The sequence below is a fragment of the Hordeum vulgare genome, chromosome 4H (genome assembly GCF_904849725.1).
Source record: "Hordeum vulgare subsp. vulgare chromosome 4H, MorexV3_pseudomolecules_assembly, whole genome shotgun sequence".
Classification (NCBI taxonomy): domain Eukaryota; kingdom Viridiplantae; phylum Streptophyta; class Magnoliopsida; order Poales; family Poaceae; genus Hordeum; species Hordeum vulgare.
The window spans coordinates 532,685,978-532,758,066 of record NC_058521.1 but is presented as its reverse complement, the minus strand read 5'-3'; positions in this window follow the sequence as shown (position 1 = coordinate 532,758,066).

Sequence of the window (72,089 nt, the reverse complement as noted above, 5' to 3'; positions counted from 1 at the left end):
TCAATTTTTTGTGTGCCTATCCTATTTTTATACTTTCGGAAGAGTTTTGAGACACTCGCCATTATAGTGATTTTCCGAAAAAAGCACAAAAAAGCGCCAAAAAAATAAAAAGTGTCCTCTGCCTTTGATTACGTGTAGCGTCGTGATTTTGTTGGTGTTCTAGGCTCGCGTCTCTAGTACGGTCAATCTTAGGACCAGCGCGGTACCGTCTTTGAGCGTATTTTCAACTTTGCATCTGTGAACTGATTATTGCTGACCTTTTTTGCTGCCATATAATAAGCCTTCCCAACTCCACATATATCTACTTAGTGTGTTTGACACCACCTGGCAATCGCACTATCCAAGCTTTGAGAGTTTTGACTACACTTGTTGCGGATCACCACCTGCCGATGGATAAGAACTGGTAAGAATTTGAGATTTGCTTGACGGATTTGTGACACACCATCACCACCACAACTTTCTACTAGTTTGTAGGTTCATATTCTTCTGTGTTCCTATTGCTGCTAACCATGACAGGATCACAAGTCGACGAGATCAACTGGGAGAGCTTGACCAACCAGGAGGTCCATGATAAATTTCAGCAAATGATGGCTCACCAGGTACAAGACTTCGTGACCAGCCTTGAAGAGGCCATGGAGAAGCTAGACGGTTTGGAAAAGACATTCGACAGAAGATGGACACCAAGTTCAATGAGGTGCTTGCCCGTCTACCACCACCAGCTGCAGCTTCCGTCCCTCTTAAACAACAACGACGACGAGATCAACAAGGCCCAAAATTTGTGGGACGAGCGCGACGTGTGCCTACCGGCCAAGGCCAGAATTCTGGTGTTCTTGCTCCTGCTACTACTACTGTGGTTTCTGTGGCTGAGCAAAATGAGGATTATGATGGTGATTACGATGATGAGTGAGAGGTTTCTCCAAATCAAGACGAGGGACAACAACCGCCACCACAAGCACCGGATAATGCACATGGATACAATCTCAATGGTGGTGCTGCACCACCCCCTCAGCTAGACATAAATGGTAGGGTTGCACCATCTCCCTAAACTTAAATGGAATATTCCTACATTTGATGTTAGATATGTTCCTGATATATATCTTACTTGGGAGTTAGAAACAGAGCAATGTTTTACATGCTTATAATTTTCTAAGGATAGACTGTTGCTGTTGTTGTTTGTTTATTCACTTGTTTTACTTGTGTTTGGTGTTCTGAACATTGTCGAATACATCATGCTAATATTCCAACTACTTGGGCTGCTTTGAAAACTGCTATGCGTACTCGTTGGGTTCCACCGTAATATCAACGTGAATTACTTTAAAATTGCAGCGTTTAATACAAGGAAAAAATTCCGTAGAAGAATATTATTAGAAATTACAAACTGGCATGATTAGATGTGGTATTGTTGAGGACGATGAAGGTATGCTTGCACGTTTTATGGGTGGACTAAATAGAGATATTCAGACTATTTTAGAGTATAAGGAGTATAACACTATCACTCGTTTATTCCATCTTGCTTGCAGAGCTGAACGTGAAGTGCAGGATCAACAAACATTGGCCAAAACTAATTTTTGTACAGGTTCCACTTCATTGTGGAGGACACCTACCTCATCTGCTTCCACACGTCTTGTTGCGGCACCACCTATTTCAGCCACTAACTCCAACCGAGATAGCAGGAAGCAGGAACCTGCCCCACCATCCGCCAAGAGCAGACCTTCCGGTCCTGCATAGAGCGCTACTTCATCCGTTGTGTCCACTAGGAGAATACATGAGGTTATATGTCATTGCTGCCAGGGTGGAGGTCACTATGCGAGAGACTGCCCATCCAAGCGTGTGATGATTGTTCTTGAGGATGGTGGATATGACTCCTCTAATGATTATGTTGAGGAGACATTCGCTCTTCTTGCGAGTGACGAATAGGGTTTCGACGATACTGAATAGGAGACACAATACACGGGCGCTGACTACGGTGACATGTATGAAAGTTTAGTTGTTCAATGTGTTTTGAGTATGCAGGTAACAGAGGTTGATCAAAATCAGAGGCACAATTTGTTCCATAAAAAGGGAGTTGTGAAGGAACATTCTATTTGTGTCGTCATCGACGGAGGGAATTGCGACAACTTGGCTCGCATGGAGATGGTGGAGAAGTTGTCTCTCACCACTAGACCACATCCTCATCCTTATTACATCCAATGGTTCAACAATAGTGGCAAGGTTAAGGCAACACGTACTATTTGTTTGCATTTTAGTATTTCTACATATTCTGATTATGTTGAATATGATGTGGTACCCATGCAAGCATGATCTGTTTTACTTGGTAGGCCATGGCAATTTGATAAAAAATTATGTACACCATTGTAGGACAAATCAATATACTCTTGTTCATAAGGATCACAATATAACTTTGCTTCCTATGTCTCCTGAACATATTATGGAAGATGACATTGCACGAGCTAGTAAAGCAAAACATGAGCTAAATAAGAGTGAAAATCAGATTGTGAAAAAGGAATTTGAGAAACACAGTAAGCCTAATAAAGCATGATCTAGCATTGCATCTGAAATAAAATTAGAGTGGATGTTTACTTGCTACTAAATCTGATATTACTAATCTGGATTTTACAACATCTGTTTGCTATGCATTTGTGAGCAAAGAGGTATTATTTTCATTTGAGGATGTTCCTCCCTCTTTAGCTCCTATTGTCACTAAAATTTTGAGGAGTTCGGTGACATCTTTCCACGAGACGTGCCACCGGGATTACCACCTATTAGAGGGATTGAACATCAGATTGACTTAATTCCCGATGGATCGCTACCCAACCGTGCTCCATACCGTACCAATCGAGAGGAGACGAAGGAGATAATGCGTCAAGTACAGAAGCTACTCGACTGTGACGCCCTCGGTTTAATCGTATGCTAATCATACATGCAAATGCATACGATCAAACCGAAGGACTCACGGGAAGATATCACAACACAACTCTAGACACAAATAAAACAACATCAGCTTCATATAAAAGCCAGGGGCCTCGAGGGCTAGAATACGGAAGCTCGATAAACACACGAGTCAGCGGAAGCAACACTATCTGAGTACAGACATAAAACATGGGGTGCCTTAGAGAAGGCTAGAACAAAAGATACAACGATCGAACGAGGCGAGGCCTCCTGCCTGGGAACCTCCTAACTACTCCTGATCATCAGCGGCCTCCATGTAGTAGTAGGCACCGTCGGGGTAGCAGTCGTCGTCGGCGGGGACCTCCATCTCCTGGGCTCCATCATCTGGTCGCAGCATGGATCAAGGGGACAAAGGGGGAGCAAAGCAGTGGTGAGTACTCATCCAAAGTACTCGCAAGTCTTACATCAGAACTATTCTAAGTATGCCTCAGTATCAAAGAAGGGGGGTTGTATGTGGACTCACTGCAGCAATGCGATAATAGAGATAGAAGGCCTAGTCCTATCGAAGACTAGCATCTTCATGGTCTTGAAGAAATAGACGAGAGTAGAACAGGTGTAACACAAAATAATAGTCATATTGTTGCAGCATTCTTAAAGTGAGGTCACGCCTAGAGATCCTCCCTCGACTCCCAGCGAGGAAGAAAACCCGAGGAAACTAATTCCAGTTAACTAACAATTGTAGTTGTATAAGATCAGGGCACAACTCCAAGTCGTCATGTAACCGTGGACACGACTATTCGAATAGTTAATTTTCATCCCTGCAGGGGTGCACCACATGTCCCGTCACGCTCGATAACACTCTGGCCGGACACACTTTTCTGGGTCCTGCCTGGCCTCGGAATATCGACACGTCGCAGCCCCACCTAAGACTAATCAGAGAGGCCAGCCTGCCGGTCTAAATCCTAAGCGCAAAGGGTTCATGGGCCTAGTTCCCCTCTGCGTTCCTGCATGATGCGAGGGCGGACGACGTTAGTCCTAGCATCCCTTAATCACAAGCGCGATGCATCTCGGGACCACTCGGGCGCGCGCCACTACGTTGCTGACATCTGAAAAGCTTCGGCTGATACCGCGACGCCGAGTACCCATAATTCTTCCCGCGTAGCCGGTTAGTGCGAAAAGGTCTCCGACCAACCCAGATCAAATACCCAAATCCATTAACATTTGAATTAGGCCATCGATACAATCTCGCGGGTATCCACCCGTCTTAACAACTAATCACCCATGATCCCAGCAACATGATCGAGTAACTGTGTGGTTGTAACATCGGGGGGAATCCGAGGTATCACCCTCGTTGGATTCCGAACGATGTATCCGTCAAGGTGGGTTTAGAGGAATCACCCTCGGTGGTCCCACACTTGAGGGGTTGCACGACAGAGGCATCGTCGGGAATGGTGAAAGAGGAATCACCCTCGATAACCACGACCGACTAGATATACTATAGAGATATCATCAAGAGTACTTAGCGAGGTGTCACCCTCGGTACCCGATAGTATCTCTCTAGCGTCGTACAACTAAGGGGGGTGTATGTGTTGTGTCGGGTCTGTCTCGTCGATCAGGGATCGAGATTTGAAAACAAGCGGGGCAACTGGACTACGGGGTCAGCGGGGATGACTGCTCCACCTATACCAAGCATATTTAAAGTACATGACTGAAAGTAGCAGTTCAACAAAAATAGGCTATGCATCAGATATAGGATCTAACTACAACCGTAGCAAAATACTAATGCAAGCAGTAGGAAGAAAGACATAGGCGATATAGGAATGATCAAGGGGGGTTTGCTTGCCTTGCTGCTCTGCGGCAAAGGACTGATCGGCAGGGTCGTAGATGTACCCGGCAGCAGCGTCAATCTCGGGGTCTACCGGTAAGAAGAGGGGAAAGAAACAATAAATAATAGCAATGGTGCAACACAAAGCATGACATGGCAAGATGCAGGCTAGACATGAGCTAATGCAGCAACATCCGTCATAGACGGGTCGGAAGAATATTTGAAAATATTTTCCGGGTCTCGGGCTACTACCGGACAGACAGAAAACGATGGAAATGTTCCACATTTGCTATGCTAGGGACCCGTGACAGACGAATGGACCGTGTATCCGGGTTCGTCTCGTTCTGCTGATCAACTTTCATGTTGAAAATATTTTGATCTGACTTACGGTTATTTTATATTAATTTTTAAAGTTTTATTCAATAATTAGGAATTAAAAACAGATTTAATTAAATTGATAAAAAATCATGACATCAGCATGATGTCATGCTGACATCAACAGTTGACTGGTCAACTGACCAATGGGTCCCGAGCGTCATAGACACAAGTTTTTAATTAAGATTAAATAGTAATTAATCAGATTAATTTAGTGGGGGACCCACTTGTCATACTCTAATTATTCTAATTACCCAATTAATTAATTAAATAATAGATCTATTTATTTATTTAATAAAAACATTACTTTTATTTTTATATTTTCATTTTCACTTTTTCTCAAGAGAGGGTGTGGGGCCTCCCTGTCATAGACAACGGGGTGAGTTGGCCCCACCGGTAAGTGGATTAGGCCACATACTCATATTTACGCAAATAAAACATCACGTATTTCTCCACATACCCACATACATAAATACATACATATGTGCATCTCATACATACAAAATACGTACGACATCTAATACATACATACACAATACATCATTTATTTTTATTTCTTTATTTTCATCTCACAACTCCAACCCCTTTGTTAAAAGAGGCTCAACATCACAGAGAGAGAGATACATCTCCAACATCGCCTACGCGAACCTAACGGCGTCGGATCGGAGCGCCGTTTGCCGGAACGGAACCGGGACGACACGAGGAAGGAGATGGTGGGAGGAGCCCGAGGAGGGGCTAACTGATGTTGACGAGAGGGCCTGGTGAATACGGAGTTCTCGGGAGGCGGAGGAGACGGCGAGGAGGAGGACGAGGCGTGCTGGTGGTGACGGTGGTGCCGGTGAGGACGGTCGCTGGAGAGGCCTCCCTAAGGGGGCCGACCGACGTGACGAGGAGGAGGGCCTCCCTGCCCGATCCCTCCTGGACCGAGTGGGAGGAAGGGGCCGACACGACGGGGAGGGGCTCGGTCGACGGGGTGACCAGGGGGGCTCGGCCGACGAGGGAACCGGGAGGGCTCGGTCGTCGGAGGGAGGAAGTGGGGCCGACGGGGGACGGGCTCGGTCCCGGTGGGCGAGAGACCGAGAGAAGAGGAGGGATCGATGGGGGAATGGGTGCGGGAGAGAGAGGAGCCGAGAGAGAGGGGAGGTAGGAGGCCGGTGGGTGCAGGGGCTGTGGGGGTTGGGGCCGATGGGAGTGCAGGGGCCCGCGGGAGTGAGGGGGAAGGCTGATGGGGGTGGGGGTGAGCTCGGGGTGAACTAGGGGCCGACGGGGGGGGGGGGGGGGGGATCTGGGAGGCGAGGTGGGAGGCTCCTCTCGGCACGAGGTGGATCTGGGGCGGACGGGGGGTCTGGGAGGGAGAGGAGCCGAGGGGAGGAGGGATCTCGCGGGGAGGGGGGGGGGGTAGGTGGGAGCGGCTGGGTGTCAGTGGAGGAAGTCTCACGGGGTGGGTGGGTGGGGGGGGGGGTAGGTGGACTACCGAGAGAAAGGGGAGGAGCGGTTGGTGGGTGAGGAGATCGAGCGCTGGGTTGGTGCGGTACCTCTCTCGGTACCGAGAGGAGAGGGAGGGTGGTCTTGCGGGTGGAGCTGGCGGTGGCGGGCAGGGTTAACGGGGAGAGGGGGCGAGCTAGGGTCGGCCCTCCCTTGGGGGCTTTATACCCTAGGGATGGTGGGCCAAAATAGGGGTGGCCTGGTAGGCCCAATTCGTCTAGGGGGAGGGGTTCTTTTCCTTTTTATTATTATTTATAATCCTTATTATTATTATTTTTACTATTAAATCTTATTTACTTTATTTTACAATTTATTATATATACTTTTAATACTTTCTTTTTTATTTATTTCTTTTCATTTACTATATTTCTTTTATTTATTTTATTCAAAGCTCCACTTTTAAATATATAGGGGTTACCAATAATTCCTAAAGTGCCCGATTTGATATTATAATCCGCTAGGGAATTTTTATAACTCCCCTACGTTTTTATTTCAACAACATAAAAATCTTTTCTCGTCCGACTTTAATTCTAAGTTTCAAACTTTGATTCGGTTTCAACCAACACGAGATCATTGATATAATTAACGATGATGTGGCATCATTAGCGCGGGATCACTATCGCTTAATTACAATCATCACTGTAGCAAAAGTCGAGGATGTCACAATTCTCCCCTACTAACAAGAATTCTCGTCCCGAGAATTAAGAGGTAGAAGGGAAAAGCTCGGGGTATTCATCACGAAGATGATCCTCGCGTTCCCAAGTGGCTTCATCTTCAGAATGATTTGACCACTGCAATTTAAGGAACTTGGTGACTTTGCGACGGGTCTTATGTTCAGCTTGGTCAAGAATGCAGACTGGATGCTCTTTATAAGAGAGGTCTTGTTGCAGCTCAAGCATACCATGATCCACTGCTCGAATAGGATCCTTGAAGCAGCGGCGGAGCTGAGAAACATGGAAGACACCGTGAACCTGAGAAAGGTTCGCCGGCAGTTCCAATTGATAAGCCACTCTTCCACGCCTTTTGAGAACAGTGAAAGGACCAATATAACGAGGAGCTGACTTGCCCTTGATCCCAAAACGATGTGCACCTCTCATTGGTGTGACACGAAGATAAGCCTTTTCGCCAGGTTGATAGACCATATCTTGATGATGACGGTCATACTGACTTTTCTGACGAGACTGAGCAGCCTTCAGATTCTCATGAATAATGCGGACTTGATCGTCGGCATGTTGAATAATATCCAGACCAAAGAGTGATCGTTCCCCAGTTTCTGACCAATTCAGAGGAGTTCGACACCTTCATCCATACAATACTTCGAAAGGGGCCATCTTCAGACTAGCTTGATAGCTATTGTTGTAAGAGAACTCGGCATACGGGAGAGATTCCTCCCATTTCTTACCGAAAGAAATGACACAAGCTCGAAGCATGTCCTCGAGAATTTGGTTGACTCTTTCAACTTGTCCTTGGGATTGAGGATGAAATGCAGTGCTGAAGGACAGATGAGTCCCCATAGCCTTCTGAAAACTTTCCCAGAATTTTGAAGTGAACAAGCTGCCACGGTCCGAACTGATTACCAACGGAATACCGTGAAGTGAAACAACTCTTGACATATAAAGATCTTCCAGCTGATTAGCATTAATTGTTTCTTTGACGGCCAGGAAATGTGTAACTTTGGACAGTCGATCAATGACGACAAGAATAGCATCATTACCTTTCTGAGATCTGGGAAAACCAGTGACAAAGTCCATTTCAACATGGTCCCATTTCCACTCCGGAATAGAGATAGGTTGCAGAGTTCCAGCAGACTTTTGATGTTCTGCTTTGATACGCCGGCATATATCACATTCTGCCACATAGCATGCAATGTCTTGTTTCATATTGGGCCACCAGAATCTTTGCCGGATGTCTTGGTACATCTTGGTACTACCCGGGTGAATAGACAATGGTGTGTTGTGAGCTTCTTTCATCACCTTCCCGGTCATCTTGAGATTTTCCTTCTTATTTGGGACGAATAGGCGACCCTTGAAGTACAAGGCGCCATCTTCAACAATAGTGAAAAAGGAGGGTTTATCCTTTGCAATATAGCTCTTAATCCTGTCGACATCATCGTCAAAGCCTTGCAGATTCTTTATGGAGCTCACAAGATCTAGTTCAACCACTAGGTTACCGAGGGAACCCTGATTAACAACATAAAGGTTCATCTTTTAACACTCTTCAGGAGCGGGAGCAAGGTAACCCTGAGGAACAATATGGAGGTTCAGCTTGCAGAATTCCTCTTGCAGACGATCGTGAACCTTATGAACCTGGAGGTGGTTGCAATATGACTTGTGACTCAAGGCATCAGCCATTACGTTAGCCTTGCCAGGGGTATATGATATACTACAGTCAAAATCTGCTATACGCTCCATCCATCTTTGTTGACGTAGATTCAGCTCCGGTTGAGTGAACAAGTACTTCAGAATTTGATGGTCAGTGTAGATTTCACAGCGATTACCGACAAGATATTGTCGCCATTCTTTTAGTGCATGAATAACTGCGGCAAGCTCGAGAACATGAACTGGGTAGTTCTCTTCATGAGAACGCAGTTGACGTGAAGCATAAGCAATCACCTTGCGATCCTGCATCAGGACACAACCTATTCCTTGATGAGAAGCGTCACAGTATATGACGAAATCCCTTTTCGTATCCGGAGGAGCAAGTACTGGAGCGGACGTCAGTTTGTCCTTGAGCGCCTGGAAACTTTCCTGACATTTATCAGTCCAGTCATACTTAACACTTTTGTGAAGCAGGTTGGTTAAGGGCTTCACAATCTTGGAGAAGTTCTCGACGAATCGACGACAATAGCTGGCGAGTTCGAGAAAACTTCTGACTTGGTTGACGTTCTTCGGGGGAGTCCAGTCAAGAATAGCTTGAATTCGTTCGGGGTTGACTGCAATACCATCCTTGGAAATCACATGACCAAGGTAAGTCACTTCGTCTAGCCAGAATTCACATTTGGAATACTTCGCATAGAGTTTATGCTCCCGAAGCTTATCTAGTACAAGACGAAGATGTTCGGCATGTTCCTCTTTATTCTTCGAAAATACCAGAATATCATCCAAATATACCACGACGAATTTGTCGAGGTAGTCCATGAATATATAGTTCATCAATCGAGAGAAGGTTGCGGGTGCATTGGTTAAGCCGAAGGACATGACGGTGTACTCGTATGATCCATAACTAGTAACAAAGGCGGTCTTTGGAATATCCTCCTTGCGAATACGGATCTGGTGGTATCCCAATCTCAAGTCGAGCTTAGAGAAGACGGTGGAACCAGCAAGTTGATCATACAAATCATTTATCCGAGGAAGAGGATATTTGTTTTGAATAGTGGTCTGGTTGATAGGACGATAGTCTTGAACCAATCGATTTGTCCTATCCTTCTTCTTAACAAAGAGAGAAGGTGCTCCCCAAGCAGAGGAACTCGGACGAATGAAACCCAAACGAAGTTGTCAATTTCTTGCTTAAGTTCAAGGAGTTCATGTGGTGGAATTTTATAAGGACGCTTAGCAATAGGAGTGGTACCGAGTACCAAGTTAATGACAAACTGGATAGCTCGAGCAGGGGGAGTCCCCAGAAGTTCTTCTGGAAAGACATCTTGGAATTCTCGGACCACTGGAATGTTTTCAATCCCTTCAAGAGGCGACACATTTAATGCATTCAAGGCATATACCCGTGCCTCAACATTTCGGACGAGATGAGCATGGTAGCTTATTAATTCATCTGAAGGGTGTAGGAGGTGGACGGTCTTGGTGGCACAAACAACCGATCCCGTATGAGCTTTCAACAGTCCATCCCCAGTATGAGATCAATGTTGGAAGAACTCAATAACATGGGAGAGGCAAAGAATTCCAATCCTTCAATTTCAATGGGGACATTGGAGCACACCATGGAGGGTCGGCATTGGCCCGAGGGGGTGCTTACCACTATTGGGACGTTCATCTCTTCGTACTTAATGCCATGCATGAATGCAAAATTTTCCGACATAAAGGAATGCGATGCTCCTGTATCAAACAATACAGAAGCAGTTACTGAATTAACGAGAAGTGTACCCATCACGGTAGCAGGCTGGTCTTGAGCTTGACCCATATCAATGTTGTTGGCCCGACCACGAACATAAGCAGGCTTAGCATTGAAGTTGCGGTTCTGGTTGTTGCCATTGCCAGTTGAGGGAAGTGTCACCTGATTCTTATTCTACCTGTAGTCTTTGGCACGGTGACCTGGACGACCACACTTGAAGCACAGCCCGTCCTCAGGACGGGAAGGAGGAACTCGAGGCGGTGGAGCTGGAAGCCTTGGCTCCCTAGTTGGTGGAGGAGTCACGCGAGGTGCAGCATAGGACGGCCTCGGAGCAGGAGCAGGTGCTTGGTACATGTTGTTGGGAATCCAGATCTTCTGCTTCTGTGTAGATGAGCCCGAAGATGAGCCCATGTCACGGTTGCGCTTGCTGCTATCCTTGTATTCCCATAGACTAGTCTCAACCTCAATAGCCTTGTTCACCAGGGTGGCGAAATCAGCATAGTCCTGAACTTCTCCTGTCTGTGTGCATCAGTTGCAATGTATTCTTCAGCATAGCGAGAAAAGTCCAGAAATTCCCGCTGATAAGTATCCACAGTCTTGTTGGTCTGGACCAGGTTGCGGAACTCACGCTTCCTTCGGTCCATGATTCCCTGAGGAATGTAGCGAGCACGGAAAGCAGCCTTGAACTCTGTCCAAGTGATGACAGTTCCATCGGGCTGAGAGCGCCTGTGGCTGTCCCACCATTGAGCACCGGGACCCTTCAGGAAGTAGGCGGCAAAGTTGACATAGCTCGCCAGGGGCACATTGGCAGACTCCGGCTCATAAGAAATGTCACGGAGCCAGTCATCAGCATCAAGAGGCTGAGTTGAGCTGCGGTAGATCGCAGGGTTGAGGCGGCAGAAGTCTTGCAGTGTCACGCCTTGCGGTTGGTTCATGTTCGGCCTTTGGAACTGATCCATGAGCCCTTGCATAAAATGGCGGTTCAGCTCAAACTGTTGGATCATCCCCGCCATATACTCAGGAGGGCGGGTGGTGCATTGTTGGCAGGGGCACGCGGGCGGCCAGCTGGTCTAACCATCCTGTTAAATATTTAACAGGGGTAGTTTAGCTTAAAGTAATTGCAAAGGCATCGCACGCACTCATGAAGTAATCAAGCATGAAGAAAGGGAAATGCAATAGATACTTTATAGTAGTTGAGTTCGACATATAGACACATACATAAGTTCGATTACAGACTAACGATTACAAATTCGAAATTTGGCGATAGCCTGGATGATACGTCTCCAACGTATCTATAATTTTTGATGGTTCCATGCTATTATATTGTCAACTTTGGATGTTTTATATGCATGAATATGCTATTTTATATCTTTTTTGGGACTAACCTATTAACTCAGTGCCAAGTGCCAGTTTCTGTTTCTTCCATGTTTTTGGCCCATTTTCAGACGGAGTCCCAATGGAATGAAACTTTACGATGATTTTTTTTGGACCAAAAGAGACCCCTGAAGCTTTGGAAGAAGGCCAGAAGAGCCACGAGGGAGTCACAAGCCCTGACGCCGCCACCACCCCGAAGGTGGTGCACGGCAGGCTTGTGACCTCCTCGTGGGCCCAACCGACGTAATTCCACCGCCATAAATTCCTATAAATTCACAAACCTCCAAAAAGAAACCTAGATCAGGAGTTCCGCCGCCGCAAGCCTCTGTAGCCACCAAAAACCAATCTGGAGCCTGTTCCGACACCCTGCCGGAGGGGGAATCCATCTCCGGTTGCCATCTTCATCATCCCGGCGATCTCCATGATGAGGAGGGAGTAGTTCTCCCTCGGGGCTGAGGGTATGTACCAGTAGCTATGTGTTTGATCTCTCTCTCATGTTCTTGAGATGTCTTGATCTCGATGTGCCGTGGGCTTTTCTACTATAGTTGGATCTTATGATGTTCTTCCCCCTCTCCTACTTGTAATGAATTGAGTTTCCCCTTTGGAGTTATCTTATCGGATTGAGTCTTTGAGAACACTTGATGTATGTCTTGCACGTGTCTATTTGCTGTGATCAACTTGCGGGTTTGTGACAATTGGGAACCTATGCATATGGGTTGGCACACATGGATTCATGTGAGTACTTGATGTATGTTTTGGTGATCAACTTGCGGGTTCGTGACATTGGGAACCTATGCACAGGGGTTGGCACACGTTTTGACTCTCTGGTAGAAACTTTGGGGCACTCTTTGAAGTTCTATGTGTTGGTTGAATAGATGATTCTGAGATTGTGTGATGCATATCGTATAATCATACCCACGGATACTTGAGGTGACAATGGAGTATCTAGGTGACATTAGGGTCTTGGTTGATAAGTATCTTAAGGTGTTATTCTAGTACGAACTCTATGAAAGATTGAACGGAAAGAATAGCTTCATGCTATTTTACTACGGACTCTTGAATAGATCGATCAGAAAGAATAACTTTGTGGTGGTTTCGTACCCGACAATAATCTTTTTGTTTGTTCTCCGCTATTAGTGACTTTGGAGTGACTCTTTGTTGCATGTTGAGGGCTAGTTATATGATCCAATTATGTTATCATTGTTGAGAGAACTTCACTAGTGAAAGTATGAACCCTAGGCCTCGTTTCCACGCATTGCAATACCATTCGTGCTCACTTTTGTTACTTGTTACCTTGCTGTTTTTGCAATTTTAGATTACAAAAACCTATATCTACCATCCATTTTGCACTTGTTTCACCATCTCTTCGCCGAACTAGTGCACCTATACAACTTATATTGTATTGGGTGTGTTGGGGACACAAGAGACTCTTTGTTATTTGGTTGCAGGGTTGCTTGAGAGAGACCATCGTCATCCTACGCCTCCCGCGGATTGATAAACCTTAGGTCAGGCACTTGAGGAAAAATTGCTACTGTCCTACAAACCTCTGCGCTTGGAGGCCCAACAACGTCTACAAGGAGAAGGTTGCGTAGTAGACATTAAGCTCTTTTCTGGCGCCGTGGCCGGGGAGGTTAGTGCTTGAAGGTATATCTTTAGATCTTGCAATCGAATCTTTTTATTTCTTGTTCTTTCTCGAGAAAACTACAAAAAAATGGAATTGAGGATGCCTCATATGCTCCATCTTTTCAATGTCTTTCGTGAGCATGATGGCAAGGAAAATTGTGCTCAAGTGCTGAAAGAAGAATTACATAGAATGCTTGGCATAGAATATGTGAATGATGAGCATGATTGCAATGTTGTTAGCATGACTTCTATGAATACCCATGATGCTAACGATATGCAAAGCAACAAGCTTGGGGATGCTATATTTGATGAAGATGATCTTTTTAGTTCTTCCACTTTGAATGATCAAAATAATTTTGATGAAAGCATGCCCCCTATCTATGATGATTATTGTGAGGATGCTTATGCTTTGAAGAAGAGGGATGATAAAACTTGTCATACTCTCGAGAACCCCTTTGCTAAACCTTGCTTTTTCATTGTGGACACAATTTGTAGTGCTCAAGTCTTTTACGATACTCCAACTACTATTCTTGAGAATAGATTTCCTTATGTGGAGAGTAGTAAAATTTATATGCTTGTAGATCATGAAAAGAATGCTTTAGGTGCTGGTTATATTGTTGAATTCATTCATGATGCTACTGAAAATTACTATGAGAGAGGATCATATGCTTCTACTTATTGCAATAGTATCAAGCTTCCTCTCCATATGTTGAAATTTTTGAAGCTAGGCTTGTTTTGCCTTCCTATGCTAGTTGATTCTTGCTCCAATAAATTGTTTGATCACAAAATCCCTATGCATAGGAAGTGGGTTAGACTTAAATGTGCTAGCCATTTGCTCCATGATGCTCTCGTTGTGTTTCAATCCTTACCTTTTATGTGAGCATCATTGAAATCAATGCCTAGCTAAGGGCGTTAAACGATAGCGCTTTTTGGGAGGCAACCCAATGAATAAATTTTTCTTTGCTTTTTTTCTTCCTGTTCTGTTTTCTCCACACCATCATAATTCTGTTATGATTGTGTCTTTTGTTTTTCTTTTTGTGTTTGTGCCCAGCAAAACCGTTATGATTAGTCTTGGTGATGATTGTTTGATCATGCTGGAAAAAGATAGAAACTTTCTGCTCATGAAAAGAATTTTCATTTTTACTCTGTAAGATCTTTTGAGTTGATTCTTTTTGCTGCTGATTTCTATGCAATTTCTTCAGACGGTCGTAATTGTTCAGATTTTTTGAAGTACCATAGGTATATGAAATATACAGATTGCTACAGACTGGTCTGCTGTTAACAGATTCTGTTTTTGTTGTGTTGGTTGCCTATTTTAATGAAACTATGGATAGTATCGGGGGGGTATTAGCCATGTAATATTGAAAATACAGTAACCCAACATCAGCATAAGTAGAATTTATGTTTTCTACAGTACCTAAGGAAGTGTTGGTTTGCTTTATCATACTAATGTTATCACGAGTTTCTGTTTAAGTTTCGTGTTGTGAAGTTTTCACGTTTTGGGTGAAGTTCTTATGGACAAAGAGATAAAGAGTGGCAAGAGCTCAAGATTGGGGATTCCCAAGACACCCCAAGAGATTCAAGTATACCGTAAAAGCCTAATCTTGGGGATGCCCCGGGAAGGCATCCCCTCTCTCGTCTTCAATCCATCGGTAACGTTACTTGGGGCTATATTTTTATTCACCACATGTTATGTGTTTTTGCTTGGAGCGTCTTGTATCGTAGGAGTCTTTTATTTTTGTTGTTGTTTCACAATCATCCTTGCTGCACACCTAGAGAGAGAGACATGCACTCACCGTGATTTTGTCGAGCTTCACTTATATCCTTTGGTAGACAATTCAGCTCACATGTGCTTCACTTATATCTTTTGAGCTGGATACTTTTGCTCTTTGTGCTTCACTTATATCTTTTAGAGCGCAGCGGTGCGTGTCTTAGTAGTTGATCTATTCTTTGATACTAGTCTCAAAAGGGTTAGTTATCCAAAGGGATACGAAAACTTCCACCTTCATGTACATTGAATAGTTAGAGAAGTTTGATTCATCTCAATTAGTTTTCAGTTGTGGTTTTGGTAATATTGAAGTCATGCTAGTAAGGTGTTGTGGATCTAGAAATACTTGTGTTAAAAGAGTAATTCCCTTAGCATGCACGTATGGTGAACCGCTATGTGATGAAGTCTGAGCATGATTAGTCTATTGATTGTCATCCTTTGTGTGGCGGTCGGGATCGCGCGATGGATTATACCTACCAACCCTTCCCCTAGGAGTATGCGTTGAATGGTTTGTTTCGATTACTAATAAAATTTTTGCAACAAGTATATGAGTTCTTCATGACTAATGTTGAGTCCATGGTTTAGATGCACTTTCACCTTCCACCATCACTATCTTCTTAGTGCCGTGCAACTTCCGTTGGTGCACAAAACCCACCATTAGCCTTCCTCAAAACAACCACCATACCTACCTACTATGGATTTTCAAAGTCATTCTGAGATATATTGCCATGCAACTACCACCATGACATGTGCGACCACGTCTACATTGCCATTATATGATCGTAAGATAGCTAGCATGATGTTTCCATTAATGTCTATGCCATGCTAGATCATTGTCACGGTACACTACCGAAGGCATTCCATACAGAGTCATCGTTGCTCTAAGTTTTGAGTTGAAAGTGTGATGATCATCATTGATGGAGCATTGTCCCATGTGAGGAAATAAAAGAGTCCAAAGATGCCCACCAAAATAAAAAAAATAAAAAAAATAGGCCAAAGAGCCCACCAAAAAAAATATGAGAGAAAAAGAGAGAAGGGACAATGCTAATGCTACCACCTTTCCACACTTGTGCATATTAAGCACCATGATCTTCATGATTGAGAGTCTCTCGTTTTGTCACCACCATATAGCTAGTGGGAATTTTTCATTATATAACTTGGCTTGTATATTCCTATGATGGGCTTCCTCAAAATTGCCTCAGGTCTTCGTGAGCAAGCAAGTTGGATGCACACCCACTAGTTTGCTTTAGGAGCTTTCACATACTCCTAGCTCTAGTGCATCATTTGTATGGCAATCCCTACTCATTCACGTTGATATCTATTGATGAGCATCTCCATAGCTCATTGATATGCCTAGTCAATGTGACCATCTTCTCCTTGTTTGCCTTGAAACCTCCACCACACTCCACACCACTTATAGTGCTAAAACCATGGCTCACGCTCATGTATGGCGTGCGAGTTGAAAAAGTTTGAGAAAGTAAAGGTGTGAAAACAATTACTTGACCAATACCGGGGTTGTGCATGATTTAAATTTGTTGTGCAAGGATGACAGAGCATAGCCAGACTATTTGATTTTGTAGGGATAACTTTCTTTTAGCCTTGTTATTTTGAAAGTTCATGATTACCTTGCTAGTTTGCTTGAAGTATTATTGTCTCCACATCAATAGCCAACTATTGTTTTGAATCTAACGGATCTGAACATTCATGTCACATAAGAGGAGTTACAAAGGACATCTATGCTAGGTAGCATGAAAGCATCAATAATTCATTCTTTATCACTTCCCTACTCGAGGACGAGCAGGAGTTAAGCTTGGGGATGCTTGATACGTCTCCAATGTATCTATAATTTTTGATGGTTCCATGCAATTATCTTGTCAACTTTGGATGTTTTATATGCATGAATATGCTATTTTATATCTTTTTTGGGACTAACCTATTAACTCAGTGCCAAGTGCCAGTTTCTGTTTTATCCGTGTTTTTGGCCCATTTTCACACGGAGTCCAAATGGAATGAAACTTTATGATGATTTTTTTGGACCAAAAGAGACCCCCGAAGATTTGGAAGAAGGCCAGAAGAGCCACGGGGAGTCACAAGCCCTGACGCCGCCACCACCCCCCTAGGTGGTGGAGGGCAGGCTTGTGACCTCCTCGTGGGCCCAACTGACGTAATTCCACCGCCATAAACTCCTATAAATTCAGAAACCTCCAAAAAGAAACCTAGATCGGGAGTTCTGCCGCCGCAAGCCTCTGTAGCCACCAAAAACCAATCTGGAGCCCGTTCCGACACCTTGCAGGAGGGGGAATCCATCTCCGGTGGCCATCTTCATCATCCCGGCGATCTCCATGACGAGGAGGGAGTAGTTCTCCCTTGGGGCTGAGGGTATGTACAAGTAGCTATGTGTTTGATCTCTCTCTCTCTCGTGTTCTTGAGATGTCTTGATCTCGATGTGCCGTGGGCTTTGCTACTATAGTTGGATCTTATGATGTTCTTCCCCTCTCCTTCTTGTAATGAATTGAGTTTCCCCTTTGGAGTTATCTTATCGGATTGAGTCTTTGAGAACACTTGATGTATGTATTGCACGTGTCTATTTGCTGTGATCAACTTGCGGGTTTGTGATAATTGGGAACCTATGCATATGGGTTGGCACAACGGATTCATGTGAGTACTTGATGTATGTTTTGGTGATCAACTTGCGGGTTCGTGACATTGGGAACCTATGCAGAGGGGTTGGCACACGTTTTGACTCTCTAGTAGAAACTTCGTGGCACTCTTTGAAGTTCTATGTGTTGGTTGAATAGATGATTCTGAGATTGTGTGATGCATATCGTATAATCATACCCACGGATACTTGAGGTGACAATGGAGTATCTAGGTGACATTAGGGTCTTGGTTGATAAGTATCTTAAGGTGTTATTCTAGGACGAACTCTATGAAAGATTGAACGGAAAGAATAGCTTCATGCTATTTTACTACGGACTCTAGAATAGATCGATCAGAAAGACTAACTTTGTGGTGGTTTCGTACCCGACAATAATCTCTTCGTTTGTTCTCCGCTATTAGTGGCTTTGGAGTGACTCTTTGTTGCGTGTTGAGGGCTAGTTATATGATCCAATTATGTTATCATTATTGAGAGAACTTCACTAGTGAAAGTATGAACCCTAGGCCTTGTTTCCACGCATTGCAATACCGTTCGTGCTCACTTTTGTTACTTGTTACCTTGCTGTTTTTATAATTTCAGATTACAAAAACCTATATCTACCATCCATTTTGCACTTGTTTCACCATCTCTTTGTCGAACTAGTGCACCTATACAACTTACCAATGTATTGGGTCTGTTGGGGACACAAGAGACTCTTTGTTATTTGGTTGCAGGGTTGCTTGAGAGAGACCATCTTCATCCTACGCCTCCTGCGGATTGATAAACCTTAGGTCACCCACTTGAGGGAAAATTGCTACTGCCCTACAAACCTCTGCACTTGGAGGCCCAACAACGTCTACAAGGAGAAGGTTGCATAGTAGACATCACTGGACGCATTAGACGATACCCTGGACTCACTAGGCGGCACACAGGCACGCGGTGGAAGAGTACCACAACGAGATATAGCGATAAGGCTACATCAACATCGAAGAGGACGAACGAATCCTGGTAGCTGGCGGTGATAGAACGTCGGAACAGGACCCTGTGTCCCGTTGTGACTCTAGTGCGGGCACCGCATCCAGTCGAGGAGCTGAGGTCCAAGTGCAGGGGTTCTACCCCCAACATCAGTCTACTCGAGAGCTGATGGTAGCTCTGTCCTTCTCGGCTCGCGGATGCGCATAGGGGGAACCCTTGGGCAGTGTGATGGCTCCAGCTCTATCAACGCGTTGTAAAGACGAACGTGCGTAGCATACAACTCCACAGTCAGAGCTCGTAAAGCACGATCCAGTGCCTCAGTGTACTGCACCAGAACCCGCGCATCTTAGCGACGCGTCACGTAGGGGGCGCACACAGCGACGTAGGATGGGTCGCTGCGCTCCCGAACGTCAGAAGTGTAGGCAGTGAGATCAGACCCAGTCTCATCCCCGACAAGAGCATGCGGGATGTATCTAAAAGGGCTCTCCTCCAGGTGAGGGTACACTCCACGGAGACGGGTGATAGCGATGTAGGCCGCATCATGGACGACCATCTCGACCGACACTCCAATACCACAGAAGATGTGGCGCTCGAGGGTTTCGCCGCCCATCTGGTCGAAGATGCAAACCTTAGCCTGGTAATGGTACTGGTTGTACTCCCGGAAGTCCTCGTACACAGTGTACTTGGCTAGCATGGAGATGGTGGAGAAGCTGTCTCTCACCACTAGACCACATCCTCATCCTTATTACATCCAATGGTTCATCAATAGTGGCAAGGTTAAGGCAACACGTACTATTTGTTTGCATTTTAGTATTTCTACATATTCTGATTATGTTGAATATGATGTGGTACCCATGCAAGCATGATCTGTTTTACTTGGTAAGCCATGGCAATTTGATAAAAAATTATGTACACCATGGTAGGACAAATCAATATACTCTTGTTCATAAGGATCACAATATAACTTTGCTTCCTATGTCTCGTGAACATATTATGAAAGATGACATTGCACGAGCTAGTAAAGCAAAACATGAGCTAAATAAGAGTGAAAAACAGATTATGGAAAAGGAATTTGAGCAACACATTAAGCCTAATAAACCATGATCTAGCATTGCATCTGAAATAAAATTAAAGAGTGGATGTTTACTTGCTACTAAATCTGATATTACTGATCTGGATTTTACAACATCTGTTTGCTATGCATTTGTGAGCAAAGAGGTATTATTTTCATTTGAGGATGTTCCTCCCTCTTTGCCTCCTATTTTCACTAAAATTTTGTGGAGTTCGGTGAAATCTTTCCACAAGAGATGCCACCGGGATTACCACCTATTAGAGGGATTGAACATCAGATCGACTTAATTTCCGGTGGATCGCTACCCAACCGTGCTCCATACCGTACCAATCGAGAGGAGACGAAGGAGATTATGCGTCAAGTACAGAAGCTACTCGACAAAGGTTATATACGCGAATCCCTTAGTCCTGTGCTGTTCCTATTATTCTAGTGCCAAAAAAGGATGGTACATCGCAAATGTGTGTTGATTGTAGAGGCATCAATAATATTACTATTCGTTATCGTCATCCTATTCCTAGGCTAGATGATAAGCTTGATGAATTAAGTGTCTCTACCATTTTCTCCAAAGTTGATTTGCGTAGTGGATACCATCACAATCGTATGAAATTGGGAGATGAATGGAAAACAACATTTAAAACTAAGTTTGGATTATATGAGTGGTTAGTCATGCCTTTTGGGTTAACTAATCCACCTAGCACTTTCATGAGATTAATGAAAAAAAATTACGTGGTTTCATTGGACGATTTGTGGCAGTCTATTTTGATGATATACTGATTTATAGTAGATCTTTGGGGGAAAATTTGGAACATTTGCGTGCTGATTTTATTGCTCTAGGTGATGCACATTTGTTTGGTAACCTTGGGTAGTGCACCTTTTGCACCGATCGAGTAACTTTTCTTGGCTATGTTGTTATTCCACATCTAATTGAAGTTGATAAAGCCAAGACTGAACTCCATTAAGAGTTGGCCGTAGCCCAAATCGGTCACACATGTGAGTAGTTTTCTTGGCCTCATTGGTTTATATAGGTCTATTGTGAGAGATTTCAGCACCATTGCTACACCTCTCAATGAGCTTACAAAGAAGGATGACCCTTTTTCTTGGGGTACCGCACAGGAAGAAGCCTTCATGGTATTGAAAGATAAGTTAATACATGCTCCTTTACTCCAACTTCCTGATTTTAATAAGACTTTCGAGATTGAATGTGATGCTAGTTGAATTGGATTAGGAGGTGTGTTATTACAAGATGGTAAACCTATTGCATACTTTTGTGAAAATTTGAGTGGGCTCGTGTGAATCATTCTACTTATGATAAGGAATTATATGATTTTGTTCGGACTTTGGAAACATGCCAACATTATTTATGGCCCAAAGAATTTGTTATACATTGTGATCTTGAATCTTTGAAACATATGAAAAGTCAAGCAAAACGGGAACGTCGACATGCTAAATGGGTTGAATTCATTGAAAATTTCCCTTATGTCATTAAACACAAGAAGGGTAAAGAAAATGTTATTGCCGACGCATTCTCTTGTCGTTATACTATGCTTTCACAACTTGACTTTAAAATAGTTGGTTTGGAGACCATCAAACATTAATATGTGCATGACGCTGAATTTAAAGATGTGTTGCTGAATTGTAAAGAAGGTTGAACGTGGAACAAGTTTGTCATTAATGATGGTTTTTTGTTCCGTGCTAACAAGCCATGCATTCCAGCTAGCTCCATTCGTCTTTTGTTGTTGCAGGAGGCGCATGGAACAACATTAATGGGACACTTTGGCATGAAGAAGACTAATGACGTACTTGCTACACATTTCTTTTGTCCAAACATGAGACGGGATGTTGAGCCCTTTGTTGCTCGTTGCACTACATGTCAAAAAGCTAAGTTACGACTCAATCCTCATGGTTTATATATGCATTTGCTTGTATCTAGTGTTCCTTGGGAGGACATATCTATGGAATTTGTTTTAGGTTTATCTCGAACAAAGAAGGGTAGGGATAACATATTTGTTGTCGTGGATAGATTTTTACAAATGACACACTTCATACCATGTCATAAAAGTGTTGATGTTGCTAATGTTGCTGATTTGTTCTTTTATGAAATTATTCGCTTGCATGGTGTGCCAAATACAATTGTTTAGGATCGTGATGCTAAAGTTCATAGCCACTTTTGGAGATGTTTATGGGCTAAGTTCGGGACTAAATTACTTTTTAGTACTACATGTCATCCCCAAACTAATGGACAAACTGAAGTAGTCCAGTATGCTTAGGGTTGTTTTGAAGAATAACTTGAAAATGTGGGAAGAATTTATGCCTCATATTGAATTTTCTTATAATCGTTCATTGCATTCTACTACTAAGATGTGCACTTTTAAAATTTTGTATAGTTTCATATATCGTACACCTATTGATTTGTTGCCTTTTCCATCTTCGGAGAAGGTTAATTTTGATGCTAAACAACATGCTGAATTGATATTAAAAATGCATGAGGTACCTAAGGAAAACATTGAACGTATGAATGCTAAATACAAACTTGCTGGGGTAAGTGTAGAAAACATGTTGTATTTGCACCTGGAGATCTTGTTTGGTTGCATTTTCGTAAGGATAGATTTCCTGATTTGCGCAAGTCAAAGATAATGCCACGTGCTGATGGTACTTTTAATGTGTTATAGAAAATAAATGATAATGCATATAAACTTGAGCTGCCTACAGAGTTTGGGGTTAGTCCCACTTTTAACATTGCAGATTTGAAGCCTTATTTGGGTGAGGAAGATGAGCTTTCGTTGAGGACGACTTCAGTTCAAGAAGGGGAGGATGATGAGCACATCAATACAATTGTTACACCCACATCCCATTCTACTATACATAGTGGACGAGTTACTAGAGCTCGTGCACACAAATTGAATTACCAGGAACTCTCGTTTCTTGGAAGTCCTTCTAATGTTCATGAACATATGATGCTGCCTAAATTAGATACTTTAGTTTTCTTTATGAATGAAGGACCTAGCATGGACAAAGAGGATGGCCACTGGAGCGGGACCAAGCGTGGAGGCGAAGGGGCACACACGGGAAAGAGAAATGGAGCTTCCTGTGGTAATTTTCGGACTTTGAAGCTACCATAAGGAAAGCTGTAATACCCACAATTTTTAATTTGGATTTCTCTGACTTTTGAGTTGTTTTAAAATTGATTTCAAAATTTCTCTTTGATGAAAACTCTTGAAGTTCTTTGAAACCCCTTTTGAAGAAAATCCTTTGAGCTACCTTCCACTACATGTCAGGTTTGAAAAGGATTTTCCTAGCTTCTTCTCAAAATGACTTGGCTTGGGAGAACCCTTTTATTTATTCTTTTAACCAACCTTTGGAATGAATTTCCATAGGTTCACTCGTCAACCTTCTTCAATATTTCTTTCCCCTCCATCTTTTTCTGAACCCATGGAACTTCTCTAGCACCTAGGCATTTATTTTAGTTGATTGCTCAAAGTTTTAGAAGGGTTTAACCACCTTTCATATTTTAACTCAATCAAAAATATTTTCTGTAATCAGTTTTGACCCGAGAAATTTTTCAAAGGAACTCATAGATTCCTTAGGTATTTGATACCCAAATTCCTATCCTTAGAAGACCTTAGTATTCCCAACCCATTTCACCAAAGATATTGGGGGTCACTAGTTTGAAAGTTTCAAATTAGGTTTGACCCAAGGTTGTTTCTATAAAAAACTTGGCTTAACCATTTTTCAAAAAATCTAAAAATTTGGAGATATTCTCTACACTCAATGATAGGCTATCTCATAAATTTAGCTTCAAATAGGTTTTCCACATGCCGATTTCATTTGATCAAGCACCTCGTGTGCACTGTGGCCATCAGTCTCTGAATTTAGTTCAGTCAAAGTTCACAGATGCAGTGATTCTTCGATTCAGGCTTTGTGGATGCATCGTCAATCTCTCTAGTAGCGAGGGTGGCATCTCGCCACTATGCCTGTCGTGGTTTTGTCACGGCAGATTTCCTCATGAAAGGACTTAGTGATGAGGCCATCGCACCTATGTGGCGACTCAAAGGGGTTGATCAGGAAACGGGAGACGAGTTTACCCACGTTTGGCCCCTCGAATTGAGGTAAAAGCCTATGTCCTGCTTTGGGTATATTGATGTGGGAATCGATTACAAGGTTGCGGATTCGCCTAACCTAGCTCTCGATTGATGTTAACTTAACCCTATCTTCCCTAGAGACTCGCCTTTATATACAGGTCGAGGCCCTAGGTTTTACAAGAGTCCAACTCTTATTACAATTTGTAAGCCGGTTTATCTCTAACTCGGCTTGTCTCCCACGCAAGGAAACTTCTGGTGTCTCTTTCCTTACATGGACCGCAAGTCGCCTCTGTTGAGTGTTGGGCCAACTGTCTCATCTAGCGCCTTGCGCTTCTTAATAACGCCTTCATCTCCTTGTATAGATCTACTCAAATCGCGTGCCGGAGTTCGCCGGAGCTTCTCTAGGGTTCGTCACATATCCATTAGCGGCGGTAGTTGATTTACTCCTTTAAATGCAATGAAACTCCCTTAGCAAGTAGTGGAAATAGATGCAGGGTGAAACTAGCAAAAACTTTCATTGATATCTCTGCATGAAAAATCCGTCGTCTTTTAGTTGTTGTTGCCGCAGTTCTTCGTAGTTTTTATTTCAGCCGTTAACTTTTCTTTTCCGCTCTGCTAGTAGATCCAGATTGTTCCATAGTTTTGATAAAAAACTGTTCTTCTAATAGAAATGCGACTGGTTACCTTTTGATATTGACGAAGCCGCCTTAAAACGTTTTGTGTGAATGGGGATCTTGCTCCCTAATGAGGTGATTGTAAGGTGGGCTCCTTCCAAAGAAGATCGACCTCAACCCGCCGAAGGGGAAGTAGTAGTCTTTGGAGACCACTTAGAACGAGGCTTCTCGCCCCCGGGCTCGAAGTTCTTCGATACGCCCTCAACTTTTTCAAGCCCCACCCCCAAGATCTAGGTCCCAATTAAATTAGTAACCTCTCCCAGTTCCAGGTTTATTGTGAAGCATATTTGGAAATAGAACCCACCATTTCTCCGTTTAGATAATTTTTCTATTTAAATCGCCAAACAGAATGTGATGATGGTCCTAGCTTGGAGCTTGGTGGAGTTACCATCCAGAGGCGTCGCAAAACTGGCTTCCCTGCTGCCGCCTTGCCCAGCCATCCTAAAGGTTGGGGAAAACATGGTTCTATTGCAAAAACACCGCTCCAGATCACGAGAATGCCCTACCAGGTTACAGAGAAGATAGCCTTCCAATGGACTTTCAAATCCCTGAACCTCTGACTTCAGAAGAACAAGCTAGCTGCCCACAAATCTATTTGGCCTCGGCTGAGGGCTCTGAACGCCAATGGTTTGACTGGCGTTGACTTGATCCGATGTTGGATTGAATGGCAGATCATGCCTCTGAGCCACCACGAGTGTCTAATGTGTTAGTATGATGGTACCTTGAACAATGCTCAGTGTTTCACGAATGTCATGCTTGACCCTGAAGAAATCAACAGTCTCGTGAAAAGGCTATGTGGTGAAACCAAAGAGGCTTGTTCTAAAATTGGTCTAAAGTCGTTCTGTCGTGTCGGCCCTGCTCCTGAGGTAGATAATTTTACCTCTCATCCTTTTTATTTGATGCCTTCTTATGCTTTTCAATAGAACTAAGTTTCCCTCTTTATAGAAACTGCACCCTTCTGGAAACGTAAGGTCATAAGCCGCCTATAAAAAGAGTGAAGACCCTTGCCAAGAAGAAGAAAAGCAAACCCGGCGCGGTCGAGTCATCCATTGTGGGTGAGTTGCCACATGCTGAAGACGTATCTGAGATAAATTCCTAGACCATCCCGTTAGGGCATCATAGATATGTTCTAACCATGTACTTTAACTTCCAGGGAGAAGACGGGAAAGTGATGTTGAAGAGGCTGAGGTAATTTCCATTTCTTATGATTCAAGTATTTCCTTGGAAAGACCTCATAGGCGGGTTTGTAGGAAAGTCCCTATGAGACACACATATGCTCACTTGGATCCTAACTTCCTTTTGAAAAAATCTTTATATACTCCAAAATGCCACACCCATAGCTCTTCGTGTGATCTTATGGCGGGTTTACGTGAAAAAACATCCGGCCGCAAACGTCAAACTTAGGTACTTTCTCATTTCGTATCAAGTTTTATTGACAACCTTTGACTACATTCATCAAACCCTCTGTAAATATAACAGGTGTCTCCTCCTTCATCTGGCGACTCAACATCTTCCAAACTACCACCTCTTGTCCGTCTCCCAGGTTATGACATCAATTATTGTATGCATGTTTCCTTATGTTGTTAAATTTAAGTGTATATTGACCTTTCATCTTTGTAGAGCTCAAGCTAAGAAACGGAAAACGGGCGGATCAACTCTAAATGTTGACAGGCCTGGAATGGATGAAGGAGATGTTCCTGTCCCTGATATTCCGGATGAAGATATTGGGACTTATGCTGATCCTCGTGAAGGTGCCACCACAGATAACATCCTTGAGGCCCAAGTTACTCCATTCAGAGCTGATAGTAAGGTGGTCAAGCCGAGTCACAAGGAGAAACTCAAGCTGCCAAGTCCCATGGAGTCAACCAAAGGCTCTTTACCCTATGATGATGTTGTCACTATCACTGGGACGGGTTATACAACCCCTATCCGTAATGTGTTGGCAAAGCACACTGATGGGGACGTCTCCACCAAGATGACGGCAGGAAAATCTGTACTTGACATTCCAAACATCGAGAAGTTGAACTTCGAAGAGCTTCACACAAGATATTTGAACCACCTCAGGTTGAGCAGAGACTTTGAAGCCGGCTTAGTAAATATGATGAAGAGCAGATACGAGGTATTTACAGAACAAACTGTCTTATATATCCTCCTTTAGCCCCCAAGGGCCGGGTCGTCTTCTTCAAGATGAACCGGCTCTTGTGCAATAATCTTTTGAAAACTTCAACCTGTAGTCCCCAAGGGTCGGGTCATCTTCTTGAAGATGAGTTGGGTCTTGTTGAATAACTTGTGGAAAGCTTCAACCTTGTGCAATAATCTTTGAGGAACTTCAACATGTAGCCCCCAAGGGCCGGGTCATCTTCTTGAAGATGAGTCGGGTCTTGTTGAATATCTTGTGGAAAGCTTCAACCTATAGCCCCCAAGGGCCGGGTCATCTTCTTGAAGATGAGTTGGGTCTAACTTAATAATCTATGGAGAGCTTCAACTTGTAGCCCCCAAGGGCCGGGTCATCTCCTTGAAGATGAGCCGGGTCTGACTTAGTAGTATTTGAAAAGCTTTAACATGTAGCCCCCAAGGACCAGGTCATCTTCTTGAAGATGAGCCAGGTCTTTCTTAATAGAAATGAAAAACTTATCTTCCCTGTTAGAAAAACAAGTACATTAGCCCCCAAGTGTCGAGTGTATTGCTTGCAATATACTTGAGACTTGTCTGTCCATCTTTCAACGCGACCACATAATATTAAGGTCAGTGATCTTTCTTGTTTGATTTTGTAGGAGACGATTAGCCAAATTGACGTATCCCTAAGCGAGATGCAAAAAAGCCTGGGATGCCAACAAGACGCCAGGGCCATCCTAGAAGAAAAACTCTGGGCCACGACGACAGAGCTTGGATAGATCAGAGCTGAATATCTAAAGTATAAGGAGTCAACCGCGGCGGAACAAGCTACCCTTCAAAAACGAGCAGAGAAAGCCGAGGGTCAACTTGCAGAAGCTACAGATGAATTGTCTGGCCTGCGTCAGCATATCTCCAAGATGACCAACGCTATTTTTGGTAAGTCCTTCATAAAACCTGTGATCACTGTGACAAAGGACACAAGGTGCTCGGCGACTTATATATCCCTTGATCCTTTATAGACCCTCGATCCACCAACCTTAAGACAATTCAGTATTGAAGCTGAAGGCCATATACACTCTGACGGAGCAACTCTATGTTGGCGGCTTGTTGACTGTCAAGGCTGTTTGGGGGAGATAAAGACCCACTAAAATACATCAAAGACATGCTAAGGCGACTCTCAACTATCCCTTAGCATATAGATGAAATAAGGAAATCATCCGCGCGGAAGGGAGTGATGGCAGCCATGAGTCGGGCGCTAGCTTATGCTCCGGAACTCAAGCCGGATGAAATAGTTGGCGGCTTCCCGGAATATAAGGATGACGGTTCAGAATTCACAGAAAAAGACTACGCGAAATGCGTAAAGGACATTCGCCCTGCAGCAAGCCGCCTTGCTGAAATCCTGGATCTTCTGAAATATCAATCAACTTATGATGATGAAGGGAGACGCATGGCAACTCACAGCTTTGCGCCTTTGGCCTTAGCACCTCAGCGCCGCAAGCCTCTTTTTGCCCCTGATGCTGACCCGTCAACCATCTTAACAAACAAAGCTAAATTTCACGCCTTAATCAATTGCACGTGGGATGTGGACAACTTCCAGATCCAAGACCTTGAAACCTCAGCACAAGATGAGTTGGCGGCAGCTTAGAAGCGGTGACTCTTTGAAGCTTCAGGCTATAGAAGAGACTGAACCCGGCGAAATCTTGCCACCGGGTTGTAACATAGAAAATCTCTGCTCTTAAAGAGCCATGTAGTCGTTGTTTCGGAACATGCCCAACAACTGATTTTGTCTATGCACAATATGTCTAAATTTCCATGACATTACCTTCGTAATAGAAGTCACCTTGATTGGGCGAGTTGAAGAAGTGTTATACTCCTGCTTTGACCACCACCTCTTTCTATGAGTTTAGTCTTTGCTGTTGAATATTTTGCTTGAAAACATAGTCACCATATAAGGTGTAAAATGAGTCGGCTCTGTGAGTCACTGAGGGTAGATGAGCTTGCAAGGCTCTAATCATACCCAAAGAGGTTTTTGCAAAAACCTTTATGTGTTTAGACTGGCTGATCAGGCTCAAGTCAAGCTTCAGTGAAGCAGGTTCAGTGAACCCATGGTTTGTCTATTTTCCATATGCTAGCTCTCGCGGGTTCCTCAATGTTTTAACTTTGGGAGTTCAGGGTCCAATACATGGATTGACTCGCCAAGAGTACACGGGTCTTATGGGCGAGTCGCTTCAAACATACAGTCCAATATAACCATTAAGTAGTGCGTTAATTTTTCGCTGGCCAATAGGGTATTAAGGCGGGACTCAATGAGTCAGAAGCCTCCAAATGACCTATGATCAAGGAAAAACGGGCATAGGATTGCAGAAGACAATGCTATTACTGCTAAATGAGTTGGGAACCAGTAGCCCCCAAGTAAGCCGATTTTTATCGTTCATGATCATACGTAGGCGCCTATGTTTGAACCGTGCATCATGGCACTTGATCCTCTTTGGCTTTACAGGTACCTATGTTTGAGTGGTCGCATCAAGGCGACTTTCTCTCTTTGATACTAGTAGCGTCCATGTTTGAATAGCCTCCCCAATGGCGACTTATCCTCTTGGGCGACTTAATTTTAATCAATAAAGACTTGTGCTCACATGTGGGCTGAAACGGCAGAGACCCCTAATTTCATGGGCACCGGCTTTATTGATATAATGTAAAGAGTACGCCAGGATCGAAATATGTACATAGATAACGAGCCAATGTCTCTAAGTATAGTAAGGCCACAGACGAGTGATGTTCCAGGGGCGGGTTGTCTCTTCCTTCGTGGTTGGTTTGTCGGGGCGTAGATCAATTAGGTAGTACGAGCCATTGCGGAGGTTCCTGCTGACAACAAAAGGCCCTTCCCAAGGGGGGAAAGCTTGTGCATACCTGTATGATCTTGAATCAACCGAAGCACAAAGTCGCTCTCCTAGAAGACCCGACTTTTAAGACGTCGACTATGATAACGACGCAAGTCTTGCTGGTAAATTGCCGATCGTGCAGCAGCCAAATCACGCTTCTCTTCCAGGGCGTCCAAAGAATCCTAACGCGCCTGCTCATTATCATCTTCAACATGTGCGGCGACTCTGGGAGAATCATGCTTCATATCGCTTGGAAGAACCGCCTCTACACCATAGACAAGGAAAATAGGAGTGTACCCAATTGACCTATTAGGCGTTGTCCTGATACTCCATAACACAGAGGGGAGCTCTTCAACCCAACAACCTGGAGTGCGCTGCAAAGGAACCATGAGTCGAGGCTTGATCCCACGCAATATCTCCTGATTAGCCCGCTCAACCTGACCATTAGATTGTGGATGAGCTACCGGAGACACATCAAGCCGGATGTGCTCTCGCTGACAAAAATCCTTCATTGCCCCCTTAGATAAATTAGTACCATTGTCATTGATGATGCTATGGGGGTAGCCAAAACGAAAGATCATCTTCTTGAGGAACTTGACTGCCGTTTCTGCTTCACAGTTACTAACTGGTTCCGCTTCAACCCACTTTGTAAATTTGTCAACCGCAACCAACAGATGTGTCTTCTTGTACGGATATCTTTTAAAAGGGCCAACCATGTCAAGCCAATAAACTGCAAAAGGTCACGTAATGGGAATCATGCACAAATCCTGAGCCGGCACGTGTGCGTGACGTCCGAACTTCTGACATCCATCGCATCAACGTACTACATCTTCATCATCGGCATGAGCCGTCAACCAGTAAAAACCATGACGAAAAGCCTTTGACACCAGATATCATGACCCAACATGATGTCCGCAGTTGCCCGCATGTATCTCATTGAGAATCTCTCTCCCCTCTTCGGGTGAGACACAACGCTGGAAAATCCCAGAAGTGCTCTGTTTGTGCAACTCTACTTTATGTATAACCATGGATTTGCATCATCGCACGATTTGTCTGACGAAAAATTCATCAGACGACAACTTGCCTCGAGCCAGATAAGCCGTGTAAGGTATCGTACAATCAGGAGTTGTTGTGAGGGCCGCCACCAATTGTGACCCCGGGTCAGGAATTGCTATGTCTTCTTCCGAAGGCAATTTCACGTAAGGGTTATGCAAAACATCCAAGAACACATTAGGAGGGACATGCTTACATTGTGACCCAAACCGGGAAAGAGCATCAGCTGCCTCGTTCTGTCGACGATCAATATGATCAACCTGATAGCCGTGGAAATAACCCGCCACCTCGGTGACCGCTTGCCTGTAAGCCGCCATCAATGGATCCTTGGAGTCCCAGGTACCTGACACTTGCTTAACCACTAAATCTAAGTCACCCAAGCATCTGACTCGGCTCAAATTCATCTCCTTAGCTATTTTGAGCCCGTGCAATAAAGCTTCATACTCAGCTGCATTGTTCGTGCAAGGGAACATAAGCTGCAGAACATAGCAAAACTTTTCCCCTTTTGGAGATGTCAATATCACTCCGGCGTCTGAACCTTCCAATTTCCTAGAGCCGTCGAAATGAATCGTCCAGTAGGTTATATTTGGCATGTCTTCCTGCACTTGCAGCTCGGTCTAATCATTGATAAAATCCACCAACGCCTGGGACTTAATAGCTATACGCGATGCATACTTGACATGATGGGGACGAAGTTCTATCGCCCATTTAGCAATCCGCCCCGTAGCTTCTAGATTCTGTATAATGTCCCCGATAGGTGCAGAACTGAATACGGTGATGGGGTGCTCCAAAAAGTAGTGCTTCAACTTCTGGCTCGCCATAAAGATCCCAAAGACTAACTTCTGCCAATGTGGATACCGTTGCTTGGACAAGGTTAACACCTCGCTAACAAAATACACTAGCCGCTGGACCGGGTATTCCTTGCCTTCTTCCTTGCGCTCAACAACCACTGCAACGCTCACCGCTTTAGAATTAGAAACAATGTACAAGAGCATCGACTCCTTTTTTAGCTCGGGCTGCCAGCACGGGCGGCTCAGCAAGTGTTCTTTGAGGGCCTCAAACGCTTCATTGGTAGCATCCGTCCAAACGAAGTGCTTTGTCTTCTTGAGCAGTTGATAAAGTGGGATGGCCTTCTCACGCATACGACTTATAAAATGACTAAGCGCCGCGATACGACCCGCCATACGCTACACCTGGTTAATGTTGGCCGGCTTCCCAAGTGAGGTAATCGCCTTAATCTTGTCCGGGTTAGCCTCTATGCCATGCTCGGATACTAAAAATCCAAGTAACTTTCCAGCAAGGACCCCAAACATGCACTTCGTGGGGTTAAGCTTCATCTGATAGACCCGGAGGTTGTCAAATGTCTCCTTGATATCACCTAGAAGCGTCTCCTTCTTCTAAGATTTTACCACAATGTCATCAACATAAGCATGAACGTTGCGCGCAATCTGACCGTGAAGACAATTCTGGATGCAATGCTGATAAGTTGCCCCTGCGCTCTTGATCCCAAAGGGCATTGAGACATAACAAAAGGCACCAAAGGGGGTGATAAAAGTTGTCTTCTCCTGATCTTCCTTGGCCATTTTGATCTGATGGTAACCTGAATACGCATCTAGAAAACATAGCCGCTCGCAACCCACCGTAGAGTCGATGATTTGATCAATACGGGGCAGTGCAAAGGGATCCTTGGGACAAGCTTTGTTAAGATCCATATAGTCGATGCACATACGGAAAATGCCGTTCTTCTTGAGAACGAGGATTGGGTTAGCCAACCATTGAGGATGAAAAACTTCGACAATTAAACCAGCAGCTAAGAGTCGGGCGACTTCCTCTCCAATTGCCTTGCGCCTTTCCTTGTTAAAACGACGAAGGTATTGGCGAACCGGCTATTGGGGAACGTTGCATGGAAACAAAAAGTTCCTACGCACACGAAGACCTATCATGGTGATGTCCATCTACGAGAGGAGATTTGAATCTACGTACCCTTGTAGATCGCACAAGAGGAAGCGTTAAGAAACGCGGTTGATGTAGTGGAACGTCTTCACGTCCCTCGATCAGACCCATGAACCATCCCATGAACTGTCCCGCGATCCGTCTCAAGATCCGTTCCGATCTAGTGCCGAACGGACTGCACCTTCGCGTTCAGCACATGTACAACTCGATGATGATCTCGGCCTTCTTGATCTAGCAAGCAAGACGAAGAAGTAGATGATTCTTCGGCAGCGTGACGGCGCTCCAGTGGTGGTGAGGATCTACTCCTGCAGGGCTCCACTCGAGCTCCGCAGAAATACAATCTAGAGGTAAAACTATGGTGTCTAGATTTGAGTTGCACGTGGCAAAAGTTGTCTCAAATCAGCCCTAAATCACCACTATATATAGGAGGGAGGGGGAGGGGGCTTGCCTTGAGGGCCAATCCCTCAAGGATGCGCCGGCCAAGGGAGAGGAGGAGTCCTACTCCAATGCTACTCCAATTAGGATTGGAAACTCGAGTCCTTCTCTTCCTTCCCACCTCTTTTTTTTCTTTTTCTTTGGTTTACTTTCGTTGGCGCCAAGGCCCTCTTGGGCTGTCCCACCAGCCCACTAAGGGCTGGTGCACCACCCCTAGGGCCATTGGGCTTCCCTCGGGTGGGTTGCCCCCCTCCCGATGAACTTCTGGAACCCATATATTCGTCATTCTCGGTACATTCCCGGTAATGCCCGAAAACCTTCCGGTAACCAAATGAAGCCATCCTATATATCAATCTTCATTTTCGGACCATTCCGGAAACCCTCGTGATGTCCGTGATCTCATCCGGTACTCCAAACAACATTCAATAACCACACATATACCTCAACTATACTAAAACATCATCGAACCTTAAGTGTGCAGACCCAGTGGGCCCAGTGGGATTCCGTAATACAAGATCCCGTGACTTACACTTAGTCACATTGCTTGCAAGGCTTGTGTGTGATGTTGTATTACCGAGTGGGCCCCGAGATACCTCTCCGTCACATGGAGTGAAAAATCCCAGTCTTGATCCACACTAACTCAACGGACACCTTCGGAGATACCTGTAGAGCACCTTTATAGTCACCAAGTTACGTTGTGACGTTTGATGCACACAAGGTATTCCTCCGGTGCCAGTGAGTTATATGATCTCATGGTCATAGGAACAAATAATTGACACGCAGAAAACAATAGCAATAAAACAACACGATCAGTATGCTACGTTCACAATTTGGGTCTAGTCCATCACATGATTCTCCTAATGATGTGATCCAGTTATCAAGTGAAAACACTTGCACATAGTCAGAAAACCTTGACTATCATTGATCAACTGGCTAGGCAACTAGAGGCTTGCTAGGGACATTGTTTTGTCTATGTATCCACACATGTATCTATGTTTTCGTTCAATACAATTATAGCATGGATAATAAACGATTATCTTTAAACGAGAAATATAATAATAACTATTTATCATTGCCTCTAGGGCATATTTCCAACACCGCCTTCATCTTGGGATCTACATTGAGATGGTGCTCAGCGAATTCTCTCGATACAGCTAGCATGTCATAAGGTTTCCATGCAAAGATGTCCCGATTCTCATGGATGAAGTCGATGAGCGCGCTTTCCTATTTGGGATCCAAGCCAGTCCAAATGATGAACTTCTTTCAAGAGTCGCCAGGGACAAAATCCACCTACTTGGTATCATCCGCCGATTTAAACTGAAGGGGCGGCTCAGATTCGACTGTGGGTTTCCTCAATGGGCTCATGTGAGCTGGATCCACATAGACTTGGTGGAACTTCAGCTCTTTGGCAGCACACGCCGACTCCGCGTACACGTCGTCCCCCTCTTCACATTTATGGGCTATCTTCCGGCTTCCATTGACTGTGATTGAGACCCGACATTTTAAGCTTCAGATATACATAGCAAGGTATAAGCTGGCCGTCCAAACAAAGCGTGATAAGGACTCTTAATCTTGACGACTTCAAACGTCAATGACTCGCTTCTATAATTGGAGTCATCACCGAAAGCCACATTCAACTTAATCCGCCCAACAGGGTATGCTGACTTACCCAGGACGATGCCGTGAAAGACCGTGGTCGAGGGCATCAAATACTCTTCCTTAAAGTTTATCCTCCGGAAGGTGTCATAGTATAGAATATTGATGCTGCTGCCTCCATCCGTAAGGACTTTAGGGAGCGTATACCCTCCAACCTGAGGTGCCACTACTAATGCCAACTCGCCGGGGTTATCAATCTGGGGCGGATGATCGGCCGTGCTCCACGTCACAGGCTGCTCCGACCAATTTAACTATCGGGGGACCGCCGGCTCAGTCATACTGATAGTCCTCTGCCTCACCTTCTTTTCTCTCTTGCAAGAGCTCGTGGTAAAAACATGGTATTGTCCACCATTCAGCTGCTTACGGTTTCTCTGGTCGTTATACTGCTGATTGCCTTTGCCGGACGACTGTCCACCATTGTTATGCGAGCCGCCTCGCCCTTGAGCCCCGAGGTTAGGAAAACCACCAAACGAAGAGCCACGTGACCCGCGCGAACCAAACTGATCCTGCGGGGCACCTTCGCCACCTCCTTGATGACCTCGGGACGCCTGAAGGCGAAACTCCTACATCACAACGCAATTTTCCCAAGAATGAGTAGATGGGACACCTGGGGTACCCTTCTTGGGGCAAGGTCCCTTGAGCATCTCCTCGTAATTATGTGGATTCTTCCCAGTGAAGCCTCGATCTTGGAAACCGCCCTGATTCATGTTCCGGCATTGATTTCGCGGCCCGACATTGGTGTTAGCAACAAAATTAGAGACTGCATCATGTTGCCTCCTCTTTCCTTGACCTCCCTAGTTATTATTGAGCCCAAAGTGTTGGTGGTGGCTCTTGCCTCCTTCACCTCTTCTGGCTCCATCGACCTTCTCATCATCAGAACCGGCGTCCTTCGTCCCATCCGACTCGGCATACTTGGTGAGGGTGTCCATCAATTCGCACATATCCCGCACCTTTCGCTTGAGGCGGCCAAGCTTTAACACCATGGGTTCGAAATGACAGTTCTTTTCCAGAATCAACATTTCCTGAGCCACCGAAATATCGTTCGAAGAGTGGATGATTCCCGCGACCTGCCAGGCCCAATGATGGGCGGATTCATCTGCCCGCTGAACGCAATGCTGGAGATCCACAATGGTCATCGGACGCTTGCAAGTCCCGGGGAAATTCTTGACAAAACACTCCTTGAGTTTTTCCCAGGTGTTGATGGAGTTTGGCGGTAGGTTCTTCAACCACGTATGAGCCGGCCCTTCCAACATCATGGTGAAGTATTTGGCGCAGACCGCATCACTAGCATCGAGCATCTCCATGGCCAGCTCATAACTTTCTACCCATGCCCCCGGCTCAAGATTAGGAGTGTAATTGGGCACCTTGCAGGGACCTTTGAAGTCTTTGGGCATGCGTTCATTGCGTAGGGCGGATGATAGGCAAGGGACTCTGACGTTACTACCTTGGCCACCATGTCTCGAGGCTGGTTGAGCATGACCCGGAATTCCTTGACTCGTGAGGGCTGCCATCGCTTCCGCTTCGGCCTATCGGGCGGCTCATGCAACGTTGACAAGCGCCTGAGCATTGGGTGTTGGCGGCTCTAGTAGATTGGCGTGAGGTTGATGTCAACGGGCGTCACTGGAAATCGTCGGAGGGTCATATGGGCAACTCTTCGTAAGGCTCACCTGCGGCATGGAATGCAGACGATCACGACTGTACGAGAATTGGGCCTGCTGGACGACCACAGTCATTAACATCTCTATGGCGTTTCATGCCTCCACCTCTAGGGTAGTATTCCCACGGATGGGGAGAGACTCCATATGGCGGGCCGCAGCCAGCACGTTATCCACCGGATTGGATAAGTGACCCTGAGGTGTTTGGAAGTGCTGGCTCGCCTGTGGGTTCAACGGCGGTTGCATTGGGTGTTGGACGATCCCCCCATGTGGGTCACCTTGTCCTGGCGGGTTGCGATCTGCCCCGGGCATTTGCGGGTTGTTGAACAAGCGGTTTGGATTAAGGTTGGGTGGGATGCGACCCTGGCGCCTCCGCTCGTACATGGCTTCCGACGCAACTCACCGGTGCTCAAGTCGCCACGCCTCCAGCGTTAGACGTTCCTCCTCCTCATCCATCTGGGTTCGTTGATCTGTCACCCGGTCTTCTCCGCATCGATCTGGCGTTGTATCTGGGCCATCTCTTCACAAAGTTTAGCTAATTTGGCGTTAACGTCCGCCTGATTTTCAGCCGTCACAACCACCTCCATGAGTTTTGCCATCTCTGCCATCAGATCTGACATAGCCTGAGCTGGGGTTTTGCCTGATCCACTAGCTCCATTGGCGTTTGCGGCGCATGGCTGATCTTGAGCCGTCGTACCACCTGCCATATAGATGGCGATCTGGCAGGGGCTCTCCTGTGGTTCTTCGTAAATCGCCACGTCGGGGAAACCGCCCAGCCTTCCCTCGTGGAGAGGGAAAATTGAGTCGGTGTCTCCAATCGACGATTGCTGCCTCTTGAGATTGCGTTGGTTTCTCCCTTGAAGATGAAAGGGTGATGCAGCACAGGAGCAGTAAGTATTTCCCTCAAGTTGAGAACCAAGGTATCAATCCAGTAGGAGAATCAAGCCAAGTGTCCAGAGTACCTGCGCAAACACAAACGAGCTTGCACCCAACGCTATAAAGGGGTTGTCAATCCCTTGAAGATTGATTGCAAAGTGAGATCTGAAGGCGGAAAGTGCAACGGAGAAAAAATGTAAGGTTGAAAATATGATGTGAAGTAGACCCAGGGGCCATAGTGTTCACTAGAGGCTTCTCTCAAAATAGCAAATATTATGGTGGGTGAACAAATTACTGTCGAGCAATTGATAGAACCGTGCAAAGTCATGACGATATCTAAGGCAATGATCATACATATAGGCATCACGTCCGAGACAAGTAGACCGATACTTTCTGCATCTACTACTATTACTCCACACATCGACCACTATCCAGCATGCATCTAGTGTATTGAGTTCATGACGAACAGAGTAACGCCTTAAGCAAGATGACGTGATGTAGAGGGATAAACTTTAACCAATGTTGTAAACCCCATCTTTTTACCCTTGATGGCAACAACATGATGCGTGCCTTGCTACCCCTTCTAACACTGGGTGAGGTCACCGCACGGTATGAACCCAAAACCAAGCACTTCTCCCATTGCAAGAATCATAGATCAAGTTGGCCAAACAAAACCCACAACTCGAAGAGAATTACAAGGATATGAAATCATGCATATAAGAGATCACAAGAAACTCAAATAAGATTCATAGATAATCTGATCATAAATCCATAATTCATTGGATCTTGACAAACACACCGCAAAAGATGATTAGATCGGATAGATCTCCATGAAGATCATGGAGAACTTTGTATTAAAGATCCAAGAGAGAGAAGAAGCCATCTAGCTACTAGCTATGGACCCGATGGTCTATGGTGAACTACTTACGCATCATTGGAGAGGTCATGGTGTTGATGAAGAAGCCCTTCGTATCCGAATCTCCCCTCCGACAGGGCACCAGAACGTGCCCTAGATGGGATCTTGCGGAGACAGAAGTTGCAGCGGCGGAAAAGTATTTTCATGGATCTCTCTCGTAGTTTTGGATTTTTCGGGAATTTATAGGCGAAAGAGGTAGGGTAGGCGAGCCACAGGGGGCCCACAAGCCTGCTAGGCGCGGGCCCCCCTGGCCGCGCCTAGGGGGCTTTTGGCGTCCCCTGGTGGCCTCTGCCTTGGTTCTCACGTCCCCTGCATATCTTCTATTCCGGAAAAAATCTTTTCGGAAGTTTTATTCCGTTTGGACACCGTTTAAAATTCTCTTCTGAAAGGGGTCAAAAACACGGAAAAAATAGGAACTGCCACTTGGCACTGACTTAATAAGTTAGTGCCAGAAAAGATATAAAAGGCATACAAAACATCCAAAGTTTGACAAGATAATGGCATGGAACCATAAAAAATTATAGATACGTTTGAGACGTATGAAGAATCCCCAAGCTTAACTCCTGCTCGTCCTCGAGTAGGGAAGTGATAAAGACTGAATTTTTTATGTGGAATGCTACCTAGCATAGTTGTCCTTTGTAACTTCTTTCATGTGACATGAATGTTCAGATCCGTACGATTCAAAACAATAGTTTGCTATTGACATGAAAACAATAATACTTCAAGCAAACTAGCAAGGTAATCATGAACTTTTGAAATAAAAAGGCCAAAGAAAGTTACCCCTACAAAATCATATAGTCTGGCTATGCTCCATCATCCCCACACAACTAATTTAAATCATGCACAACCCCGGTATTGGCCAAGTAATTGTTTTTTCACTCTTACTTTCTCAAACCTTTTTCAACTCTCACGCAATACATGAGCGTGAGCCATGGATATAGCACTATAGGTGGAATAGAGTGTGGTGGAGGTTGCGAGGTAAAAAGGAGGAGATGGTCACATCCACTCGGTGTATCAAAGGGCTATGGAGATGCCCATTAATAGATATCAATTTGAATGAGTAGGGATTGCCATACAAAGGATGCACTAGAGCTATAAGTATGTGAAAGCTCAAAAGGAGAACTAGTGGGTGTGTATCCAACTTGCTTGCTCACGAAGACCTAGGGCAATTTTGAGGAAGCCCGTCATTGGAATATACAAGCCAAGTTATATAATGAAGATTCCTGCTAGCATATGGTGGTGACAAAACGAGAGACTCTCAATCATGAAGAACATGGTGCTATTATGAAGCACAAGTGTGGAAAGAGATAGCAGCATTGTCCCTTCTCTCTTTTTCTCTTTTTTTTGTTTGGGCTCTTTGGCCTCTTTCCATATCTATCTCCTTTTTTTTGTGTGCAACTTTGGCCTCTTTTTTTTATTTCCTCACATGGGACAATGCTCTAATAATGATGATCATCACACTTTTATTTACTCACAGCTCAAAGCTTAGAATGATGATGACTCTATAGGAAATGCCTCCGGCAGTGTACCGGGATGTGCAACGATCTAGCTTTGCGTATGACGTTGAAACATCTCGCTAGCTATCTTACGATCATTCAATGGCAATATAAGAGTGACGACACAATTCATGACACGGAACGGTGGGAGTTGCATGGCAATATATCTCAGAATGGCTATAAAAATGCCATAGTAGGTATGTATAGTAGCTGTTTTGAGGAAGGCATATGGTGGGTTTGTGCACCGGGGAAAATTGCGCGGTACTAGAGAGCCTAGCAAAGGTGTAAGGTGAAAGTGCATATATACCATGGACTCACATTAGTCATGAAGAACTCACATACTTATTGCGAAAGTTTTTATTAGTAATCGAAACAAAATGCTAAAAGCATACTCCTAGGGGAAGGGTTGGTAGGTGTTAACCATCACGCAATCTCGACCTGAACACAAAGGATGACAATCAATAGATCAATTATGCTCCGACTTCTTAACATAGCGGTTCACCATACGTGCATGTTACGGGAATCACTAACTTCAACACAAGTATTTATAGATTCACAACACCCTACTAACATAACTCTTAATATTACCAAATCCACTTCTCAAAACTAATTGAGAGGAATCAAACTTCTCTTTCTACTCAATGCACATGAAGATGGAAGTTTTATTGTATCCTCTTTGGGTACCTATCACCTTTGGGACTACTTTCATAGCACAAGCCAACTACCAAGTTACGCACCGCCGTGCTCTAAAAGATCTAAGTGAAGCACAAAGAGCAAAATGGTCTAGCTCAAAAGATATAAGTGAAGCACAATGAGTATTCTAGCAAATTCACGTTGAGTGCATGTCTCTCTCAAAAGGTGTGCAACAAGGTTGATTGTGACACAACAAAAAGAAAATACTCCTACGATACAAGACGCTCCAAGCAAAACACATATCATGTGGTGAATAAAAATATAGCTCCAAGTAATGTTACCGATGGATTGAAGACGAAAGAGGGGATGCCTTCCCGGGGCATCCCCAAGCTTAGGCTTTTTGGTGTCCTTGAATTTGGCTTGGGATGCCTTGGTAATACCCAAGCTTGAGATCTTTCCATTATTTATCCCTTTGTCCATGAGAATATCACCGAAAACTTGAAAACTTCACAACAGAAAACTTAAACAGAAACTCGTGATATCATTAGCACAAGAAAACAAACTACCACCTCTTTAGGTACTGTAGCAATATTGATTTCTATTTATATTGGTGTTAGATTACTGTATTCTCACTTTTCCATGACTAGTACCCCCCGATACTATCCATAGTTTCATCAAAACAAGCAACCAACACAACAAAAATAGAATTTGTCAAAAACAGACCAGTCTGTAGCAATCTGTATACTTCGTATAATTCTGGTACCTCCAAAATTCTGAACAATTACGAAAGCGTGGGAAAAAGAATCAAATCAAAATCTCTTTCTGAATAAAACTGAAAAATAATTTCGTGAGCGAAACGTTTCTCTCTTTTTCCAGCAGGGTCAAACAACCATCAACAAACTAATCATAAAGGTTTTGTTTGGCTCAAACACAAAAAGAAACACAAAAAATACAATCATAACAAAATTATGATGGCGTGGACGCAACAAAACAGAAAGAAAAAGATAAATTCATTGGGTTGCCTCCCAACAAGCGCTATTGTTTAACGCCCTTAGCTAGGCATAAGGTGATGGAATCACGTATCGTCGTCTTTGGTACTCAAACCATAAGTACCCCTCATCATGGATTCATAAGGCAATCTTATTTTCTTTCTAGGAAAATGCTCCATGCCCTTCTTTGAAGGAAATTGAAATCTAATATTCCCTTCCTTCATATCGATGATAGCACCAATAGTCCTTAGGAAAGGTCTACCAAGAATGATAGGGCATGTAGGATTGCAATCAATATAAAGCACAATGAAATACACGGGTACATAGTTCCTATTTGAAATGATAAGAACATCATTGATCCTTCCCATGGGTTTCTTGACAGTAGAATCCGCAAGATGCAAATTAAGAGAACACTCCTCAATCTCATTAAAGCCCAGAACATCACATAAAGACTTTGGAATCGCGGAAACACTAGCACCCAAATCACAGAAAGCATTGGATTCATAGTTTTTGATTTTGATTTTGATAGTAGGTTCCCACTCATCATGAAGCTTTCTAGGAGTAGAAACTTCCAACTCAAGTTTCTCTTCAAGAGATTTTATCATAGCATCGACGATATGATCGGTAAAGGCCTTGTTTTGGCTATAAGCGTGTGGAGAGTTTATCATGGATTGCAACAAGGAAATGCATTCAAGCAAGGAGCAACTATAATAATTGAATTCCTTGAAATCCAAAGTAGTAGTTTCATTACTACTCAAAATTTGAATATCTTCTACTCCACTTTCAATGCTTTTAGCATCAAGATAGATGGACTCCGAATCATTGGGGCGTTTTTCAACCAAAGTGGATTCATATCCAGCCCCATTATCATTAGGTTTGTCACTAGAAAACAAAGATTCAATGGGAGTCACACAAAGAACTTTAAGATCTTCGTCATTCTTATCATGAGAACACACCTTTTAAGCCATTCATGCCTGGCACGAATTTGGGCGGTTCTTTCTTTGCTCTCATTCATGGAAACACACATAGCTTTCAAAGTTTCATCCTTATTGATCTTAGGAGGAGCACATCTAACTTTCAAAGCATCAATATCAATAGACATTCTATCAACGCTCCTAGCCAAATCATCAATTTTGAGTAGTTTTTCCTCTATGGACGCATTGAAAATCTTTTGCGAGTTGATGAACTCTTTGATATTACTCTCTAGATCAGAGGGTAATTTATTGTAATTTCCATGAGTATTGTTGTAGGAGTTTCCAAACTTATTAGAGGGGTTACTAGGACAAGGCCTAGGAACATGCTTTCCTCTACAAGCATTGTTGTTGCCAAAATCATTCCTACCAACAAAATTAATGTCCAAGCTCGTGTTGCTACTCTCAATCAAGGAAGACAAGGGCATATCATTAGGATCTAAAGGATCACTTCTACTAGCAACCAAATTCATTAACTCATCCATCTTAGCACTCAACGAGTTAATTTCTTCTATAGCGTGTACCTTTTTACTAGTAGGTGACCTTTTAGTGTGCCATTGAGAGTAGTTTGTCATGATATTGTCTAGGAGTTTGGTGGCTTCTCCTAATGTGATTTCCATAAACGTTCCACCTGAGGAGGAGTCCAAGATATTTCTAGAAGAAAAATTCAAGCCAGCGTAGAAGATTTGTATAATCATCCAAAGACTCAAGCCATGAGCGGGACAATTTCTAATCATCAATTTCATTCTCTCCCAAGATTGTGCAACATGTTAATGATCAAGTTGCTTAAAATTCATGATATCATTACGGAGAGAGATAATCTTAGCCGGCGGAAAATACTTGGATATATAAGCATCTTTGCACTTGTTCCAAGAATCAATACTATTTTTGGGCAAAGATGAAAACCAAGTTTTTGCTCGATTTCGCGACGAGAACGGAAAAAGCTTCAATTTAATCACATAATTGTCCACATATTTCTTATTTTGCATATCACAAAGCTCAATGAAGGTATTAAGATGGGATGCGACATCTTCACTAGGAAGGCCGGAGAATTGCTCTTTCATAACAAGATTCAACAAAGCAGCATTGATTTTGTATGATTCCGCACTAGTGGCGGGAGCAATCGGAGTACTAATAAAATCTTTATTATTAGTATTCGAGAAGTCACAAAGTTTGGTGTTTTCAGTCATGGTGACTTCAGCAAGCAAACAAGCACACAAGCGAACACAAAGAAAGCGAGAGAAAAGGGCGAAAAAAGGAAAATATTTTTGTAAATTTTTGTTTTTCAAAAGTGGGGGAGAGGAAAACGAGAGGCAAAAAAGTAGATGCAAGAGATGAGTTTGCGACACTTACTTGGATGAGCTTCACCTAGAACTTGATCCTCCCCGGCAACGGCGCCAGAGATCGCCACGTTGATGGGAGACTATTCTTGACTTGATCCTCCCCGGCAACGGCGCCAGAAATCCTTCTGCTACCTCTTGAGCTAGCGTTGGTTTTTCCCTTGAAGAGGAAAGGGTGATGCAGCACAGGAGCAGTAAGTATTTTCCTTAGTTTGAGAACCAGGGTATCAATCCAGTAGGAGAATCAAGCCAAGTGTCCAGAGTACCTGCGCAAACACAAACGAGCTTGCACCCAACACTATAAAGGGGTTGTCAATCCCTTCAAGATTGATTGCAAAGTGAGATCTGAAGGCGGAAAGTGCAACAAAGTAAAAGTGTAAGGCTGAAAATATGATGTGAAGTAGACCCAGGGGCCATAGTGTTCACTAGAGGCTTCTCTCAAAATAGCAAATATTACGGTGGGTGAAAAAATTACTGTCGAGCAATTGATAGAACCGCGCAAAGTCATGACGATATCTAAGGCAATGATCATACATATAGGCATCACGTCTGAGACAAGTAGACTGATACTTTCTGCATCTACTACTATTACTACACACATCGACCGCTATCCAGCATGCATCTAGTGTATTGAGTTCATGACGAACAGAGTAACGCCTTAAGCAAGATGACATGACGTAGAGGGATAAACTCAAACCAATGATGTAAACCCCATCTTTTTACCCTTGATGGCAACAACATGATGCATGCCTCGCTATCCCTTCTGTCACTTGGTGAGGTCACCGCACGGTATGAACCCAAAACTAAGCACTTCTCCCATTGCAAGGATATGAAATCATGCATATAAGAGATTAGAAGAAACTCAAATAAGATTCATAGATAATCTGATCATCAATCCACAATTCATCGGATCTCGACAAACACACCGCAAAAGAAGATTACATCGGATAGATCTCCATGAAGATCATGGAGAACTTTGTATTGAAGATCCAAGAGAGAGAAGAAGCCATCTAGCTACTAACTATGGACCCGAAGGTCTATGGTGAACTACTCACGCATCATCGGAGAGGTCATGGTGTTGATGAAGAAGCCCTCCATATCCGAATCTCCCCTCCGGTAGGGCACCAGAACGTGCCCCAGATGGGATCTTGCGGAGACAGAAGCTTGCGGCGACGGAAAAGTATTATCGTGGATCTCCCTCTCAGTTTTGGATTTTTCAGGAATTTATAGGCGGAAGAGGTAGGGTAGACGAGCCACAGGGGGCCCACAAGCCTAGGGGGTTTGTGGCGTCCCCTGGTGGTCTCTGCCTTGGTTCTCACGTCCCTTGCGTATCTTCTGTTCCGGAAAAAATATTTTCAGAAGTTTTATTCCGTTTAGACACCATTTAAAATTCTCCTCTGGAAGGGGTCAAAAACACGGAAAAACAGGAACGCGTACTTGGCACTGAGTTAATAAGTTAGTCCCAAAAAAGATATAAAAGGCATATAAAACATCCAAAGTTTAACAAGATAATAGCATGGAACCATCAAAAATTATAGATACGTTGGGGACGTATCAATGACTCACCATCGAAATTGACACGGGTGTCTCCGTCAGCTTCCGGCTCCTGTGGGAGGGTGACGCCTTGCGTGAAGCCGACGAAGGCGCACCATCGTGTGAGCTGGCGTGCGGCGGGTTGGACGAGCCGAGCCGGCTCGACGATGTCGGTGCAGATGCCCGGCTCGGGAACCGGCGTTCCAACCTTGCCGATGAAGACGTGTATCTTGCCAAATGGGACCCAGTACCTGGATTCGATCGATCCAGCCTCGGGACCCCAACCTGAATTTTCGATGTAGTACTTTTCGCAGCGGCTCTTCGTCATAAGGCCGACCGCATAGCTCTCGAACCCTGGAAGGGCTCCCTTTAAGAACTCAACTCCACAGTGCGCAGGCCCCATGGTGGGCGTCAACTGTCGTGGTTTTTTCACGGCAGATGTCCTTGTGAAAGGACTTAGTGATGATGCTGTCGCAGCTATGTGGCGACTCAAAGGGGTTGATCAGGAGACGGGACATGAGTTTACCCAGGTTCGGCCTCTCAGATTGAGGTAAAAGCCTACATCCTGCTTTGTGTATATTGATGTGGGAATTGATTACAAGGTTGCGGATTTGCCTCACCTAGCTCTCGATTGATGTTAACTCAACCCTATCTGCCCTAGAGACTCGCCTTTATATACAGGTTAAGGCCCTAGGTTTTACAAGACTCCAACTCTTATTACAATTTGTAAGCCGGTTTATCTCTAACTCGCCTTGTCTCTCACGCAAGGAAACTTCTGGTATCTCTTTCCTTACATGGACCGCAAGTCGCCTCCATTGAGTCTTGGGCCAACCGTCTCATCTGGCGCCTTCCGCTTCTTAATAACATCCCATCTTGATCATAAGGATAAAGCCGCCATTATCCTGACCCGGCCCAACAGTGCCCAAGGCTATCCACCTGCCGCACGGTCGATTGGACGGTTGTGTGTGTTGGTGGTGAGCTGGCCTGAGCCAGCCAGCTCCGGCTAGCGCGGCCACCATCGACCCCTGCTGTAGCACCGCACCGCTCCGTACCGCCCTATCCCCGTGAGAGCTCCGCGTGTCCCTTTCCTGCAGTGCACTCCACGATGCCCGTCACCACGTCCCGGACGGTGCAGAGCACGAATTCTGTTGTCAACGTGCCCAGAGAGTACCACACCATCGAGCCGGTTCTCTCGTCGATGACCACTCGATATAAGGCCCAAAATGGAACCCCTGTGGATTGTGGATGCTTACACAGCCGTGCAATCGCCTCAATGACCCCCATAACCATTGGAATTGGTCATCGAAGTTAAGCTCACGCGGCTCCCCTCTCATCCACCAATAAATAGAGCCCCCTCCTTTGCCCCAATCAACCGAGCAACTTCAGCTCCTCCCCTCCTCACTCACAAACCTCTCCCAAGCCAGAGAAGGGCCTCGGGGAGGCCTTATTCCCCGACTCAAGCCGTCCCGATCCGCTTCGGGTCCCGATTGGATTCGATTAGGTCAGTGGAGCTGAGCCCCCCTAAGCTTGTGAGTACCTTCCTGATAGACCATTCTTCCTGACCCCAGCTGCAATTTGATCTTAGGCTTCTCCTCCGGTGAGATCGAAGTAAGCCCGACGCCATCGCCCGCCGAAGTTGTGGCCGTTGTCGACGCAGTGCTCACCATCGTCCAGCTCCACCTGCCTCCAATGCGGAAGGAGTCGGTGAGTACGAATGTAACCTTTGATTTCTCTGCCCCATTGTAGATCGCTACCGACGACCACCGCATGCCCCTGGCACCGGTGAGATTCGAACCTGACGGGTGGGACCTCCTCGTAAGGGTTCTATATTTTTCTGAATCATTTTCCGCAAAGACGTATTCTTGAGAAAACGTTTTCCCTTGCGGGTTGGCGTATTTCATTCTGGCTCCTTGCTCCGTTTCAATTCAGCCCCTAGGAAGTTTTAGTTTTATTACACAATAGTCCATGGTGTCATTTTGGCCATAACTTTTTAACCACAAAAGCATTTTGAATGATTCTTTTTCCAAAACTTTTCTTTCGAAGCCTAGTTTATTTTCACATTTATTTCAAAATTGTTTGGAGACAATAGCTAGTCCTTATCTCTTACGATGGTATATATTGTATGACGTAGAGTCCGACGAGGGAACACTGACGTCAACTTCACCGAGCTCGATCCCGACTACGTGGAACCAGACAAGCATGTTTGAACTCTTGATGTGTTTTTTGCTCACTAACTAATTTAATATTCATCCACTACATTAATTAAGCATATTGCCTCTTACTCAAACAAAGTTTAATATGTGGCCATGACAACTTATATGGTTGTGAGAGGCCGTGGATAACCTAGTCACGAGGAACGTGATAGGTTGTGGCCTAGTCATGACGGATGCATGACAGTGATGGAAATAAAGTTGATAACTCTAGTATCAACCTAGATTGAGTCTTGTGAGTGTCTTACCTTTATTATTGTGCTGCCACAGTTTCCTGGAAGGGGATTCGGTATAGTCCGTCGTAGGCCTATTATGAGTTACACACCAAGTAGAGGGGCTGGGATGAAGGTATCCATGGACCTGGACTAAATCCAATCATCTGATTAGGAGGCATGGGTGTTTTCGGTCTGGGACCGACAGGGAGGACACTCCCTTCTAGCGCGCGGTATAAATTTGATCCCATGCTAGTCGATGTCGGATCCTCTCCTTCCCATGGTTTTTCCCTTGCAGCGTAGTCTCGGTGAAGCCGGTCTTCGCGGGGATAAAAATGGGTGTGTGCTGATTCTGAGCGTCTACTTCTAAAATACCATACACGGGGTTAGTCATAGTGACTGTCGGAACCCTTGAGCTATGGGTAAAGAGTACACCCTCTGTAGAGTCAAAACTGTTCGAGTAGCCGTATCCACAGTCAAGGATAGTTGGTTGACAAGTCAAGTGTCGGTCTTAGAGTCGGCTCGTGGAGTACAAGTTTGGTTTAATAAATAAGGTGGTGAACATATGGCAGTGATGTAAGGAACATTTGGATGATAATATGGTTACTTGGAATATCCTGAAGTTTGGTTGTACCACCCGGATAATCCTTATTTTTATGCCCTTTTTGAGGTGTCGCTAAGACGCCCGACCGTGGCTTGTTATTTATTTATGCCCTTTCAGAGGTGTCATTAAGACGCCCGACTAAGGCTTGTTATTTACTTATGCCCTTTCCGAGGTGTCGCTAAGACGCCTGACTGAGGCTTGTTATTTAGTTAAGCCCTTTCTGAGGTGTCGCTAAGATGCCCAACTGCGGTTCGCTATTTTATTATGCCCTGTATGTGGCGTCGCTTAGACACCCGACGGGTTATATTTACTTTACATGTTAACCTTTCGAGGCGTCGCTTGAGACACCCGATCGGTGCATTTTATTATTTTTTGGATATTTCGAGAGGACTACCACCCGACTTATCTAGTCTAACATAATGGCAATTAATATCTCCATCAAAACAAGTTGATAATTATCCATGCATATTAAAATTTTGTTGCATACATCTCATCTTTTGTGGAAACTGTTTGCGAGTACTTTTCAAAGTACTCACTCGCTTGTTGATGTGGCCAGATATTGATGAAGGAGACTTTATGGATGAAGAGTTTGATAGTGAGTCCGGCGTCTAGAGGAGTCCCAGTCTGTCTTGTGATCATGGAGTCCGTCGCTATATTATTTTTTCACCGCTTCCGCCACCCGAATAAATCGTCAAGCCTCACTCTGAAGCTTCTCATGTAGTAGTACTTGTCATGTCACGTTATTCCGATGTGACGTGCCCCCTTTATTACGGGCAGTAGAGTTACTCATGACCGCTGTAACATATCCATCCTTGTGCCACTATGGACATGTTGTAATAATGTGTAGAGCGACCTCCGCTCTATTTTGTTTAATATTAAGTACTATCGGTTTTCTGTATCAAGATGAGTCTATCAGTGAGGAATATTTTTCTACACTCGTGACATTCATGGATGATTTCCAGTAAATTATTTTATTTGGAAACCGGTCCTGACAACCATGGTATCAGAGCCAGGCTGACTGTAGCAAACCACTAGGTGCGATCACTAATCGATTAGCTGATTTTATTATTCTGCATACTATAGATATTTTTGTGTTAGTCAACATATATTTATTCTACGACTATATGGAATTTTTGTCTATTGTGTAGATGGATGGAAATGGTTGTCCATCTCAGGTGTTCGCCAATGAGACGGCAGGATTTTCGCGACTCCTCTGAGTCATAGCCAGGATCGCAATTGGACCGACGACTCGCATCGAGTACACGTTCTACCATCACAAGATCACCGACTCCCTGACTATGCATCAGGTGTCGGTGCATTTTATTGGTGGGCGAGTTGAGACCCGACGTCTTCGCTTTGTCGGTAGATCCATGCGTATGGAGAGGCAAGCTATTTAGATGGCAGCCAGGGAGGCGATTGCTCGTCTTCTGGACACCCAAACAGTGGTGAAGACTCGTCCTTATCACTACCTGCTATACCACATTCGATACACAAGTCACTATGCCTTTACATGCCCCAGAGGAGAGGAAGACGAGGCTATTGGGATGATCGTGCAGTACCTCATGGCCTTGGAGTGAGCCTTCGACGACCTAGTGGATGACTTAGTGGTTGCTCGCATGGAGGCCCTTACTCGTCCTCATAGCAGGACTGAGCTCCTCCGTCCCGCACCACCTCGACCGTGCCCCTCTTCCCCCGCTTCGTGCACTCCGTCAAGCTAGCTTCGCCGCCAGCTGCCTACGATCGATGAGTTCAATCATGTCATTGCTCCTGCCTCCATCAGAGCTGCTATGCCTGCTAGTCTAGTTCATGCTTCACAGTATCGTGTTGTCCGCCTAGAACCCATGCAGGAGGAAGTGGACTCTCCAGCTCCTCATCTGGGACTTTCCCTGGGCCAGCCGATCCAGGTCCCTTTCAACTCCACCTAGAGATGGTGCAGCAGAACGTCTATACGCTTGTATGATATGTATGATATGTTTGATCGTGTGCTCTTAGATTGAAGAGTAGTAGTCATGTTGCATCATGTAGGACCAGGAGAAGTGCATTAGCTCAAATAACATATCAGGAATACGATAGTATGACCGGAGTGACATATGTATAATTATGCATGATGTAAGATGTACCGTAGTCCTTCTCCAAACACGACGGTTGTTTTATGATATTTTTTTGCTGTTTTCCTTGGCTAAATAATTTTTTACTTTTCCCATAAACTCGGAATTCTCATTTATTTTTTGCAACATTAACCCATCCTTGAGAAATGAGTCGTCCCTGGACATGTTCCATGCCGAGACTGCAAGGAGAAAACAATTCTGCTGAAACATGAAATGATTTCACTCAACGATAGTCAAGCCAATGCGAGAGCGACACAACATTTCAGAAGTTTGTCGTCTTTATTAGCAGAGCTAGCAACAACATCAAGAAATGATGACCGAGCTAATGAATATGGGGAATAAACGTGGACCAAACCCACAACACTCCAGATTGGTTGAGTTACAGAAGCCACGTCCACCAACTTTCTCACACACTAATAAACCTATGGAAGCCGATGATTGGCTACGTGATATTGAGAGAAAGCTCATTATTGCATAATGTTCCGACCGTGAGAAGGTCCTCTACACACCTCACTATGTGACTGGAACCACAACCTCGTGGTGGGAGAATATCCTTCGCGTACATCATGACGAGAACAACATCGTGGGCTGAATTCAAAGAAAGCTTTCGTGGGGCGCGCATTCCAAATAGCGTCATGAAGATCAAGAAAAGGGAGTTCGAAGACCTCAAACAAATTAGTTCTAGTGTAATGGAATACTTAGACCAATATAAGAAATTATCCCGTTATGCAAGTGAAGACTATAAGACAGAAGAGAGAAGAATGGAGAAGTTTCTTGATGGACTCGCTCCGGCATTGAAGTACAAGCTGGTTGTTCACACCTTTCCAGACTTCAAAACACTTGTGGACAAGGCCAACATGCTCAAGGCCGAGCGTCGCAGCCTGGACGATATTTGTAAGCAATGTCATAACAACTCGGCGCCGACTCGCAACACCAGGCACAAGACTGATGACACAAAGAATCCAACCCCTCGGTCTCCAACCTCAACCAATCGAGTCAACACCCACTTTTATGCGAGAAACAAGGACTTTAATCCCTGCCCCGGTGTTACCTATTTCGCGTGTGGAGAGGTTGGATAATTTGCCCGAGAGTGTCCAAAGGCCAGGAATGGTACGACTCAAAAAACCCGCCCCAACAATGACTTGACACCAAACGCAAGAACTTCAATCCCAACAACAATCACCGGAAGGGCTACATGAATATTGTAGCGAAGGAAGATGCTATGAACGCACCATAGATAGTACTCGGTATCTTCCCTGCCAACAAAATTCCTGCCATGGTTTTGTTTGATTCTGGAGCTTCACATTCGTTCATTTCGGAAAAAATTGCCTTGAAACACAACGTTTCAACCCTCCCCTTGGAAAATTCAATGACCATCAAGTCCCCGGGAGTACAACGGGTTACCCAAATATATTGCAAGAATTTTACCATTGAGATTGAGGGTTTGAAATTTTGGGCAAATCTCATCGTGATCGAGAACAATAATTTGGATGTTATTTTGGGAATGGATTGGTTGAAGCAACAAGAGATTTATTGACTGTTTCAACCGAACGGTCACACTCACCCATCATCAGGGGAAAAGAGTAAAAGTTGCAGCCTTAGAAAGGAATAAACCAACTCAAGCTCGACTTAATAAAATGGAGGCCTTTCATCTGAAGGATGTTCTAGTAGTGTGTGAATTTCCGGATGTGTTTCCTGAAGAACTATCAGGTATGCCATTGGACAGGGAAATAGAATTCGTTATTGATCTTGCACCTTGTACAGTCCCAAAATTGGTCGACCTAAAGAAGAAAATAAAGAAACTATTGGACAAAGGATATATAAGACCCAGTTCCTCGCCATGGGGATCACCAGTATTATTTGCCAAAAAGAGAGATGGGACACGAAGGCTCTATGTCGATTTTCGAGCCTTCAATATGGCCACCATCAAGAACAAGTATCCTATACCCACGATAAATGACTTGTTTGGCCAGTTAGCACAAGCAAAAGTGTTCTAAAAAATTGACATGCGGTCAGGATATCATCAACTTAAGATACACCCAGAAGACATTCCCAAGACATCATCTAGCTCTCGATATGGACTGTATGAATTTACTCTCATGCCTTTTGGACTAAGAAATGCCCCAGCTTATTTAATGCATTTAATGAACAAGGTATGCATGTAGTACATGGATAAGTGTGTCGTATTCTTCATCGACGACATACTTGTCTACTCCAAGAACCCTGAAGAGCACGCAGAACACCTAAGGATTGTGTTAGGAGAACTATGTAAGCATCAATTGTATGACAAATTCAACAAGTTTTAGTTTTGGATAAAACAAGTCCGATTATTGGGCCACATAATGACCCAAGAAGGCATAGATGTGGATCCTGAAAAGGTCAAGGCCGTAAGTGAATGGCCGCAACCGGCTAACATGACAGATGTGCGAAGTTTCCTCGGAATGGTGGGATATTATCGAAGATTCATTGAAAGCTTTTCCACTATCGCCAAACCCATGACCCAGCTACTCAACAAGGACAAGAAGTTTGAATGGACTGAATCCTGCGAGAATAGCTCCCAAGAGCTGAAGAAGAGACTCACCGCTGCACCAGTATTAATCGTCCCAGAGAAATAAAGATTTTAAGGTATATTGTGATGCCTCAAGTAAAGGCCTCGGATGCGTACTTATGCAGGAAGCGAAAGTCGTAGCTTATTCCTCCAAACAATTACGGTGATACGAAGAAAATTACCCCTCTCATGATTTGGAATTGGCCACCATGATACACGCTCTCTAGGAGAGATTACATTTCCTACTTGGAAATCACTTTGAGATATACACAGATCATAAGAGTCTCAAGTATATCTTGACGCAGCCAGATCTCAACCTGCGACAACGCTATTGGCTAGAACTAATTAAAGATTATGATGCGGGTATTCATTACCATCCTGGTAAGGTTAACGTGGTAGATGATGCTCTCAGCAGGAACCCCACCTCAGACAAGGACCCTATACCAAAGCTAAGGCCCGAGTTTGCCAGAGAGTTTGGTCTGCTAAACCTAGTTCTCGTTCCAGAAGGCACTATGGCCCAAGTAGAAGTACAACACACTCTAGATGATAATATCAAGAAGATTCAAAAGGAGCACCCAAGTATTGAAGGCATAAAAAGGAAGGTGAGCCTAGGTAAGGCCTCCGAGTTCATTATTGACAAACAAGGAATATTATGGTACAGAGACCGACTATGCGTACCAGACCAAGATGACCTCAAAGTTCAACCTTTGGAAGAAGCACACAATGTGCCATACTCAATCCATCCCGGAGGTACAAAAATCTACAAGCAAAATATTGGTGGCACATGATGAAAAGGGATATTACTTCTTTCATTGCCTGTCGTGATTTATGCCAACGAATCAAGGGAGAACACGAGAAGCCGGCAGGACTATTACAGCCTATGAAGGTACCCGAGTTGAAATGGGATGAGGTCAGCATGGACTTCGTTGTCGGACTACCCCGGTTCCGAGACAGACATGATGCTATATGGGTTATCATAAATCGACTCACCAAGGTAGCTCACTTCATTCCTGTAAAGACCACTTACTCAACTCAGAAGCTAGCCAAGTTATACCTCGCCCACATCATCTGCTTACATGGGATCCCTAAAACCATTGTATCTGACTGAGGCACTCAGTTTACATCAGGGTTTTGGGATTATTTACAACAAGCATTGGGAATCCAGATAGTGTTCAGCACATCATGTCACCCCCAAACTGGAGGACAGACCGAGCATGTGAATCATATTCTTGAGGACATGCTAAGGGCATGCGTCCTAACATAGGGGAATAGTTGGGAGGACAGCTTGCCCTACGATGAATTCTCGTACAACAATAGCTATAAGAAAAGTCAGCAAATGTCACTTTTTGAAGCCTTGTAGGGACGAAGGTGTTGTACGCCCCTAAATTGGTCAGAGACCATATATAGCCGTATCTTCGGCCCGCAAATGCTTCAAGAGGTCGAGGACAAGCTAAAACTCATAAGAGACAGACTCAAGACAGCCCAAAGTCGTTAGAAGAGCTATTACGATAAAAAAAACACCGTGACATCAGCTTTGTGCCAAATGATTATGTGTATCTCAAGGTATCACCAATGAGAAGATTACAAAGGTTCAAGGTCAAGGGTAAGCTTGCGCCCTACTTCATCGGACCATTCCAGACAATCGCTCAGAGGGGCCAGGTTGCCTATCAACTTGACCTACCTGTAGAGCTATCAGATGTACACAACGTATTCCATACATCTCAACTAACAAAGTGTGTGAGGAATCCAGATCAACAGGTGCCTAATAATAGCATAGAAGTCCAACCGGACCTCTCTTACCAGGAACACCCCGTAAGAATACTAGAGGAAGTAGAAAGGAGGACATGCTAGAAGGTCACCAAACTGTTCAGGGTACAGTGGGGCAACCATACACATGATGAGGCCACTTGAGAAAGAGAAGACTTTCTACAGAAGGAACAACCACAACTTCTCGAGTACTGGCTGAAATCTCGGGGACGAAATTTTCTTAAGGGCGTAGGTATTGTAACACCCACAATTTTTAATTTGGATTTCTCTAACTTTTGAGTTGTTTTAAAATGGATTTCAAAATTTGTCTTTGATGAAAACTCTTGAAGTTCTTTGGAACCCCTTTTTAAGAAAATCCTTTGAGCTACCTTCCACAACATGTTTTGTTTGAAAAAGGATTTTCCTAGCTTCTTCTTAAAATGACTTGGCTTGGGAGAACCTTTTATTTATTCTTTTAACCAACCTTTGCAATAAATTTCCATAGGTTCACTAGTCAACCTTCTTCAATATTTGTTTCCCCTCAATCTTTTTCTGATTTCTAACGTTTGGCACTTCTCTAGCACCAAGGCATTTATTTGAGGTGATTTCTCAAAGTTTTAGAAGCGCTTAACCACCTTTCATATTTTAATTCAGTGAAAAATAATTTTTGTAATCACTTTTGACCCCACAAATTTTTCAAAGGAACTCATAGATTCCTTTGGTATTTGATACCCAAAATATTACCAACCCATTTCACCAAAAATATTGGGGTCACGAGTTGGAAAATTTTAAATTAGGTTTGACCCATCTTTGACCAAGATATTATGTTTTTATTAAAAACTTGGCTTAACCATTTTTAAAAAATTTAGAAAATTTGCAGAAAGTCTCTACGCTCAATGAGAGGCCATCTCATAAATTTTCAGCTTCAAATAGGTGTTCCACGTGTCGATTTCATTTGATCAAGCACCTGGTGTGCACTTTGGCCATCAATGTGTGAATTCAATTCAGTCAAAGTTCAAAGATGCAGTGATTCTTCAATTCAGGCTCTATGGTTGCATCATCAATCTCTTCAGTAGCGAGGGTAGCAGCTCTCCACTGTGCCCGAGACTATCCACCCGACGCACGGTCCATTGGATGGTTGTGCGTGTCGATGGTGAGATGGCCTGAGCCATCCAGCTCCGGCCAACAGCGGTTGCCGTGGCCACCAACAACCCTTGCTGCAGCACCGTGCCGCTCGGCACCGCCATATCCCTCGGAGAGCTCCACGTGTCCCTTTCCTCCAGTGCACACCGCGATGCCCGTCGCCACGTCCCGGATGGCGCAGAGCATGAATTCTGTTGTCGCCGTGCCCAGGGAGTACCACACCGTCGAGCCGGGTCTCCCGTCGATGACCACTTGATATTAGGCCCAAAATGGAATCCCCGTGGAGTGTGGATGCTTACCCAACTCTACAATTGCCTGAATTACCCCTTTAACCATCGAATTGGTCGCCGGAGTTAAACTCCCGTGTCTCCCGTGTCGGTTGCCTATAAATAGAGCCCCCTCCTTTGCCCTGATGAACCCAGCCACTTCATCTCCTCCCCTCCTCACTCAGAAACCTCGCCCGAGCCATAGAAGGGCCTCGGGGAGGCCTTCTTCCCCGATTCCGACCATCCCGGTCCGCTTCGGGTCCCAGTTAGATTCGAGTAGGTCAGTAGAGCTGAGCCCCCGTAAGCTTATCAGTAGCTTCCTGATAGACCATTCTTCCTGACCCCAGCTGTAACTTGACCTTAGGCCTCTCCTCCGTTGAGATCGAAGTAAGCCCGACGCCGTCATCCGCCGGAGTTGTGGCTGTTGTCGATGCACTGCTCACCATCGTCCAGCTCCACCTTCCTCTGATGCGGAAGGACTCAGTGAGTACGCTGGTAGCCTTCAATTTCTCTGCCCCATCGTAGATCTCCACCGGCGACCATCGCGTGCCCCTCGCACCGGTGAGATTCGAACCTGATGGGTCGGACCCCCTCTCAGGGTTCTATCTTTTTGTGAATCGTTTTTCGTGAAGACTTATTCTCTAGAAACCGTTTTCCCTTGCGGGTTGGCATATTTCATTCCGGCGCATTGATCCGTTTCAATTCAGCCCGTGCGAAGTTTCTGTTTTATTACATAATAGTCCCTTGTTTCATTTTGTCCATAACTTTTTAACCACAAAAGCATGTTGAATGATTCTTTTTGCAAAAAAATTCTCTCGAAGCCTAGTTTATTTTCACATTTATTATAAAATTGTTTGGAGACAGTAGCTAGGCCTTAGCTCTTACAATGTTATATATTGTATGACGTAGATTCCGACGAGGGAAACGCTGATGTCAACTTCACCGAGCTCGATCCCAACTACGTGGAACCACGCAAGCATGTTTGAAATTTCGATGCGTTGTTTGCTCACTAACTAATTTAATATTTATCCACTATAGTAATTAAGCATATTGCATCTTACTCAAAGAAAGTTTAATATGTAGCTATGGCAACTTATATGGTTGTGAGAGGCCGTGGATAACCTAGTCACCTAGAACATGATAGGTTGTGGCCTGGTCATGACAGATGCATGATAGTGATGGAAATAAAGTGGATAACTCCATTATGGACCTAGATCAAGTCTTTTCAGTGGCTTACCTTTATTATCATGCTGCCAAAGTTTTGTAGAAGGGGATTCGGTAATAGTCGGTCGTAGGCCAATTATCAGTTACACACCAACTAGAGGGGCTGGGATGAGGTATCCATGGCCATCGACTAAATCCAGTCATACGGCCAGGGGGCATAGGTGTTTCTGGTCTAGGACTGAGAGGGAGGGCACTCCCTTGTAGAGCGCGGTATAAATTTGATCCCATGCTAGTCGAGATGGGAGCCTCCCCGTCTTATGGTTTTTCTCTCGCAGCGTAGTCCGTGTGAAGCCGGTCTTCGTGGGGGTAAAAATGGATGTGTGCTGATTCTGAGTGTCTACTTCTTAAATATCGTACGCGGGATTAGTCATAGTGACTATCGGAACCCGTGAGCTATGGGTAAAGAATACACCCTCTAAAGAGTCAAAACCATTCGAGTAGCCGTGTCCACGGTGAAAGACGGTTGGTTGACAGGTGAAGTGTCGGTCTTAAAGTTGGCTCGTGGAGTACAAGTTTGGTTTAATAAATGAGGTGGTGAACATATGGCAGTGAAGTCAGGAAAATTTGGACGACAACGTGCTTACTTGGAATATCCTGAAGGTGGGTTGTATAACACGGATAATCCTTACTTTTATGCCCTTTCTCAGGTGTCGCTAAGATGCCCAACTGTGGCTTCTTATTCATTTGTGCCCTTTCTGTGGTGTCGCTAAGACGCCTGACTGAGGCTTGTTATTTATTTATGCCCTTTCTGAGGTGACGCAAAGACGCCCAACTGAGGCTTGTTATTTAGTTATGCCCTTTCTGAGGTGTCGCTAAGACGCCCGAGTGTGGCTTGTTATTTGTTTAAGCCCTTTCTGAGGTGTCGCTAAGACGCCCGACTGCGGTTCATTATTTTATTATGCCCTGTATGTGGTGTTGCTTAGATACCCGATGGTGGATATTTACTTTACCTGTTAACCTTTTAAAGCGTCGCTTCAGACACCCAATCGGTGCATTTTATTCTTCGTTTGGATATTTCGGGAGGACTACCACCCAACTTATCTACTCTAACATAACATCTATTAATATCTCTATCAAAAAGAGTTGATCATTACCCATGCATATTAAAATTTTGCTGCATACATCTCATCTTTTGTACAAACTGTTTGCGAGTACTTTTCGAAGTACTCACTGGCTTGTTGAAGTGGCTAGATATGGATGAAGGAGACCTCACGAATGAAGAGTTCGATAGCGAGTCTGATGTCTAGAGGAGTCCCAGTTCGGCTTGCGATCATGGAGTCTATCGCTATATTATTTTTTCACCCTTCTGCCATCCAAGTAAATTGTGAAGACTCAATCTAACGCTTATCGTGTAGTAGTACTTGTCATGTTACTTCACTCTGATGTGACACGCATCCTTTATTACGAGCAGTAGAGTTACCCATGACCACTATAACATATCCATCCTTGTGCCACTATGGACATGTTGTTATAATGTGTAGAGTGACCTCCGCTCTATTAGGTTTAATATTAAGTACTACTGGTTTTCTGTATCAAGATGAGTCTATCAATGAGGAATATTTTTCTACACTAGTGACATTCATGGATGATTTCCAATAAATTATTTTATTTGGAAACTGGTCCTAACAAAAGCATGAAGGCTTGGATGAAATGTACAAGATACCACTTGATAAATTTCGTCCATAGGCTATTATAGGTGTTACGTCAACTTCATTTTTTTACCAAGTCCATGTAATTTCGAAATAATACCACATAGGCTGTTTTTAGAGTCCGTATATGTGGGGAAACCGAGTTTAGGGTCGTTTCGGACCCCTCCTCTAAGGGATCATGAAAATCCCTCTCTATTCCCTCATATATACAACCCTTAGGGCATCGTTGAGACTTGGGTTTTGTTTAGATTACAAGTTCGCCATAGCTGCAACTTCGCATTCTTCGTTTGAGTTCTACGACCAGACCAAGACGTCACAAAACCCCACTTTCATCAATAAAGCTTTCCTCTTATATTCGCAATATCCAGATTGCAATTTCTGTTTTTAGCTTATTCTTCATATGTGTGCAGGAAATAGACCCTCGTGGTCACATTCATCATGCTCCGGCGTGGTCAATAACCTCTTGTAGTTGGTTTCGCAACTGCTAAGGGGCGACGTCTTTGTACGACCATATTCGAATCCTCAAAGCCTACTCCACCAAAAGCGTTAGCCGCCATCTCATCGAAAGACAGGGACAACTTCGTCTCTATCATAATGCTCAGCAACTCGAACAAAGTCTTCGCCCTGCTCATCCACGAGTTCATAATGAAGTTCAAATTAAGAAGATGCTCGATATCATCGATGACCCACAAGTATAGGGGATCAATCATAGTCCTTTAGATAAGTAATAGTGTCAAACCCAACAAGGAGAAGAAGGAAATGACAAGCGGTTTTCAGCAAGGTATTATCTGCAAGTGATGTAAGTAAGAGTGATAGATAGTTTTGTAGCAAGATAATTCGTAACAAGTGACAAGTAACAATTGTAGAAAAGGTGCAGCAAGGTAGACCAATCCTCTTTGTAGCAAAGTACATGCCTGAAAGTATTCTTATATAAAGCAAACGCTCCCGAGAAAACATGTGAATTTTTGTCTAGTCATATTCATCATATTGAGTTGATTCGTGTTTCCTACTTTGGTAATTCGATATAAGGGTGGACCGGTGCTGAGGTGCTATTCTTACTTGAACAAACAACCAACTTATGGTTACTCTCTCTCTCTCTCGCAAGCATGCTTAACTATGAAAGAAGAATTAAGATAAATCTAACCATAGCATTAAACATCTGGATCCAAATCATCCTCTCATGAAGAAACACATAAACTTGGTTTAAGCTTCTATCACTCTCGCAACCCATCATCTACTTGTTACTCAACAATGACTTCCCTTAGGCCCAGACCATGGTGAAGTTTCATGTAGTCGATGTTCACATGAAGCCACTAAGAGAAGTAACAACATACATATCATCGAAATATCGAACGAATACCAACTTTATATGATTACTTATAACAAGACATCTCCCGTGTCCTCGGGAACAATAGTTACTACTCACACTTCATGAACTTGTTCAAGATCAGAGGTGTAATAAAAATATTTAAGGATCTGAACATAATATCTTCCACAAAGTAATCCAACAAGCATCAACTACAAGATGTAATCAAGATAACTAGTAACCCACAGGTACCAATCGGAGGTTTTGAGACAAAGATTGAATACAAGAGATGAACTAGGATTGGAGATGAGATGCTGCTAGTAGAGATGTTGATGAAGATTGGTCCTCCTATGAGGGAGGAAGCGTTGGTGATGACGATGGCTTCGATTTCCCCTCTTAGAGGGAAGTTTCCCTAGCAGAATCTCTATGTCAGAGAGCCAAATGGCTTGTGTCCAGGTTTCCACCTCAAAACGGCAGCGCTTCGTCCCGAAAGGTTTCTCATGGTTTTTTATAGGTTAAAACACATCATATAGGAGAACAGGGACGTAAAAGGGCCAACAAGGGGCCCACAAGGCATTAGGGCGCGACCAGGGGGTGGCCTCGCCTTGTTGCCTTGTGGCCAACAAGTGGCCCCCCTTTGGTATATTTTTGGCCCAATAATTCCTAAATATTCCAGAACAAATTTCCATGAAATTTCAGGTCATTGGGAGGATGTTGATTTTTCTACCTTTTCTCAATTTCCTTGTCGAGAATTCGAGTTTCCAGATGTTTCCCTCTTTGTGATGTACCTTGCATATTTAGAGACAAAGGGTATAAGAATTGTATGATAATAGGAAAAGAAGAACATAAATATGAATAATATTTCATCAGGCAAAATGGATGTATCAACTCCCCCAAGCTTAGACCTTGCTTGTCCTCAAACGGAAGCCAAACTCAAAAATAATGACCGCATGATTTGAGAGAGAGGTGTCGATAAAAAAAATACGAACATGAAAGCATCATGAATATTAGCATATCAACGAGTATTTTATTATATAGCTCCACATAAACAAGCAACAATCCATTCACAACTACTTGAGTAAGAAGCATAAAATTTATTGACAATCAACAAACTATGTTATCATTCATCGGGACCTACATAATTCATCATATATGACATGCGAGTCGATCTATGTAAGAGCTTTCTTTTTGGCAAGTTCACATACTCAACTATCAGTTAATCTTCTATGATTGCATCACGCTCAAGATATATTTTTGGAGCTCATGTTTCCATAGGACACATAGGAAGATAGGGGCTCAAATGATTTTCCACCCAACTTATTTACCTCAAGGATAATGTCAACAATAATAAATCATAATCATCCACATCCATATGGATATAGAAGACTGGATCTTTCCTCAACTCATGGTGCTTTCCACTATAGAGTTAATAGATAGGAAGAGGAATAAACTTTATTGACTCACACACAGGAATGAATTCCTGAAGATAAAAGATAGGCCTTTCATAGAGGAAATCACATGTTTTCATGCGTTTTTAAGTTTTTGAATTTGCAAATTCTTAATTCAAAGGAATGTCATTTTATATTGCCCCTTGTGATAGCCATCATTATTATGTAGTCCCTCACTTTTATTATTTTGCCATCACAAGATCGTACAAAGCTTATATTCCTTTACAATAATAGATCGTAGATGTTTAGGAGAAATTTTTTTATTGCTTGATGCACCAATGACAACTTACTTGAAGGATCTTACTCAATCCATAGGTAGGTATGGTGGACTCTCATGGCAAGAGATTGGGTTTCATGGTTATGGATACACAAGTAGTATCTCTACTTAGTGTGGAATATTTGGACAAGAAAGGATTAAAAGCAAGCACCACATGTCAAAGGATCCATGGCCATATAACTTGTATATGAATGTAAACTACCATAATCATTATGTTGTCTTCCATGTCCAACATCAACACTTGATCATTATATAATATTTGTGAGGGCTCAAAATCATAAAAGATGTCCAAGATAGTGTATTTACATGTGAGTTTTCTCTCCTCTATCGTAATCTTTCTTAGATTGCATCAATGACTAATACTATGTTTATTTACTATCAACAACTTTTATCTCGTATACCCTTTTTGTGTGAAGTCATTACTTGTCATGACATAAGCATATGATCTTTATATTTGTTCTTTATTGCCACGCTATGATGATGGGTGCACGCAAACTCAACTAATCTTTATTAGAAAACTCCTACACTCGGTTACAAGGATAGATGGATCTAAAAGCAAAAATTCTAAGAAAAGAAAATCTGAAAATTATTTCTCTAAATCATGAAATAGCTAAATATCAAACAAAGATAGATGGTAATGGTGGAAGTGATAGCGATACGATACCGGACCACCTCCCCCAAGCTTGTAAAAAGCTAAGGGTGGTGCCCATACACATGTACTCAGGTGTCCCTCTCGCGTGATGATGGTGATGATGTGGAAGGTTGGGCTTCCGCCTTCCAAGGCATTGGCTCACCATCATAGAAAGAAAACCTTGTCTCTGAGAACCTGAAATCAGCAACAATGCTCATCCTTCTAAACCTCAATTCATACTCACAGTTTTGGCTTTGGAGGTCAAAGATTTGAGCTTGAAGGCATTCAATCCGTGCTTGAAGCTTGAAGAGGGCCTCTCCCACGTTCTTGGTGTCCATCTTGTTCTCCTAGATGAAGTCCATGATCATAAAGTGATTAGCACTGAAACCATGTTCAAGCATCCCTTCGCACTTGAAGATCTCCTGCTTCACCTCTGCAAGCCCGACCTTCTTGCTTTCCTCCTTCCTTGGTCCTTGTACGTTACGGATGTCATGCACTCCCTCATGCATCTCAATGTCCGGAGGGTGTTTCATCACCTCTAGGAGGTATGGGTGGATGACCTTATCATAACCTGTCCTTGGAGGAGCTTGGTTTTGTCATGGCGATATATATCTGTCAAAAAATAGCCTGAAAAAAGAATAGAGGAAAATCTCGCGATGCGGTGGTCAACACAATCGGGAGTATATATAATGATTTTTTCCTGGTCAAAATACGTGCTCCGGAAGAAATGTCACAACCCAAGTTAACTTTGCTTGCTAATGCATATATTCATGCATTTTTATTTTTATTTTTAAAATGAATTGAGGAAGTAATCAAGCTTCACAAGGAATTTTTTGTCAAGTAAGCAATTTAAAAATTGCTTCAAATAGACCCAGAAAATGTCCCGGGTATTTTAATAAAATATTGGCATGAGTTAAAAATGTCAACCAATATTTTAGAACAACAAAAACATTTTATTTTGGGCTTTTGAATTAATATTTACTCTCTATATAACATAGTTCCATATATTCTGAAATTTATTACGCGGCACTAGCTGATTCCATGTAGATCACATAATAATTTTTAGGATTTTTATAAATGGTTTAATATTTTTTATAGCGAGAACAAATGTCAGAAATAGAAAAAATGTAGGAACTTACCTAGGCCTTACGTGTGAAGTTTAGGCCCAGCCCACAGGGGCAGCCTCATGTTCTACCTCCACCCAGTAGGCACGGGAGAAGCGTGGCGCGCACCCGAGGGCTCTCGGCCACCTCTTGCTTCCACCTGGGGGTCCCGGGCTCTCCAACCGTGCGAGCACATTGGCCAGGACAAGTTGATCCCATTCCCCCTCTCCTTGTTGTCCCTCTCACTCTTCCTCTGCTCCTCCCGCATCGGAACCGAGTATGCAGTCGGCACCATTCGCCACCACCGCGACCATCGTCCTTCTCTCGCTGCTCCGCCAAGCTCGACGTCTCCGTCCCATCGCTCTGCCCCTCTCCGCCAAAGGAATCGAGCTGGGAAGCCTCATAGGTTTGCCAGCGCTGCCGTTTCCATCACTGGCACCGAAGGTCGCTGTCTTTTGATTCGACCGTGTCGACGCGTCACCGACCTCGCTGTTGCCTCCATCGTATCCGACATGTGATGCCGCTTTGTTTGCCTCTCTTTCCTAGCTTCTTCGTGTCCTCCTGGCAGTAGCACTGTTGCGCCCAAGCCCCAGCCATCGTAGCCATCATCGTTGGTGACCTTACGGGCCGCCCCATGTTGTTCCACGTGCTCGGATGGATGTGGCTCGCTCCCCGCTCCTGATAGCGTCGTTCCGCGCGCCAAATAGTCGCCGGAGCCGCAACTCCGGTGGGAAACCACCTTCAGTCAAACTCCGACTGGGTGACATGGCCCCCTTCATTAGGGACTAACCCCCTTCTAATAACCTCCCCTAGAGGCTGAGAGAGGGCCCCGTGGTGGGTCAAACCTCTGATCAGCACACGTTTAGCCCCTGGGTCACTAACCAGCGGACCCCATTGGTCAGGTTTGACCTGGACCGGGAGGGTTTGACTTGCCGACGCAAGCATGATCTTAGCTTGACGTAATTAGTTATTTTTGAAGTAAAATTAAACCATGAAATTCTAGAAAATACTTAAAACTTCAAAAATTTATTGAAAATAATCTATAGCTCCAAATTAAATAATTTATATATGAAAAAAATTTAGAAAAATTCAAGGAATCTGATGGTACTATTTTGCCGCATGTTTGAACAACTTAACCACACTATTGAGGTAAATTCATTAAAGGCATTTGAATGCTTATAAATGGAGTTAGAATTGATCTATATTTGTTCTCACTTGCATTAGACAAAACTACCAACATGTTAACATGCCATGCTCATGCATCATTGTGAAGCATTTGTCGTGCTTAATTTGTACTTTGTTTGATCTTGTCGATAGACTTGAAAGAAGTAGTTATCGACGACATCGATGAAAAACTGAGTTCTTCTGATCAAGAGGCAAGCAACACCCTTGAAAATTTTGATACAATCCCACTCTCTAGCTCTTGCTCTCATTTGAATGCTTTAGGACAACACGATTCAACTGATATTTGTGTTACGGTAGATGAACCCATTCCTTTGCATGACCTATCATTGTCATAGTAAATAAATAAACCAGGCAACCTAGCATACGTGGTAGATGCTTCAGCCATGTTGTGCCATTAACCCGTTATGCTTGCTATGCTTAGAGTTGAGTTCGTCTATCAATCTGGGTGATTAGTTGGAATGAACATGTCCTGCTGATGAGAGTTAAGCGTGTGAACCCTATTTTTGGTGAAGGTGACGATGAGAGGCCATGTAGGAGTACATGGTGGGTTGTATCATTGATGCCGCACTTTGGACCTGAGAAGTTGTGTTGGTGTTCCAAGACTAGCTACTACCGCACACTAGGCTCCGATAACTCGACCCCTCTCACCCTTTTAGCCACCCTGTGCTCTGCCTAGGTGTCGCAATAGTTAGAAATGTTCATAGGATGTGGTTGGGCCTCCAAAGTGGATGAATGGCCCAACCGGGACAAGCTTGGGGCCCTGTACACAACTTCTATGTCTGAATCATGAAAAATGATCAGATTCTCGATTGTGGTAGCCAACTCAGATAGGCGACAACCTTGGGTTAGAGTCATTGTAGGTTAATGTCCATGGCCGACTCCCTCGCCGGGCTTCCGCTTGAAGGTTGCCGAGGTGCATGATGTGCATATGGCGATAAGTGGCGGAAGCGTGTGTGAAGAAGTACACCCCAGTAGGGTAACTATCTATTCGAATAGTCGCGTCCTTGTATATAGACTACTTGGAGACTTGCATGGTTCACAGATAAGTTTAATGGATACTCTAAAATGTGCAAGATCAGTGTGAGTGATATGGATGGCCTTCTCGTAGGAAGACGAGAGATGATGCATGGTGGTGTATTGATGTGGTGGATACGTGGATTCTTGTGCGCTCTCTCATAAAGAGATGAGAGAGGAATGATACAATGTTGTAGTCTAGGTTAGCCAAAGGTCAAAGCTAATATTTCTGCTGTAAACCCCACAATCCCGTTCATTTATACGTCATGCATACGTAGTTAGTTCTTATGTAAGTCTTCCTGAGTACTTTAATACTCACTATTGCATATTTACATTTTCATAGAGATAGACGTTACTCTCTTTCCATTTTCCAATTGGTGTTGACATCGATGGATTAGCTTAGAAACCCAGATAGTGGTCTGGCTCCTCTGGTAGGGTCGTTGTAGTTTTTCAGGCTCTTCCAGCCATTTTTAGTAGATGTTTCTACCCAGACATGTAACTTTTGCTTGTCATGTCACCCCCTTGCTTGTAACATTATACTATGTTGGCTCCTCGGGGCCTTCTAAATAAATGATGTGTTGTCGAGTTATGTTGTCAGGCCATGTTGTAGCTACACATATCGTGCATATTGTGTGTATGTTTGAAATGCATTGGTATGTGTGGGATTTGACACCTAGTTGTGTGCATATGGTAGCTTGTTCTATGGGAAAATGCCTCTTTGTGCTTTGACCGAGCCCTGGTAGCTTGCTATTGCTTTGGACACATTGATTGACCGACATGTGTCCTTCTTCGCTGTTGTGTCTGTCCGTTCGGGAAAGTGCCACACTGTGTCATGGAGTCCATGTAGCTTGCTATGACTCGTCTACATACGATGATTACTGACACTTGCATTGTTGTGTTATGTATGCATGTTCCTATACGGTTGTGCCACTTGGGTTTATAACTAGTCATGTCGACCCAGGTTTTCTGACATATGATGGCTAGTGACATAATCATATACGTGAGCCAAAAGGGGCAAACGGTCCCGGCCAAGGTAAGGTGGCAGCCATGGCGATTACCGTGCGTGAGGCCACAAAGTGATATGATGTGTTACAAGCTATATTCGTATGGCGTAGGATCGGGGTCCCGACAGTGTTAGTATCAGAGCTTGACTGCTTGTAGGATTACTAAGCCAAACTGGTCGATGTTGAGTCTAGAAATGCTTTAGTTATATAAGAGAATTGATTGTGGAAGCGAACATAGATTCTCTTTACTCGTTTCCTCGAGTCACTCTATTCTGAGTCACCCTCTTCTCTTATACGGGGATTAAGGACTGGGCTTCTTATCTATCTACTAGGATCACGAGTTACTGGATTCGTAGACTTATAGGATGGCTCTTGTGTGTCAATCTTCTTTCCATCAGAGTTGTGAGAAGTGATGCATATGTTCTCGCTGCACCTTGAACCCATTATGGTGAGTTGTTATGCTGCTCAAATCTCTAACAGGTTGCCTCATATTTCATGTCGGTACAACCGTTATGTTGTCCGAGTTATCCTAGGTGTTGATAAGTTTCAGTTTTCTTCCTTGATTGTGAACCCTAGTTGTTTCCTTAAGGATGTCGTGATTAACCCGGAGTTCTGCCGGTCGTGACCAGAACCATGGAGAGGGTAGGGGTGAAGAAGATCCTCCCGACCTACCTTTGTTGGTAGAGGTTATGCAAGAAATTGAGAAGAACAAGCGTGCCACCAACCATCTATTGGAGCACATCGAGCAGAATACAATCCATCAGTGCAATGAGCTAGTATTCATCCAAGACTTCATTAAATTGAATATGCCCACCTTCTAACTCCATTGAGCCACTAGATGCGGATGATGGGCTCCAAAGTATCAACAACAAGCTGTGTTATGCAAACCTGGCTGAAGGAGACAAGGTTACCTATGCCACATATCACCTTGAAGATTTTGCTAGCCTATGGTGTGAGAGCTTCGAGGCAATGCGTCCTGCAGGCCAAGTTACTTTATTGGAGAAATTCTGTGAGGTTTTTGTGAGCATCATATTCCGCAGGCCCTGATAGATCGTGAACAACAGGATTTTTGCAATCTGACTCAAGGCAAGTTGGATGTGGATGCTTACAGTCATGAATTTGGACGCCTTGCGTGTTATGCACCCGAAGAAGTATCCACTGAAGCCAAGAAGCAAGCAAGGTTCAGGAATGGTGTCAACCCAGAGCTACGTCGTGACCTCAACTTGCATGAGTTTGCTAGCTTCGAGGTTCTTGTGAACAAAGCCATCCAAATAGAAACTGGAAGAATGACCTATAAGGAATCCCAAAAGCGCAGTTGTGATTTTGGGTCATCTCTGTTCTCTATATCTCAGAGGCGTATGCTATGGATTCTGAACACCGCTCTTCCTAAGGGATAAGCACCGAGGCCATCCTATGTGGTGCCTCGTCTACTGATGCCAAGTGTTATCGAGAAGAATCAAATCGACCAAGTGTTCAACCCAGATCCATGTCCCATTTATGGAGCATGCTTCAAATTTAGCCAGCCAGGACACTACTCAAGGGATTGTCCTCTGTGTGGTTATGTTCCACCCCCTTTAGGAATGGTTGGTGTTCATTGCAAGCCACCAACCAAGAAGCTTAATCAAAGGTTAGTAGCTCTAACACGTGGATGTGTGAACCATGTATCTGTAGAAGAAGCTCAAGATGATGCTGATGTCGTGCTTAAGAAGCTTCTTATCAATTCTCATCCAACTTCAGTTCTATTAGACTCTAGAGCATCCCACTCTTTCATTTCTGAAAGGTATGCCCTCTTGCATGATATGTCCTTCGATATTATGCCCACTCCTTTGGAAAATCAAACTCAAGGTTCTAGATGGCAAACTACTAGAGTGAGAGACGGAAATCAAATCCTTGTTGATGCTCTGGTATTCCTTGCTTCTTTGATAACTCTCAAGACTTCAAACATAAATATCATTTTGGGTATTGACTGGATGACAACTCATCATGCCAAAAATGATTGTTTCTCTAAGTCTGTTTAGCTTGCCCGTCCTTCTAGCCAGATAGTCAATGTCTCGACTTCTATTTCAAAACGCCAGATATATGCTCTTAATGCCAATCATCTTCCAGATATTGAAAACATCTCGGTAGTCCGTGACTTCCCGGATGTCTTTCCAGAAGAACTGCCACATGTTCCACCTGACAGAGAAGTAGGGTTTGTCATAGAACTTATTCGAGGAACCTCTCCAATTTCTATAAGACCCTATAAGATGTCCCCTCAAGAGCTAGTTGGGCTAAAAATCCAACTCGATGAATCTTTGAAGAAAGGTTTCATCTGTCCTAGTTCGTCTCCATGGGCTTGCCTATCCTCTTCGTCAATAAAAAGGATGGTACGGATCAGATGGTTGTAGATTATCAACCGGTTAATCTAGTCACGTTAAAGAGCAAATATTTGCTCCCCAGGTTCAATGATATGTATGATCATCTCACTGGATATGCAGTCTTTTCTTAGATGGATTTGAGATTAGGTTTTCATCAAATCAAAATCAGGAACGGGGACATTCCCAAGACGTCCTTCATCGCTCGTTATGGCCAATACGGGCACACCGTCATGTCCTTCGGTTTAACCAATGCCCCAAGCACCTTTCCCCGCTTAATGAACTTGATCTCCATGGAGTACTTGGACAAATTCGTCCTGGTTTACCTCGATGATATCTTGATTTACTTTAAGAACAAAGAAGAACAAGCTGAGCATCTTAGGCTGGTATTGATGAAACTTCGAAAGCACCTCCTTTACGCCAAATTCTCTAAGCGTTAACTCTGGTTGCCAGAAGTGACCTATCTAGGTCATGTAATCTCTATTGAAGGTATTGCAATCAATCCTAAGAGAGTTTAGGCCGTTCTTGATTGGACGCCACCTGAATCGGTGAAGCAAGTTAGGAGTTTCCTTGGCTTAGCGAGCTATTATCGCTGTTTCGTAGAGGACTTCTCCAAATTTTCCAAACCTCTAAATGAACTCCTCAAGAAAGATAAAAAGTTTGAGTGAACCCAAAGTGTCAAGAAAGTTTTCAGGAGTTGAAAAGACGACTGACTACTGCCCCAGTACTTGTGCCCCCAGATTTTACCAAGGACTTTATTATCTAGTGTGATGCCTTCTGTCAAGGACTAGGTTACATTCTTATGGAAGATCTTCATGTGACTGCCTACGCTTCTCGACAGTTGCGTCCACATGAGGAGAATTATACAACACACAATCTGGAACTTGGTGTTGTTGTTCATGAACTGTTAACCTGGCAACATTACCTTCTGCGTAATCGTTGCAAAATATACACTGATCACCAGAGTTTCAAGTATATATTCACCCAACCGTATATGAATCTTAGGCAAAGATGTTGGGTTGAGTTGATTACGGATTACGACTTAGGAATATCTTACACCCATGCAAAGCCAATGTCATGGATGGTGCACTAAGTCGTAAATATTATTGTAAGAACCTCATGTTGGTACAAAGTCAACCACTTCTCCATGAGGAATTTAGTAAGATTAAGCTTCACATTGTTCCTCAAGGATTCGTTTCTACCTTCGCGGTGAAACCGACTCTTGAGGATAAAATCATAGAAGCACACGGGCATGATACGAGAATTTCCTAGATCAAGAGTAATCTTTCCAAAGGAGTTTTCGGTCCCTTCTCTGTTGATGGTCAAGGTGGTGTATTCTTTGAGAATCGTTTGGTGGTTCCCAAGAAGCAACATCTATGAGAGCCGATCCTTAAAGAAGCTCATTAATCTCCTCTCACGATTCATCCCGGTAGTACTAAGATGTATCAGGACCTACGCCAGAGGTTCTTGTGGACCCAGATGAAGAGAGAAATCGCTCAATTCATTGCTAACTATGAAGTTTGTCGTCACGTTAAGGCAGAGCGTCAAAGTCCCGTTGGCACTCTTCAAGCCTTGGCTATTCCTGAGTGGAAATGGGACAACGTAGGTATTGATTTCATCACCGGATTTCCAAATACTAAGAAAGGGAATAATTACGTGTTCGTAGACATCGATCGCCTTTCCAAAGTTGCTCACTTCCTTCGAGTTCCAGAAAGTATAACTGCTAGTCAGTTAGCAGACCAATATATTTGTCAAATAGTTTCTCTTCATGGTGTTCCTCTAGAAATCAATTCATACCGTGGAAGTATTTTGACCTCTTGATTTTGGGAATGTTTCGAGAATGCTATATGAGCCAATCTCTCCTTTAGCACCGCTCATCACCCTGAGTCAAGTGGTCAAGTAGAAAGAGTTAACGAACTTATCGAAGATATGCTTAAAGTCTTTGTTATCTCATTCAGAATGAATTCAGAGAAATGCCTTTCATTCGCTAAATTTGCTTATAACAACAGTTTCTAGTCTAGTCTGGGAAAAGCTCCTTTCGAAGCTCTGTATGGCTGAAGATGTCGAACGCGATTAAACTAGTCAGAAACTAGTGAAATACAATTCTTTGGACCGGATATAATCCAGGAGGCCCAAGAGCAAGTTCGCATCATTCGTAAAAAATTTAAAAACCTCCCAATCTGTCGGGACCCCGATCCTAAGCCATAGGAATCCAGCCTGTAACACATCGCATCCCTTTGCGGTCTCACGCACGGTTAACCCCACGGCTGCAGCCTTACCTTAGTCGGGACCGTTTGCGCCTTTTGACTCACGTATGCAATTATGTCGCTAGCATTCCAATGACAAAGAACCCGGATCGACATGTCTAGTCATAAACCAAAGTGGCAGTTCCGCACAGGGACATGCATACATGACCCAGCAAAGCAGGTGTCGGTCACCAGCGAATGTAGACGAGTCGTAGCAAGATACAAGGACTCCATTACATCGCGTGATATTTAACCAAAGAGGACAGACACAGCAGCTAAGAAGGACACATGCCGGTCAACCAATGTGTCCGGAGCAGTAGCGAGCTACCATGGCTCGTTGGATCACAAAGGGGCATTTCCTTGTAAGGAGTGCTACTAAAGTTTACGGCTAGGTAATCGACCCCATACATATCAAGTACGACACACGTACGCATGGCATACCGATATGTATAGATACATCGATGGCATC